The 72,089-nt window shown below is 43.6% G+C and overlaps 1 protein-coding gene across 2 annotated transcripts; it reads left to right on the top strand.

Moving 5' to 3' along the window:
* Positions 1 to 14,841: 14,841 nt before the first annotated feature.
* HKDC1 (hexokinase domain containing 1) lies at positions 14,842 to 65,994 on the top strand. Of its 2 annotated transcripts, none has more exons than XM_049855742.1 (18): positions 14,842 to 15,014; positions 20,163 to 20,325; positions 29,304 to 29,452; positions 29,555 to 29,674; positions 32,348 to 32,443; positions 33,473 to 33,572; positions 37,324 to 37,507; positions 39,831 to 39,986; positions 41,034 to 41,267; positions 42,656 to 42,960; positions 45,234 to 45,379; positions 45,469 to 45,588; positions 46,977 to 47,072; positions 47,425 to 47,524; positions 48,902 to 49,085; positions 52,312 to 52,467; positions 58,924 to 59,157; positions 64,085 to 65,994. In XM_049855742.1, the coding sequence occupies exons 1-18, from the start codon at positions 14,952 to 14,954 to the stop codon at positions 64,230 to 64,232; spliced, it is 2,754 nt and encodes a 917-aa protein (XP_049711699.1). In that variant the 5' UTR covers positions 14,842 to 14,951; the 3' UTR covers positions 64,233 to 65,994. The 2 variants fall into 2 exon arrangements, with proteins under 2 accessions (XP_049711699.1, XP_049711700.1); XM_049855743.1 differs by lacking the exon at positions 14,842 to 15,014 and adding an exon at positions 15,117 to 15,313.
* The last annotated feature ends 6,095 nt before the right edge of the window (positions 65,995 to 72,089 follow it).

The following is a 72,089-nucleotide window of genomic DNA, read 5'->3' as shown; positions in this document are numbered from 1 at the left end:
ATCATCGCACATCACCAAAGTCTCCAACAGCTCAGAAATATGAACCTGTAATTATGTGTGATGAAGTCACTCTATGTGCACGCAACTCAAAACAAACTTACTAGGACGTAATGAAAAGTTGTGGTTTGCTAAGAGACAAGTAAATGGATGAGTGAGTCAGGCTAAGATTTCCCTCCTCTATTTCAGAGCTTTAAAATAACCTGAAAGGAGATAGAGACGCTTACAAGCATGTTTCTGAGTTGTCACTATTATCTACAAGCCTGTCATTTATAATAGTGGGGCAGAGATGAAAAACAATAGTTGTCATTTTGCGCAAAAAATGCTAGAGGAGAAAAAAGCTTTTGAAATAGGATCAGGCTTTTAAGATTGGATTTAGGAAGCTACTTTTGGCACATTTGGGCAGAGGAGGTGATTTTGAGCCTGGCACTTCAAGGCTACACTAACAGAATCAACCCGAAGATTCAACATCCCTGTCCTCCTTATGTCTTTGAACAAACAGCTGCCACTTGCAGACTGGGGAAAAGCTTGTAACCCCAGCGACTCATCTGAGCCACCATTTGACACATCTGTAAAGTGAAATTGATAATCTCTTCCCAGAAACCCTTTTTTTACAAGTGCTTATAATCAGGACAGGATAATATTTTTTATTTTTAAAATCCCGTAAAGAATTTATAATCTTCACCAAATTCCTTGATTCTTTCAACGGCTACAGTTTCATTTTCTTAAAAATGATTATCACCCATTGTTACTTTTTATGGATGTAGATCACATTTATATTTTTAAAATTCTCTCCGTGTATAACTATTTAAAGAAACACAAATAATATGAATTCAAAACTAAGCTAACTTAGAAATAAGAACCCTCCCTTAGCCACACTTCTGCACATTAATTTATCTCTAACCTGTGTATTTTACGGACTAGGAAGAAAGGCCTTTTGATCTACTTCCAAAAATTAGTCAGTGAGAACTCGATGGATCCCAAAGGTCTGATCCACAACCAATCATGGGGATTGCTGAAGACCAAGCGCCATTTTGTTCTATTGTGCGTGGGGTTACCATGAGTCAGGGCTGACTTCACAGCAGCTAACAACAGCAATCTGTATATAAACCACATAAGTTTAAGCCATTTTTTAAATTAATTTTTGTCAGAGCAATATGTGCACAGTTTAAAAAAACCAGAGACAGGAAACAACCTAAATGCCCATCAACAGATGAATGGATAAACAAAATGTGGTGCATCCATACAATGGAATACTACTCAGCCAAGTAGGAGAATTGAAGTCTTGATACATGCCACAATCTGGATGGAGCTTGAGGACATTACGCTGAGTAAATTAAGTCAATCACAAAAGCACAAATATTGTATGACTTCACTTATATAAAAAGACAAGAAAAGGCAAATGTATGGATACCAAAGTTTATCAGCAAAAAATAAATAAATAAATAAAAATAAAATTTTTTTTTTACCAGGGGTAGAAGGGAGAGGGAAAAGCGGGGTTAATGGTGATGGAAAAATCAAATTGTTTCAGGGTAGGGTCGCACAGCTGATTATGGTAATTGCTATCAATAAGCTGTACACCTACAAAAAGTTGAACTGGCAAAAGTCATGTGAGATATATTTACAACAAAGACAAAAAAAAAAAAAAAAGTAGCTGCCAAGGGTGTTTATGGACAACCAAAAGCCTCATGGGATTTGGTTCCCTGGTTTGGAAGTTTAGGGTCATGGTTTCATAGGACAGCCAATAACGTGTTCAGTGTTTCTGTCTTATCTCCTATTTCATTGCATAGTGCCTGGGTCTTAAAAGCTTGCAAGTGGCCATCCAAGGCACAACAATTGGTCTCCATTCACCTGGAGCAACAGAGGAAGAAGGAGAGTCAGGAATAAGAGGAGGGTAGGGAATGTGTGGCTGATTGCCTCCATGAACAACTGCCTCCTTTGCCATGAAACCAGAAGTGCTGGATGATGCCCAGCTACCATTAAATATTCTTTAGAAGAATATTTCTTTAGAAGAATCCTGATCAAAAGGGAGGATATGTAGAACAAAATTTTAAAGTCTCAAGTACCCCAGACTTTCTGGAGCCAAGGGAGCTGGTTGAACCCCTGAAACTATTGCCCTGAAATAATCTTTAAAACTGAAACCAAAAATATCCCCTGAAGTCTTCCTAAAACCAAACAATAGCTCTCTTAACTAGTAAAAATGTCTGCCTTGAACATTATGCTCTTTTAAGAACTATCTATATGGGATCAAATTGGCAACAGCAACTAGAAAGATTAGATAGGAACCTTAGAGGGCAGCAACTTCATGTTAATAGTGGAGGAACAATTCAGAAAATGAGGATGAGAATGGTTAACAGTGATGGAAAAATTGTATTAAGGGCAGGGTTGCACAACTCCAAGAATGTAATTAATGTCATTGAATTGTACATGTAATAACAGTTGAATTGGTGTATGTTTTGCTGTGTATCTTTTCAACAATGACAAAATAATAGATTAAAAAAAGAGTTAAGCACTTTCAACTCTATTACCTATTTCTTCTAGTATTTACCTCAATGAGTGTCTTCGTTATCTAGTGCTGTTATAACAGAAATACCACAAGTGGATGGCTTTAACAAAGAGAAATTTATTCTCTCACAGTTTAGGAGGCTAGAAGTCTAAATTCAGGGTACCAGCTCCAGGGGAAGGCTTTCTCTCTGTCGGCTCTGGGGGAAGGCCCTTGTCATCAATCTTCCCCTGGTCTAGGAGGTTCTCAGTGCAAGGACCCTGGGTCCAAAGGACACATTCCACTCCTGGCTCTTCTTGCTTGGTGGTAATGAAATCCCTCTCCTCTCTGCTCAAGTCTGTCTTTTATATCTCAAAAGAGATTAACTCAAGATACAACCTAATCCTGTAGATTAAGTCCTGTCTCATTAATTTAACTGCCTCTAATCCTGTCTCATTAACATCATAGAAGTTAGAATTTACAACACATAGGAAAATTACATCAGGTCACTAAATGGAGGATAACCACACAATACTGGGAATCATGGCCTTGCCAAGAAGACACACATTTTTGGGGGACTCAATTCAATCCATAGCAGATGGTAAACTGGCTTTTTTAACGTATTCCCCAAACATCAGTATCTGTGGATTTTTTATTAATGATTTTTCTTAATTTTAAAATAGTTTTAAATTTACAGAAAGTTGCAAAGATAGTACAAAATGTTCCCATATACCCCTCACCCATTTCCTCCTATTGTTAACGTCTTACATTTGTATGGACACATAGTGCCCACCTACATTTTCTGCCTCTCGGGGTTATTGGGAAGCTTCTGTCCCACTGACAGTACATGCTGACAGCAGGTGGGGACCTGTTGTATAACTATATGAAATGGTAGAAATGGGCATGTGCTGCAAATTACTGTTTTTATGGGGTATTGTATGAGGTGTTGCATCCTGGAGGTGTGATTGTACAAAACTTTTGTCTCTTTTGGCTTTTGTACACCAAGATAAGCCTTGTAAGTATATTTCCAGGTTCCTGTGTGTTATTTTAGGAAACCCTGGTGGCATAGTGGTTAAGAGCTATGGCTACGAACCCAAATGTCAGCAGTTCGAATCCACCAGGTGCACCTTGGAAACCCTATGGGGCAGTTCTACTCTGTCCTATAGGGTCACTATGAGTCAGAATCAACTCGATGGCAATGGGTTTTTTTTTTTTTTTTGCTGTGTTATTTGGAGCCCTAGTAATGCAGTGGTAAACAGCTCAGCTGCTGACCAAAAGGTTGGCAGTTCAAATCCACCAGCTGTTCCTTGGAAACCCTATGGGGCAGTTCTACTCTTGCCTATAGGGTCACTATGAGTCATAATCGGCTCGACAGCAATGGGTTTGGTTTCTTGGGTTTTTCAGTGTGTTATTTGGAAGTTGCGCTTCTTACGTGATTCCGTGTTCACGTGAATACCTCATTTTCAGTTGCCATACCTGTCAAGGGATCTAGATGGCAATGCAGAGAATACAGTGCTAAGAAGAGGGAGACTCGAACCACAATTATGTGCGCCCATTGCAAGGTGCCCTTATGCGTTACCTCACGTTTTTAAAGGCTTCACTGGATAAAATAAAATTGCTAAGATAACATCATTTTTTTCCTCATCCCACCAATCCTATCCCCGAAGTCCAGAGGGACTTTTATGTCCCACATAATATGTCTCAAAATCCATATTACCTACCAAAAATCAGATACACTCAATGATTCAGCATGCATTCCATTAATGAAAAAACATATCAAAAAATTAAAAGCCAACCAGATAACTGGGAGCTCCTAAAAATCAAACACCTATGCTCATCTAAAGACTTCACCAAAAGAGAAAAAGACCACCTACAGACTGGGAAAGAATTTTCAGCTATGACATCTCCGACCAGCGCCTGATCTCTAAAATCTATATGATTCTGTCAAAACTCAACCACAAAAAGACAAACAACCCAATCAAGAAGTGGGCAAAGGATATGAACACACACTTCACTAAAGAAGATATTCAGGCAGCTAACAGATACATGAGAAAATGCTCTCGATCATTAGCCATAAGAGAAATGCAAATTAAAACCACGATGAGATTCCATCTCACTCCAACAAGGCTGGCATCAATCCAAAAAACACAAAATAATAAATGTTGGAGAGGTTGCGGAGAGATTGGAACTCTTATACACTGCTGGTGGGAATGTAAAATGGTACAGCCACTTTGGAAATCTATCTGGCGTTATCTTAAACAGTTAGAAATGGAACTACCATACAACCCAGAAATCCCACTTCTCGAAATATACCCTAGAGAAATAAGAGCCTTCACACAAACAGATATATGCACACCCATGTTTATTGCAGCTCTGTTTACCATAGCAAAAAGCTGGAAGCAACCAAGGTGTCCATCAACGGATGAATGGCTAAATAAATTGTGGTATATTCACACAAGGGAATACTATGCATCGATAAAGAATAGTGACGATTCTATGAAACATTTCATAACATGGAGGAACCTGGAAGGCATTATGCTGAGCGAAATTAGTCAGAGGCAAAAGGACAAATATTGTATAACACCACTATTATAAGATCTTGAGAAATAGTATAAACTAAGAAGAACACATACTTCTGTGGTTACGAGGGGGGGAGGGAGGGAGGGTGGGAGAGGGTTTTTTACTGATTAATTAGTAGATAAGAACTGCTTTAGGTGAAGGGAAGGACAATACTCAATACATGCAAGGTCAGCTCAACTGGACTGGACCAAAAGCAAAGAAGTTTCCGGGATAAAATGAATGCTTCAAAGGTCAGCAGAGCAAGGGTGGGAGTTTTGGGACTGTGGTTTAAGGGGACTTCTAAGTGAATTGGCAAAATAATTCTATTATGAAAACATTCTGCATCCCACTTTGAAATGTGGCATCTGGGGTCTTAAATGCTAACAAGCAGCCATCTAAGATGCATCAATTGGTCTCAACCCACCTGGAGCAAAGGAGCATGAAGAACTCCAAAGCCACATGACAACTAAGAGCCCAAGAGACAGGAAGGGCCACGTGAACCAGAGACCTACATCATCCTGAGACCAGAAGAACTAGTTGGTGCCCGGCCACAATCGATGACTGCCCTGACAGGGAGCACAACAGAGAACCCCTGAGGGAGCAGGAGATCAGTGGGATGCAGACTCCAAATTCGCATAAAAAGGCCATACTTAATGGTCTGACTGAGACTAGAGGAAGCCCGACGGTCATGGTCTCCAAACCTTCTGTTGGCACAGGACAGGAACCATCCCCGAAGACAACTCATCAGACATGAAAGGGACTGGACAGTGGGTAGGTGAGATATGCTAATGAAGAGTGAGCTAATTATATCAAGTGGTCTCTTGAGACTGTGTTGGCATCTCCTGTCTGGAGCGGGGATGGGAGGATAGAGAGAGTTGGAAGCTGGCAAAATTGTCACGAAAGGAGAGACTGGAAGGGCTGACTCATTAGGGGGAGAGCAAGTGGGAGTACGGAGTAAGGTGTATATAAACTTATATGTGACAGTCTGACTTGAATTGTAAACGTTCACTTGAAGCTCAATAAAAGTTAATTAAAAAAAAAAATTAAAAGCAAAAAATAATTCAGTCATGAAAGGGCTATTAACTAAAACCCATACTTTATTCAGATTTCCTTAGTTTTTACCCGATGTCATTTTTGCATTCCAGGAGTCCATCTAGGATACCCCATTATATTTAGTACCTATTTCTTTTTGAGTTCCTCTTGGCTGTGATAGTTTCTCAGATTTTCCTTATTTTTGAAAATCTTGACAGTTTTGAGGGGTCCTAGTCAGGTATTTTTAGAGTGTTCCTCTACTGGCGTTTTTCTGATGTTTTCTTATGATTAGACTGGGGTTATGGGTTTTTAAGAGAGCCCTCTAGTACAGTGGTTAAAGTGCTCGGCTGCTAACCAAGAGGTTAGCAGTTCAAACACACCAGCCGTTCTGGGGGAAAAAAATGTGGCAGCCTGCTCCTGTAAAGATTATATAGCCCTAGAAATCCTATGGGGCAGGTCTACTCTGTCCTATAGGGTCACTAGGAGTCAGAATCAACTTGATGGCTCGGGTTTTATGGCGTTTGGGGAGAAATATCGCAGGGGTGAAGTGCCATTTTATCACATATCAAAGGTACATACTATCAACGTGACTTACCACTGTTGATGTTAACCTTGATCACCTGGCTGAAGTTTGTCAGGTTTCTCCACTGTAAAGGTACTTTTCCTCCTCTCCTCTTCTATACGGTCTTCTTTGGGAGGAAGGCACTCAGTGCATCTAGAGGGTGGAGCATCTACATAAATTATTTGGAATTCTGCAGGGAAGATTTGTCTATTCTCCCCATTTATGTATTCAATTATTCATAGCAATATGGACTTGTGGGTACTTGTTTTAAACTTTGGGTAATAATTCAACACGACTTTATTTATTTTGTTGCTCCAGGTGTTCCAGCTTTGGTTACTGGAACCTCTTTCATTTGGCTCCTGTGTTCCTTTGCATAGCCCCATCATACTTCCTTCCCTTCTGGAACTACAAGAGGCTCCTGGCTCATGTTGTATATACACAGCCAATCTCTTCTATTGGCCATGTCTCCAAGGAGCCCTGGTTCCTTTAATTGTAGAACATTGGAAATGAAGATCTGGGTACTAGGTATGCTTGTTGCTACTGGTGTTATTGTTTCTAAGGTCTCTTAGCTGACAGAGCTAAGACATAAATGTGCGTCTACCTACCTGTGTATGTACATATATCTATAAATATTTATATATACGTATGCATGTGTGTATATATTTGTATCTCTATTAAGTTAAACATGAAGGAGTTTATATGATGTCCCCAACTCTAATCCAGTACCACATGGATCATTCTAGCCTTCCCTTGTTTGCCTGTGACCTCCCACTCAACCATGAGAAACCTGCTCCCACCATCCACCATCCATTTACTTAATTGTTTAACTCCCACACATACGCAGGGGCAGATTACCCAATAAACAAGGTATAAACCCAGTATACACGGGCTTAATTTGTACTTACTTACTAATCTGTAGTACACAGTTTTGCCTGTTATTCATCAAGATGTGGTGAAACCCATGTGGAATTGTGCACTACAGATTAGTAAGAAAACAGTTAAGCCTGTGCTTACCTTGCTGACTGGTTAATCCACCCCTGTATACTTGTATAGTGGTTCAGAATTGTTAACCTAGACCCCCATGGGAAACAACTTTATCAACCAGAGTACAGTGATTATGTACAGTTCTTTTTGCCTTTTAGTCTTACAGTCTCCACTCATTTCCAAAGTTACCTTTTCTCCCGCTGCCTATAGGGAGGCTATTTCATACATTTGTAATACAGCTACATTTTGTGGCCAGAGTCTGCATATTCCATCCTAGGATCTCCCGACCTCCTAAACATTTCTTTTTCAATCTATATACATAAAGTTCACTCATTGCAGTGTAAAATTACATGGGTTATATGTATGGTAAAGTTATATGCACAATGTCATGTATTCATCATGGCAATACATGCAGAATAGTTTCACCATCCTAAAAAATCTCCCGTGTTTCACTTATTCAACCCTCCTCTTTCTCCAAACCCCTGACAACCACTAATCTGTTTACTGCCTCTAGAGTTTTGCCTTTTTGATATCTGTAGATTTTTTTTTCCCCTCAAGACCATTTAGTTTTTACGAGAGGAGGATCCCCCACAGGCCTTCCCTGTGAGGAAAGAAAGGAATGTATACAGATGAGTGTCTGCTGGTGGGACCAGACAAGGCAGTGGTCTGGGGTCTTGTTGTTGAGTCTGAGGGTTTTACTTGGTGGTTCTGTTTTCAGTCTTGTGTCTCACTCCCACTTTCCATGGTGCCAGATGGTCCTAAGTCCAAAGGCTGTTGGATTCCATTTCTCCAGAGAATAAACTCCCAATCTCATGCAGGGGTGGGGTTGGATAGTCACCCATTGTTCTAGGTGGAGGGGGCCTTTGGGGCACTAACTGCTTGAATATAGGCTTTTAGCCCGTCTCCTCTTTTCAGCTCCATGTCTTGCCCCCTGCTCTTCTGAGGTATCTGGGCCTCCAATTCCTGAGCATCCCCAGGGTTTTACAAATGCCTTCAGGTCACTTCTCAGCAGAGGCCCTGTAGGCACTTAGGCTTCAGAGTATCCTCTGCTAAGCTGTTAATTCTCTGTCAGCTTTCCATCTTTCAAAATTATGTTAACATTTCTTATCAATCACTATTTCCTTTTGTTTCTCTTTGTCCTTGTGGGCTTATACCATGTTTAACCAGAGGTTTCATTTGCTTTTAAAACTTTGCAGTATTGTGCAACTGAGATCGTAATTACTCTGAAAAATGTTAAAAACCCTAGAAAAACCAAACCCAGTGCCGTCGAGTCGATTCCTACTCACAGCGACCCCATAGGGTTTCCAGGGCTGTAAATCTTTACAAAAGCAGACTGCCACATCTTTCTCCCGCAGAGCCGCTGGTGGTTTCGAACTGCCGACCTTTCGGAAAGCAGTTGATCACTTCCTTGTATAGCTTATCTTTCCTTGAAATGTGTTTGGCAAATGTGGCTCTTAATGTACAGTTGTAATAAAAAAAAAAAAAAGACTCGTGTTCAACCGGTTTCTTCATGAGTTAGGGATAAACCCATAAAAACACGATCAGTAGCATTCTTTTGAGACTCACTGAGGTTAACATTTCTGCTTCATCTGTGGTTGCTCCCATGGAGACACCATAGTAACTGTAACTATCGGCAGGCTTTGCTAGTTTCTACATGACTTTTATGTAAGTTTGCTCTCTTACACACTCTCCTTCTTACTCTTTTGCAGCCAGTGGAATATCAGCAGTTCAGACTGATCTATGTTATGGGCAACTTAGCTTTGGACTTACCATTAGAAAGAATATGGGACCAAATTCGAGATCTATTTAGTAGAAGAAATAGAATTTTTACAGAATTTTTTTTACTGTTGCTATAATTCCAGTCAATGGAGCTGGTCCTTCTCGTGGTTTATGGTTATGTTGTTTTCACTGAATGTAGTCCTAAAAGGGGTGCACGCATTCTCGTCCTAAGGGACCAGATGGGATGAGACGAAATAGAAAGTGGTCCCTAGTCAGGCGCAGGCTTAGATTCAAGAGGTCTCATTTTTTTTCATAGGGTGTTCACTGTGGGCCGCATGCTTTCCCAAATGTGATCTCATTTACTCTGATTCTCCTAAGGACCACTGAGCTAGTTATGAAGTCTTCACAAAGAAGGACTTGGAGCCTTCGTCTCCAGCGAGGGCAGAGCCAAAGTGGGAAGCCGGGGCCTGTGCACTTTCCACTGTGCTGCCAAGGATTTAGGCCCATCTTCAGCAGTTCATTGTTGTTGTTGTTAGGGGCCATTGCGTTGGTTCTGACTCATAGCAACCCTGTGTGCCACAGAATGAAACACTGCCCGGTCCTGCGCCATGCTCACAATTGTTGTTATGCTTGAGCCCATTGTTGCAGCCACTGTGTCAATCCGTCACCTTGAGGGTCTTCCTCTTTTCTGCTGATCCTGTACTTTACCAAGCATGATGCCCTTCTGCAGGGACTGATCCCTCCTGACAACATGTCCAAAGTATGTAAGATGCAGTCTCGCCATCCTTGCTTCTAAGGAGCGTTCTGGTAGTACTTCTTCCAAAACAGATTTGTTTGTTCTTTTGCCAGTCCACGGTATATTCGATACTCTTTTACAACACCACAATTTGAAGGCATTAATTCTTCTTCTGTCTTCCTTATTCATTGTCCAGCTTTCTCATGCATATGATGTGATTGAAAATACCATGGCTTGGGTCAGCGCAGTTTAGTCTTCAAGGTGACATCTTTGCTTTTCAACACTTTAAAGAGGTCCTTTGCAGCAGATTTGCCCAATGCAATTTGTCTTTTGATTTCTTGACTGCTGCTTCCATGGGTGTTGACTGTGGATCCAAATAAAATGAAATCCTTGACAACTTCAATCTTTTCTCTGTTTATCATGATATGGCTTATTGGTCCAGTTGTGAGGACTTTTGTTTTCTTTATGTTGAGGTGTAATCCATGCTGAAGGCTGTGGTCTTTGATCTTCATCAGTAAGTGCTTCAAGTCCTCTTCACTTTCAGCAAGCAAAGTTGTGTCATCTACATAACGCAGGTTGTTAATGAGTCTTCCTCCAATTCTGATGCCCTGTTCTTCTTCATGTAGTCCAGCTTCTTGGATTATTTGCTCAGCATACAGATTGAATAGGTATGATGTCAGGATACAACCCTGACACATACCTTTCCTGACTTTAAACCAATCAGTATCCCCTTGTTCTGTCCAAACAACTGCCTCTTGATCTACGTACAGGTTCCTCATGAGCACAATTGAGTGTTCTAAAATTCCCATTCTTTGCAATATTATCCATAATTTGTTATGATCCACACAGTCGAATGCTTTTGCATAGTTAATAAAACACAGGTAAACCTCCTTCTGGTATTCTCTGCTTTCAGCCAGGATCCATCTGACATCGGCAATGATATCCCTGGTTCCACGTCCTCTTGTGAAATCCAGCCTGAATTTCTGGCAACTCCCTGCTGATATACGGCTGCAGCAGTTTTTGAATGATCTTCAGCAAAATTTTGCTTGCATGTGATATTGTTCGATAATTTCTGCATTCGATTAAATCACCTTTCTTGGGAATAGGCATAAATATGGATCTCTTCCCATCAGTTGGCCAGGTAGCTGTCTTCTAAATTTCTTGGCATAGATGAGTGAACACTTCCAGCGCTGCATCTGTTTGTTGAAACATCTCAATTCATATTCCATCAATTCCAGGAGCCTTGTTTTTCGCCAATGACTTCAGTGCAGCTTGGACTTCTTCCTTCAGTACCATTGGCTCTTGATCATATGCTACCTCTTGAAATGGTTGAACACTGACTAATTCTTTCAGCAGCTCAGGTGCTACATTTCCTCTGTGCCAGTGTGGCACAGCAGTTAAGCATGGTCTTTGGAACTAAATTCCAAAAAAACCTACGGCCTAGAGTCGATTTGACTCACAGTGACCCTATAGGACAGAGTAGAACTGCCCCATAGGGTTTCCAAGGCTGTAAATCTTCACTAAGCAGACTGCCACATCTTTCTCCCATGGAGTGGCTGATGGGTTCAAAAGGCCGCCCTTTCGATTAGCAGCTGAGCACTTTAACCACTGTGCCACCAGGGCTCCTTGGAGCTAAATTGCCTGGGTTGAAATCCCTATTCCACCATGTATGAGCTGGGCTCTATGTCTTAGTTTCTTCATGGGTAAAATGGGGAGAATGATGGTGTGAAAATTAAAATTGTAAAACACCTAGTAAACACTCTAAATGTGCCCAATAATAGGTAAGTCCTCCTACCATGCTGAATAGTTTAAAGGAAAACAGAGATGATCTGAAGGCCTTGCCAGGGATATTGTGTGCACTAATGTAGAGCTCTGTAGAAATAGATGAGAGTCTCCCTTCTTGTCTGGAAGAGTTTTGAGCTAATGGGTAATACACTTGAACTAAAATATCACTTGGCAGTGTCAGCCTCAAATGGGTGCTCTTAGGCAAAATCCAAGTGCCTACAAGACTGACACCCAGATAACCTTCAATAGCTACAAAGAGCTTTAATAAGGGTAAAAAATTCCAAGGATTGGGCAGGAATAATCAGATGAGGAACGATGATTAATATTGTAGAAATACCTAGTAAACACTTCCTAAATGTGCTAAATAAATAATATGCTTATTTTGTTTTGATTCTCTCAAGTGAGGGGGCTGACCTAGAAGACTCCAAAATGCACATGATCTTGATAATCATTAGACTTCTGGGTTTAGTCAGCTAACTCAGACCTGCAATGGAGTGAATGTAGGCTGTTGCTGTGCTTAGATTACAGATGGGGTGATCTAACAGGTGAAGCTCCTCTGGTGTCATAGGCCTGATTAAAATTCCAAAGGCCGCCTATCTGATTCACACAAGCAACTGTGAGATTGCAGAGACCTTCGGGTATAGTTTTGTGTCCTTTTGTCCACTGGCCATTGTAATCTCTCATCCCTATGTTGGAAACCCTGGTGGCGTAGTGGTTGAGAGCTACGGCTCCTAATCGAAAGATTGGTAGTTCGAATCCACCAGGCGCTCCTTGGAAACCCTATGGGGCAGTTCTACTCTGTCCTATAGGGTCGCTACGAGTTGGAATCGACGGCAACAGGTTTTTCACAGTTTATCCCTGTGTGGAATAAACCGGTGACAGTGGATGCTACACAGCATGCAGAGGGTACTTTTTAATGGGGAATTAAGACAAGTAACGTTTTTTTTTACCTGTGGAGCAAGTCACCTGCCCCACCATGTTATCCTTGGCCAGCACAGACTCCAGCATAAAACACCAGCTGCTGTTGAGTTGAATCTGTCTCATGACAACCCCATGTGTGTCAGAGTGGAACAGTGTGCCATAGGGTTTTTAATGGCTGATTTTGGGGCTGAAGATTGCCAGGCCTTTCTTTCGAGGTGCTTCGGAGTGGAGTTGAACCACCAACCTATTGGTTAGCAGCCAAGTGTGTTAACCATCTGCACCACCCAGGGACTCCAGACTCGAGAACAGCACACCAGTTTGGGAATACCAACAATTCCAAAGAGTTTGGGGCCTAAATTGTTTTGAGAACTGAAGGGTTTCCAGAGCTGAAGGTTGGTTTTTGTTTGCTTGTGTAATAAACAAAGTAAAGGAGCTAAAAAAGAGTCCAGATTTGGAGCAGTAAACAGGCTGAAAAGGATAGGGTTTCTCAATCTGGGAGACAGTTTTCTATCAATCTCAGAAAAGAATCTGGGGTAATTTTAATCAAGTACCCCCTGCATTGTGGGCCTAAGCTAGACTCCCAATATCAGACCACTCAGCCATGTGATGGATGGGTCAAGGGCACGGACTGGAGTATCAGTGGGTTCTGAAGAGGCAGCTGTTAAAGGTTCTCTCACCAGACAATCATTTGGTAATCAGTTCGATTAGTGAGACTGTGCAATAGAAAAGCAAACAGAGCTGAGGCAGATAAACTGACCAGGCAAGCAACCCCACCCCCTTATGTTGAAGAGCAGGTGCCCTGTAGGGACTGGAAACACTGGGATGCTCAGCAGACATTCATTAGCATCTGGTTGGTTACTAACTTTAGGAAGCATTTGATTAGTATTTGGGAGGTTATGATCAGGAATTTCTTAATTCGCTCCCCCAGCCCCTGTGAATACCCCCTTGAAATGAATAACTCTGTATTTAGTTTTCCAAATAGTTGAAATTCTTAACAATAACCCAACAGAATGCTGCTCTTATGAATGGTTATCAGCTGGATACCTATTGCATGGAGAAAGAAGAGTTTGAGAGGCAGTACTGTGTATTGGTTAAGATCTGGGTTCTGGAATCAGACTCCTGGGTTTGATTCCTCACTGTATCACTTATAAGCTTTTGAGTAAGTCAACGTTTCTAGGCCTCAGTTTTCTCATCTATAAAATGGGAATAATAAGTACTCATTTCATGTTAGCCGTTGTTGTGAACACTGTGGTGGTGGTTTTGATTTTGTGAGCCAACCAATGACTGTGGGAAGAGCCCAGGGTCTATCGAATCTGCACACTGGCCCCCTTTCTGGGTCCTTCTCTTCACCAAGTATGGGTGCGGTAAGTGAGCAAACCAAATATGTGAGTGGCCTGAGACATTTCTCATCTGTAACTTTAATTCTTCCCTCCTACAGCAACTTCGCAGTAAGCTCTGGGACTTCCTTTCATTCCTCCTCATGCATATTTTTTTCTGGGTCACTACGTGTGAAAGGCTTTGTGAATATTAAACCTTTATCGATTCTTTACCATCACCATAGGCTATTAGCTAAGAGATCCTATTGGTCACAAATGGAGGAATTTCCTCCAACACTGTAGAAATCTCCCTGACTGGGGCAATATTTAGTCTTAATTAAGACAGAGCTACACAGGCGCAGGGAGTCAGGTAGTTGTATCCCTGGGCTGAGGAGAAAAGAACTGAAGACAAAAGCCGAGGGACTGGAAATTTGCAGAGCAGCTCAGGCAGTTGAAAGTTGCCTTTGTTTAGCGCCCAAGTTCTCAGAGAGAAGATTTTCCTCGGCTGAGTGGGCTTGAGGGGGCACAGGCTTGAGAGTTGCTTAGCAATGAGAATTTGTGGCACCCGATTCTCAAAAGACAAGCAACTCATCAATTCCCCGCCTCCCCCTAGCTAACCCTCAGCTACCATCCAGAGCTTCCTATTAGACAATTAAGAGCATGCTGGAGGGAGGGACCAGGGAGAGGGGGCGAAGTTTAATCATTGAACTAAGCAAGCTGGAGGTATTTAGTCTGCAACACCTAGCTCCCCAGGAGGTCTCTCAGCCTGAACTGGACATGCCAGGCACGACTGAGACCTGGGGGTAAACACTGCACAGAAATATCTACTTATCTCCAGAGAAACCAAACATAGGAAAAATGTTCGCGGTACACTTGATGGCATTTTACTTCACCAAGCTGAAGGAGGACCAGATCAAGAAGGTAAGGACTCAGCAAAGCCGAGGGATGCCTGGTTCTTTCTTCACTGACAAATCTGACACCCTGCCTACGTCAAAAAGGATTTAAGAGAGCTTATTTTTTTTTTTATTATAAAAGATACAGGAAGCACGAGGCCAGTAAAAAATTCGTACAGGGGGAAGAGGAAGTAACTCTCCTGCACCGCTGGGCGTTGTGTTGCTGTCCTGAGCCTTGCGTTTCTCGCAGAACTTCCTTGCAGATACCAGATACCGAAGAGGCTGAGGAGAATGTCTTTAGGAAACGGGAAGAGTGTTTGATGTAATGTAAGGGATGTTTGCTACAAAGGACAGGAGAGTCATGTTTAAAGGAGTTTTAAGAAACGTTTGAAGCAGATCTGGTTCTTCATGCATTTGAGAGACTATAAATATGGGCACTAAGAGGGGTGTGAGTTTTAACGTACAATAATTGTAGTATTTATTATTGGCACATGCCATTTGCCTACAGTAAGGGTCCCTGGGAGGTACTCAGCTACTAACCTAAGGGCTCGAAGTTTGAACCTACCCAGTAGTACTGTGGAAGAAGGGCCTGGTGATCTACTTCCCTAAAGATTACAACTGAGAAATCCCTATGGAGCACAGTTCTGCTCTGAAGCATCGGGTTTGGTTTTTGCTTTTGGTATTTGCCAAGGGTATGCTATGAACGGTGTGCGTTGTTTCGTCACTGTGCCCAAGAAGCCTGTCTCCAAAATTCATTTCAAAGTGGGCTGATTAAAGGTTGCCAGGGCTACGCTGGGGGCATACCAGGATTCTCTCCTGCAGCCTTGAAGGTGCCAAGCCTGCCACCCTGGCCTCAGGGGCTGGCTGCCAGCATCAGGGCCCCGGGCATGTAGCGTCTCTCAATTTACAGATAACACAAGTCCTCCCGGAAGAGGACTTGGCCAGGGTCACCCAGGTATTGAAGGGAGAACGAGGATCAAACCACTTCCGGCTGACTCCTCCTCCACATTCTACTGTGCCCTGATGCCGCCTGCTTTTCAAACTGAGAGGAAGCGTGGCCCTTACCGCCCTCTTGAGTTTGGTGGGATAAAGTCCATGAAATTTCTGTTAGTAAGAGTTGGGTTAGAGGTTTCCGGAAATGTAAAAATATTACCAGTTGATCAGGTTTCCTGTGTTGATTAGATTCACGGAGCCCTCTACTGGCTATGGAGGGCGGGGGAAGCTCTATATAGCACCGCTTGAGAAGGAACTTGACTCACATAAGCCGCGCCTTTGGGAAAGCTGCAGTTTACACATTGTCTCTCCAGCCCCCAAGGAAGGGTCTGTAAAACCTTGGCACCTTTGGTTCTCCAAACCCATTTCCTTTCCTCGGGCCCCTTTGTGGTGGTTAATCTTTTGTCACGCCCTGGAATCAGGCCGGACGTGCTTGTCCACTAGCCGAGGTGCAGGCTCAGGAGGCCCCTTTGGAAATGCAGTCCCCTGATCTGTTCCGGGTCCTTTGTCCGTGCTTGAAGCTGACACTGCTCCTCCCCACACCCGCCCGCCCATGGGAGGCAAGAACGCTGGTGATGAGGAAACATCCTGTCACCACCTTAAGCAGGTGACCCAACAGAGCTTGGGGATAGTGTGGGAGGCTGGTTTATAGGCTGCTGAGATGACTCACAGGTTCTGAGAACACTACACTCGTTCACTCCTCCACTTGGTGAAAACACACCTGGTCAAAAGGCAGGTAGCCAGTTCCCTGCTTAGTTTATGTGCTTCCTGCTTCTATAGTTGTCAAGATCCTAGGCCATTCTTGCCTGTGAAGGTTACTACTCAGACCCTGGGTCAATCTGAGAAAGCAAACCACCATTAAAACAACAAAAAGAAAGAAGAAAGGACAGAAAGAAAGAAAAGAGAAGCCACTCAGACAGTTTCTTTTCTAATTCTGCATATTGACATTATTTGGCCTATTGACAGCCTTGGGCCAGGACAGGTCACTGACCTATGGATTGCTTGTTCTTAAGAGAAGGACTGGTTGGGTTTTTAAATGTGTATTTTTTTTACAGGTTAGTAAGTCAGCATTACGAAAAGTGGAAACATTCTCCATAAAGCTACCCCTCTCACAAACACAGTCACATTTGCTCTTGGAAGTTCTCATAGTCTTTTTTCACGGCATATGTTTTTACAGTGTACTTATAATATGCATACAGTTGTTATTGTGTTGTAACCACTTAATCTACATTTATTCATTATCTTTATGGTTATCATTTTAATGTCTTCCTAACCTCCAATCAAGTGAATATATCATAATTTATTTAACCCTTTTCCCTCTTGTTGGATGTTGTGGTTACTTCCAAAAACTTTTTTTTGCAATTAAAATATTGCTATGATAAAAAAAAATCATGTATACCTAATGTTCTCCATATTTAGGATTATTTCCTGAGATAGATTCCCGGAAGTAAAATTGCTGGGTCAAAGAGATGAACCTTTTTATGACTCTTGATTCATAATGTGAGACCTTGGGACTGAGTGATCTCTAAGGCACCTTCCCGCTCCCACCTTCTGTAATTCAACAGCTCTGAACTTCAACTTATTGAATTTGTGGTTCCTAAGTTAAATGTGCTGCACGCTGGCTCTCTTGTGTAGAAGATAATTCATGCTATGGTTTGTGAAAAAATTGTTAGGTTCACTCCAAAAGTGGCCTTGGCTTTCTGTAACACAGGCGTCTTCTCTTAGTGCCCAGGATGTATGTCCCTGCTTCCACGTGCCCCAAATCACCTGTTTGGATTTAAAATATAGCTTTTTTTTTTTTCTTTTTTTGCCCCAGCATATGATTCACTTTTCTATTCTAGATACTGTAGGAAGTGCTGTGGAAGAGACAGAATAAGCCAGGAACTGTTGCTAAATTGGCACTCTTCATGTCATAACTTTAACTTACAGAAACAGCAGCAGCAACTCAAGGTCCTGAGTGACTCTGTTAAACTGCAGCTCACGAGTAGCCCCCCAGGGCCACAACCATTACTTACATAGAAGCTCTTTCCACCTGGGACCTGAGCAAAACCCAAATGGTTCAGCAGCACTGTCCGAGGGGCTGAGGTGATGCAGGATCAAGCCTGTTCCCATGTAGGGCATCCTTCCCTTCCCAACCTCCAATTGCTTGTGCCGTTTTCTCCATTTGTGTGTGGCTGTGCCAACCAATTAGTCAGAATCAGACTCCGGATGATCAGGAGGCCTGTAATGAAGGCATGACCTGGTTACATCTTATTCTCTTCAATCTGCTCAAAGCCCAATTGTTAACGGCATCTTGTAATGGCTCTTTGATGGGTTTCCTCTGGCCTCAAAGTCCCTGAGACTTGTGCATTTCTCTGGCTTGGGTCTCTGTATTGGCCCCAGACTGACCTGGTTCTTCCTGATCTCTGAGGCCTGATTGGGCACCTGAATATGGTATGGGTGATGTGGAGGCTGCACTTTTGATACAATTTGTCTGTTGGACTTATGAATCCCACACAGAGCTGTGGACCGAACCAGGCAGTGAGGACAAGGAGTCTAGAGACTGTGTTATTGTCCCACTTCTGCCACTTAACAGCAGCTCTGCTTACTGATACTCAACGGCTCTGAGCCTCAGATCCCTCATCTTTAAGCAGCCAGTTGCCATCAAGTCGACTCCAATGCATGGCAGCCCTGGGTATGTCAGAGTAGAAACGTGCTCTGTATAGTTTTCAATGACTGATATTTTGGAAATAGATCACCATGTCTTTCTTCCAAGTCACCCCTGTGTGGACTTGAACCTCCAGCCTTTCGGTTAGCAGCCAAGCACATGGACCATCTGCACCACCCAGGGGCCCCCATCTCTAAATTAAGGACAATAGTATTGGCTTCACCCAGCTGTTTCAAAGGGATGTTGGAAGATTAGATGATTGACATACACTGACATACTCTCTGGAGCCTGCAGCCAGTGCTCTTAGCCTTGGATAAATGTGGGAGTGTACTTCCTACAGGAAAGTGTTTTGTGTCCAGCCTCCCTGTAACCTGGGTGGGTGGAGGCCGCTGTCAGCGAATATAAAGCAGGGACAGCAAGTACATGGCACACACCCCACTCTGCCTTCTCCTGCCCTACCCATCATCCATCACCGTGTCTTCCCAGTAAGCCTAGGCAGTCCAGGCTGCCACCACCCAGTAAGCCTAGGCAGTCCAGGCTGCCACCATCAACATTAGCATGGGGGTGGGAATTTTTCTGCCATTTTTGATGTGACATTACCTTCAAGTGGACTGAGCACACCCATAGTAATTGTTATAACTTCCCTCCACTGTGGCAGTGGTCCTTTGGCCTAGTTTCCTGGTTTACTTTTATGTATTTGGGGGGGAACCCTGGCGTTGCAGTGGTTAAGAGCTATGGCTGCTAACCAAAAGGTCGGCAGTTCAAATGTACCAGGCGTTTCTTGGAAACTCTATGAGGCAGTTCTACTCTGTCCTATAGGGTCACTATGAGTCGGAATTGACTCGACAGCAATGGGATTTTATGTATTTGAGTGACATTGCTTCATTCCCATTAGCAATTTAAGTTGGCCTTAGAAATTGAACTTCATCTAAATTCAAACATCAACAGGGTTGTTATGAGTCAGAATCAACTCGAGGGCAACAGGTTTGGCTTTGATTTAAGTTGAAACAACCTCAGTTAAAAACAGAATGAAAATTTAAAGGGCTAGATTTTAGAGATTGCAGTTGGAAAAGGAATTTAGCTTTGAGTTTCCTGGCAGCCATTGAACTAAGGAGAATGTGTTTGGGTGTATATATTCATCATCAGACAAAGGAAACCATCCAAGTGTAGGAGCCTAAGAGTCAAACTATAGCTAGTCTTTTCCAGCGGAGATGATGGTGGGGGCCTGTACCGAGAATTAGAAACCCTGAGTCCGTAGCATCTGCCTCTTCATTGCCCCACAGAAAAATGGAGAGGTCCTTTCTTCCTCCAAGCTTATACTCCAGAGAAGGTCATAAACCCCCACCTCAACAGCTGTTCATTCCATTCTGTTCTCCCAACTCCCCACCTTGTTCCCAGCTTGATGAGGGGTCAGGCAGGGAGCCTGTACCCTGATTCAGGAGTGCAGCTTCATGTTGGGTGTGGGAAGGGAGCTTATGGCTTTGACTGGAGGGCAAGTGCCCCACAGCCAGCCCTGGTTCCCGGCGTCTGTTCTAGGTGGACAGGTTCCTGTATCACATGAGGCTGTCTGATGAGACCCTTCTGGATATCATGGCACGGTTCCAGGCCGAGATGGAGAAGGGCTTGGGGAAGGACACCAACCCCACAGCCTCAGTGAAGATGCTGCCCACCTTCGTCAGGGCTATTCCAGATGGCTCCGGTGAGTGGGACTGGGGCTGCCAGGGACCCCGATCCCTGCAGTTTCCTCTTGGCTGGGGGGCACCTGAAGTTCGCTCCTGGACCCTGGCTTACCTCTCCAGGCTTCTCTCCACATTCTCCTCCCCACTCTCCCTGGCTCTCTATGCTTTAGCAGAATACCTCTGGGCTCCACAGACAAATGTATCTTGCTTTCTCTCTGCCCACCTTGGCCACACACACTCTGTTCCCTCTCCTTCTAGAGCATTCTTCCCCTGATGAACACCAGCTTAGCTTTTTTATCCAATGTAGAGATTACTGCCTCCATCTGGAAGCATTCCCACGCTGGGCTAGATGCTTGTCAGCACCATCACCCTAAGTTTGTGTGCGAGAGTCTCTCCACTGGGCCAGTAGCTTCGCGAGGGCAGGTCTGTGTCTTATTCTCCACAGTGTTCTGGGCACCTAGTATAATGTCTAATGCATACTAGGTCCTCAAATATTTGTTGAATGAATCATAAATGGCATTGCATCCCTAGGCCTGTAGGTTCTATGTTATGGATAGTAAATTGTGAAATGAAGCATGATATAGTAGAAAAGAACCTGAGTTCTAGTTTGCCTCAGTGACCTTAGGCAAGTGTTTATCCTCAGTTTCTTCATCTGTAAAATGGGTAGGTTGGCCTTTGTGTTTACTCCCTATTTCTGCTGTAACAAATTATCACAAATTTAGTGACTTAAAACAACACAAACTTATTGTCTTACAGTTCTGGAGGCCAGAAGTCCAAAATGTGTCTCAGTGGCCTAAATTGCCTCTGTTGGCAGGGGTGCGTTCATTTTAGAGGCTTTAGGGAAGAATCTGTTTCCTCACCTTGTCCAGTTTCTATAGGCTGCCTGCCTTCCTTAGCTCGTGGCCCCTTCCTCTATCTTCAAACCTAGCAGTATAGCATCTGCCAATCTCTCTCTGACTATTCCACCTTCCCTGATACCCACCCCCCAAAAAAACTAAACCCAGTGCCGTCGAGTTGATTCCGACTCATAGTGACCCTATAGGACAGAGTAGAACTGCCCCATAGAGTTTCCAAGGAGCGCCTGGCAGATTCGAACTGCCGACCTTTTGGTTAGCAACAGTAGCATTTAACCACTACGCCACCAGGGTTCTCCCAATTTTAAATTCAGCTGATTAGCAGCCTTAATTCCATCTGCAACTTTGATTCCACTTTGTTGTGTAACCTGACATACTCACAGGATCCAGGGATTAAGACATGGACATTTTGCTGGGCCATTATTTTGCCTACCACAGTCTAGAACCTTCTAGAGGGGATCTATGAAGTCCCAGCCAATTGTTCCATTCTTAGCCTCTAGGCAAAGCCATCAGAGGGAACGGAACTAATATTTACTGAACACCTACTGTAGCTATTGCTTGCCAGGGACTCATTGTCATACAAAACCCCCAAAAGAATCCTGTGGTGTAGCTGTTACCCCAGGTCAGAAGAAAGCACTGTAGACCCAGGAGCTTCCCCAACATCAGGGTCCCAGCACCCAAATCAAGCTGTACAAGGCTTGGGACTCTTGAAGGAGCAGGGACTAAAGTTTGGGGAGCTTTTAGGGGACCTCAATTGGATTAGACACTTTCTGGGTTCCTCTGGGGCAATGTGTGAGTCAAAAGTTGCTTGGTTCTGCTGGTTGTGAGGTCCCTGGGAAAATGTGATGGGAAAGCTTTGTTTCCTCCCTGGTGAGTGAGTGTATGGGGTGGGCAGTGAGCTACTGTGGAGGAACATAACTTTGGGGAAAGATGGTTCTGCTTTGAAATCTTGCCTTGATCCCTGACTCTGCTTGCTGACATTTGTGTTCAGGGCACTGTTGTCCTTGATGGGGTCATCCAGGGCCATTCCGAGGAAGTAGTTGAGTCAACATCTGTTCCCTGACTCATGGGGTGTGTGTGTGGTGGTGGGGGGGTGGCACCAGGGCTAAGTCCTCCTGGCTTCCTGTGCTGTGGCTCCTTCTCCAGATAGGGAGAAGGCAGGTCCTCAGAAGCTAGCGTAAGTGACCTTTGATAGTCTGGAGCCTGCAGGGGCAGGACGTGCCTTCCTTACCCTGGCTGCTTCAGGACGGTTTGGAAGTCAAACTGACAACATTTTTGAAACTAGCTCCTCCTCAGGCCGGGAGACACCAGTGCCTTTCTTTGCTGTCGCCTCAGACCCTCTCATTGTGCATGAGGTCTCTCAGTTATCTAGTGCTGTTATAACAGAAATACCACAAGTAGATGGCTTCAACAAACAGAAATTTGGTTTCTCATAGTCTAGTGAAATAGAAGTCCAAATTCAGGGTGTTAGCTCCAGGGGAAGGCTTTCTCTGTCTGTTGGCTCTGGAGGAAGGTCCTTATCATCAATCTTCCCCTGATTTAGGAGCGTTCTCAGTGCAGAGACCCAAGGTCCAAAGGACATGCTATTCTCCTGGCTCTTGTTCCTTGGTGGTATGACGTCCCCATGTCTCTGCTTGCTTCTGTGTTTTATATCTCAAAAGAGATTAACTTAAAACACAACATATCTTGTAGATTGAGTCCTACCTAATTAATATAACTTCTGCTGCTCCCACCTCATTAACATCACAGAGGTAAGATTTATAACACATAGGAAAATCACATCAGATGGCAAAATGGTGGACAATCACACAATACTGGGAATCATGAACCAGCCAAGTTGACACACATTTTTTGGGAGGACAAAATTCAATCTATAACAAGCTCCCTGGGCCCAGAGGCCTAACTAGCCAGGTGTCCTTAGCAACTTCTAGGAGCACTGGGGCTCCTGTCCTCATCAGCAAAGAGGCTGTGGTCAGTTTGTCCCGCCAACCTGCAGGGTTGTTAGGATCAGATGAAGTCACGTGGATGGAGTGCTTTGAAATCTCTAAAATGTTGCCCCAAGTCCTTCAGAGCTCTTGTGGGCCGGTGTTGTAATTTCATGTTTACTAACAAAAAAACTCTGCTAATTCCTTGAGAATGGGTTCTGCTAAAGCAATGGTTACGTGCTCGGCTGCTAACTGAAAGGTTCAGCCCACGCTGCAGCTCTGCAGGAGAAAGACGTGCTGATTTACTCCTTGAAGATCACAGCCTAGAAAACCCTATGGGGAAGTTCTATTTTGTCACATTGGGTTGCTTTGAATTGAAATCAACGCTAGGACACCTAACAGAAACAATTCCTTGAGGCTGCAATTTCAGAAACGTATACACAGTCTTCAGAGAAATCCTCTGAATTCACCTCCTGCTTTTATTTGAATTTACCTGACAGTGAGTAGCCAGCTTGAGCCTTAGTTACTCCCAGTCTTTTAGTACAGGAGCTGTGATTGACTGTTTTCAGCTAGGGTCGTTGTCATTGTTAGTTGCCTTCAAGTAGCCTCCAGACTCATGACAACCCCATGCATGACAGAACTAAATGCTGCCTGGTCCTACACCAAACCAAACCAAAACCCAAACCCATACCCATTGCTGTTGAGTCGATTTCAACTCATCCCAATGATTAGTTGCAGATGGGACCGTTGTGATCCACAGGGTTTTCATTGGCTGATTTTCAGAATTAGATCACCAGGCCTTTCTTCCTCGTCCATCTCAGTCTGGAAGCCCCACTGAAACCTGTTGAGCATTATAGCAACATGACACTGACAGATGGGTAGTGACTGCGTGTGAGGTGCATCAGCCAGAAATTGAACCCTGGCCTCCCACATGGAAGGGAAGAATTCTACCACTGAACCACCGCTACCCCATCTAATTAGGGTCAAGTGCTTTAAAAGAATTGGGTCATAATTTGTGCCTTCTCCTTTACTAGTCAGGGAGGGAAGGTGAACAGGAACACTCATCACGTGATTGTGATTTCACAGGCCTCCCAAAAGAAAGCCAGCCGGCTCTCTTCTTGACCTTTCTCTCTAGGCAGGGTCCCTTAAGTGTGAGCCTGGGGACCCCCAGGTAGTCATCCCAGGGCCATCTGATGGCCCAGTGGTCTACACTAAGACTCACCCTCTTGGGAAGTCGTTTTTCTAACAATTGCTTTAAAGACCCTGAGGGCCCTCCTGCGACTGTGGCCCTCCTTCTCTCTGGGAAGCCCTTTCCCAGGGTCCAATGAGTCCCTTCTCTGGGGTCAGAGCCACTGAAGGGGTCACACGATGTGGTGTCCATGAAATAGCATTTGAGTCTCCCTGGGGGAGTGAGGAGTTTGTTCAGTGATAATGGTGCTGGCAGCCAGAGGAAGGAACGTTTTCATGCCTGGCCACAGTGGGTCACCTCCAGTCTGGATTGCAGTAACCTTCCATTCCATCCCTGGTTGGTGCCAGCGGCACTTTGCCAAAATCTCAATCAGATCTTGGCACTCCCTTGCTGAGACTCTCTCTGTGGCTTCCCCCCACCTGGATAAAGCTCAAGCTCCTTGGAGGCGGGTGGTGGATGCCTTTTCTAGATTCTTCCAAATTTAAATGGAGACTACTTTCTAGCCCAATTCCTGTCACAGCCTGCCTCCTGTCTCAAAGTACGAACATCCATCCTCTCTCTTGCCTCCCCGCCCCACCCCCCGTCCCATTGCTTTGCTCGTGTACTCCTCTCCCTGCGACATGGCTCTCTCCTGTCTGGCTAACTTCCTCTCATCCTTCAACACTCAGCTCTGTATCACCTCCTCTGGGGATCTGCCTTTGACTCTGATTTCGAGGCCCTTCCCTGTACTTCTTTACTTACCTTTAACCTTGAAATAGGGTCACTATGAGTTGGAATTGACTCAGTGGCAATGGGGTTATCCCTGATAGACTCCTCAAGGAGCCCGCGGTCTTCTATCTTTGCACCCCTGGGTACCTGGCACACTACTTGGCACATAGTAAGAGCTCAGTAAATGAACATGAATCGTGTGAGCTACCCGACTTCCTATGCAATGAGATAATATGTACGAAAGCATCTCCTGCTTGGTACATAACAAGCGCTTCATAAAAATTGCATAGGATTAAAACTTGTTGCCATCAAGTTGATTCCGACTCATAGTGACCCTATAGGACAGAGTAGAACTGCCCCGTAGGGTTTCCAAGGAGTGGCTGGTGGATCTGAACTGCTGACCTTTTGGTTAGCAGCTGTCATGGATTGAACTGTGTCCTCCAAAAATGTCTGCCAACTTGTCTAGCCATGATTCCCAGTATTGTATGATTGTCCTCCATTTTGTCATCTGATGTGATTTTCCTGTGTTGTAAATTCTGTCTCTATGATGTTCATGAAATGGGATTAGCAACAGTTAAGTTAATGAGGCAGCACTCAATCTGTAAGATTAGATTGTGTCTTCAGCCAATCTCTTTTGAGATATAAAAGAGAAATGTAAGCAGAGAGACAGGGGAAACTCATACCACCAAGAAAGTAGTGCCAGGAGAAGAGAGCATCCTTTGGACCCAGGGTCCCTGCTCTTAGAAGCTCCTAGTCCAAGGGAAGATTGATGTTAAGGACCTTCCTCCAGAGCTGACAGAGACAGAAAGCCTTCCCCTGGAGCTGACACCCTGAATTTGGACTTCTAGCCTATTAGACCGTGAGAGAATAAACTTCTGTTTGTTGAAGCCACCCATTTGCGGTATTTCTGTTATAGCAGCACTACGTAACTAAGATAGCAGGCAAGCCAAGCTCTTAACCACTGTACCACCAGGGCTCCTGCATAGGATTAGGTCCCTGGTTTCTCTCACCAAACAAAAACAGCTCCATCAGGCTCCTTTCAGGCTGATTTAGAAAGATAAGAATTTTTATTTCTAGATGTCTCCACAAAAACAGAAGAATACGCTGGCTGGATTTGTATATGAAGACTTGAAACCTTTGTTACTCCAACTGTGGTTCTCAAAGCAGCAGCAGCCCCTGGAGCTTGTGGGAAATGCAGAATCACAGGCCCCATCTCCACTGAATCACAATCTGCATTTTAGCAAGATCCTGGAGAGATTCTCATTGAAGTTTGGAGAACATGGTTCTGAGTGATCCGGAGGCCTTGCCTCTAGCTTTTTGGTTGCCTGGGAGAGAGACCCACTCAAGCCAGTTTAAGGAAAGGAGGTTTGTTGTGTGGGGACATATGGAGCAAAAAGGGAGACAGAGGGGACCTGAGGCCATGAGGGACTGGAACTCAGAGTTTCCTCCCCGTGGTGTCAGCCTGCTTGTGGCCACTGTAGCAGCCCAGCTGACCTCTGTTTTCTGGGACCTTTTTGTTCCAGTTTTTACTACCTTCTAGCAACTCCCCCCTGTTTTGCCTTTTTTTTTCACCTGTCACATGGAGTGAATCCTACTGGCCCCTTAGATCCAGGTAGCTGTGGCTGGGGTCACTTAGGCATCTGGGGTTATAGGCATGGAGTTTCCCTTACACATTGCTTTGGTTGGTATGAAGCAGGCCTGCTGTAGGAGGCCCCTTTTCAGGCACAGATGATTCTGTACAAAAGCTTCTTGTTTCAGGATTTGTACACCTGATTTCCCATCCCATCTCTGTGGCAGGAACCGAAGGTCCTGGCTGGGGTTCTGGGCAGGAATTCTCTCTGGGTTCAAGTAGAAGTTGAGAGGGTGGGCTGTCTCACCACAAAATGTGTCTCATTTCCCCTTTTTAAAAAAAAGTCATTTTTATTGTGCTTTAAGTGAAAGTTTACAAATCAAGTCAGTCTGTCACGTATATACACCTTACTCCATACTCCCACTTACTCTCCCCCTAATGCGTCAGCCCGCTCCCTCCTTCCAGTCTCTCCTTTCGTGACCGTTTTGCCAGTTTCTAACCCTCTCTACCCTCCCATCTTCCACTTTTTTTATTAATAGCATCTGTCAGGTCAGGCTCTGCCATTTCCATTTTCTCCTTTGGAGGTGGTTCTGGCCTAAAGTTACACAGCCTTGGCATCTTGTCGGTATTGTTGTTAGTTGCCACCGAGTCAGCTCTGACCCATGACAGCCCCATGTATAACAGAACAATGCGCTGCCTGGTCTTGTGCCATCTTTAGGATCGTTGGTTCGTTGGTATGTTTGAATCCATTGTTGTGCCTGTTGTGTCAATCCTTCTCATTGAGGGTTTCTTTCATTTTCACTGACCCTCTACCAAACATTATGTCCTTCGCTAGAAATTGATCTTTCCTGATGACATGTCCGGAGTAAGTAAGCCAAAGAGTCTCCATTCTCGCTTCTAAGGAACATTTTGATTGTATTTCTTCTAAGACTGATTTATTTGTTCTTCTGGCAGTCCACAGCATCTTCAATATTCCTTGCCAACACCTCAATTCAATTGCGTCAATTCTTCTTCTGTTTTCTTTCCTTGGTATTTTAAAAGCCATCATTTGGTTCCTGCCTCTCCAGAACTCTTTAATTATGCACATGAGGAACCTGTACTTAGACCAAGAGGCAGCCGTTTGAACAGAACAAGGGGATACTGCCTAATTTAAAGTCAGGAAAGGTGTGCATCAGGATTGCAGGCTTTCACCATGTTATTCAATCTGTATGCTGAGCAAATAATATGAGAAGCTGTACTATGTGAAGAAGAATGGGTCATCAGGACTAGAGGAAGACTCATTAACAACCTGGGGTTACCAGATGATACAACCTTGCTTGCTGAAAGTGAAGAGGACTTTAAACACTTACTGATGAAGATCATGTCCTCTAGGGTCGCTATGAGTCAGAATCAACTCGACGGCAGTGGTTTTAGTGGGATGAAGATCAAAGACCACAGCCTTCAGTATGGATTGCGCCTCAACATAAAGAAAACAAAAATCCTTGCAAGTGGACTGATAAGCAACATCATGATAAGTGGAGAAAAGATTGAAGTTGTCAAGGATTTCATTTTACTTGGATTCACAATCAACACTCATGGAAGTAGGCATCAAGAAATCAAATGACCCGTTGCATTGGGCAAATCGGCTGCAAAAGACCTCTTTAAAGTGTTAAAAAGCAAAGATGTCACTTTAAGGATTAAGGTGCTCCTGACCCAAGCCAAGGTATTTTCAGTCACCTCATATGCATGTGAAAGCTGGACAATGAATAAGAAAGACTGAAGAACTGATGCCTTTGAATTATGGTGTTGGCGAAGAATATTGAATGGTCTGCCAGAAGAACAAACAAATCTGTCTTAGAGGAAGTACACCCAGAATGCTCCATAGAAGGGAGGATGGTGAGACTTCATCTCACATGCTTTGGACATGTTATCAGGAGGGAACAGTCCCTGGAGAAGGACATCATGCTTGGTAGAGTAGAAGGTCAGCCAAAAAGAGGAAGACCCTCAACAAGATGAACTGATGCAGTGGCTGCAAGAATGGGCTTAGGCGTAACAGTGATTGTGAGGATGGCTCAGGACCAGGCAGTGGTTTGTGCTGTTGTGCATAGGGCTGCTATGAGTTGGAGCTGACCCCACAGCACCTAACAACAACAACTCCCCTGCCATCAGATTGAGCCCTTCTGCCTTCTATTCTGTGCCTTTACCCACATTTCCCCCATGCCAGAAGTTATCTCCCTCTCTTCCCTGTGACAGAATCTGCCCCACCCTCAAGGCCCATTTCTAATACCACTTGCAGGAAGTGGGTTCAAGTTTGTCTTCTCCAAGTGAACACACTTGTTCCCTATAGCCTGGCCTATTGAGAAGGACTCAGGCTGTGAGGTCAGACAGATTTGGCTTCACATCCCAGCTCCGTCCTTTATTGCATGGACTTGGATAAATTATTGTGCTTCTTTGAGCCTAAAAGCAAGTGGGGAATGATACCAAGCACATGGTGTGGTTTTGAGGTTTAATAACATTTATTGTATGTCCAGCAGTTAAATCACTCAGTTGCTAACTGAAAGGTTGGAGGTTTGAATTCACCCAGAGGTAACTTGAAAGAAAGGCTTGGTGACCTACTTCCCCAAAACTGAAAACCCTGTGGAGCCCACTTCTACTTTGACACATACAAGTTGAAATCAACTTGATGGGAACTGATTATTATATGTGCAACTTCTAATGCAGAGCTTGTCATATAGCAGACCTTCAATTAATGATTTTTTTTTTTTTTTAATAGAAAAGGGAGAGTTTCTTTCCCTGGATCTTGGAGGATCCAAGTTTCGAGTATTGAAGGTGCAAGTCTCTGAAGAGGGGAAGCGAAATGTCCAGATGGAGAGTCAGTTCTACCCAACGCCCAATGAAATTATCCGAGGGAACGGCTCTGAGGTACCCGGGCAGGCAGCTCCCGTGAAGGTGGAGATGGCCTTGGCATCACATTGATGAACACCCATGCCTCATCCCAGTGCCTTTTCTTTCTCTTCTCTGCAGCTATTTGAATACGTAGTTGATTGTCTGGCCGATTTCATGAAGACTAAAGATTTGAAGCATAAGAAATTTCCCCTTGGCCTAACGTTTTCGTTCCCCTGCAGGCAGACTAAATTGGAAGAGGTAGGCTGGTGTAGGGCTGGGGTAGGGTGAGGAGGCCAAGCAGGATTATGAGGTCTGGGGTTGGAGGTTGTGGGCTTGTGTGGGGGGGGGAAGATTAGGAACAGGAGGGCCCAGGGTACCTGATAGGAATTTTTTTTTTTTTTTTAAATGACGAGATACAAATGTGAGGTAGAGACCTTGTTAACCCAGGTGCCTTGATTTTTATACTTAACATGGGAACAGGTCAAGAAGGTGAATAGCTCAGTGGTTCTCAAACCTTAGTATGCACGGGAATTCCCTTGGGGACTGGTTAAAACAGTGCTGGGCCCCACCTCAGAGTTTGTTAATCAGTGGGCCTGGCATGGGGCCCTAATTTTGCATTTTGAACAAGTTTCAGGTCTGGGGACCACACTTTGAACCACTAACATAGCTGACTAGAATAAAGCTGAGACATCTTATCTCTCCAGCGAACCCTTATGAGAAGGATTGAGGTGGGGTCATTGGAGCGAAAACGTTATTGATCAGTCAGGGTGCCGGAAACGTACACAGTCTCAGCTGTGCCATTGTCAGGTATAAGCCTCAGGTAATTCATCTCTCTGCGCCTCAGCTCTTCAGTTTGTAAACAGGGTGAAGGTAAACTTGATCTTATGTAAATCTGTGGAAGTACGCAAGGGACCATGGAAAAGGACAATAAGCTTTCTGGAACCAGGGGGTTATGGTCTAGTCAAGTCTCTCAGAACACTCCTGTCTGGGGTGGTGACTACTGATCTCCGACTGCATATACTGTTATGTCAGCCAGGTGATGGTTATGTCATGACCTTCAGACCACCCCCAGAGGTCCCACTTTGTCCCTAACACCCTTTCTTGTTAGAGGGTCAGGGAGGCCAGCCTACAGATCTTACTTCCCTACCAGGTGAAGCTATGAAGGCAGAAGTTAGAGAAAGCTGCCATAGGATAACGCTGTGGTAAAGTTAAAAAAAAAATAACCTGGTTGATGGTGGGAATCAGAGACCCATGTCTTAGTTAAATTCTATACTTCACTCACAGGAGACCTAGAGTAGTCAGTCGCCTTCCTCTCTGAATCTCGTTTTCCTTATCCATAAACTGATGAGATTATTGGAGGAAGTGTGGTAGGGGAGTTTTCGAGCTTGAGTTCAGCCACTCTTGAATGTGTAGCCTTGGGCAAGTCTCTTAACGTCCAAGTTCCTCTCACCTGAAAAATTCTATGATTATTTGTTATTTCCCACATGAAACTCTTGGGAAACACCATTTGTAGGCAAATGATTGATAATGCAAATTGAGAATGATGTTTCTAAGTTGAAGTGTCCAAGGGATTCCTAGAAGGTAATACCATGTAATCTTGTTTTATGGGCCTGGCAAACCATTCAGTCTGCACACATAATATATATCTACTATATACTAGGTGGAGCCCTGGCGGCATAGTGGTTAAGAGCTCGGCTACTAACCAAAAAGTCGGCAGTTCAAATCCACCAGCCACTCCTTGGAAACCCTATGGGGCAGTTCTACTCTCTCTTACAGGGTCACTATGAGTCGGAACCAACTGAAAGACACCTGACAATATATACATCAGGTGTTTTCAGTCCTGTGAGAGGAGCAGGGAAGTGATATATCCATTTTACAGGTGAATAAACTGATACTCAGATTAAATGACTTGCCCAACGCTTCATGAACCCAAGTGTCCTAACTCTTCAGCAATTACTCCTTTAACCATCAGGTATACTTTTTCTAACTACTCAGATTAGAGTAATAAATATGTTTAAATTACTAGAAAAGGCCTCTGAAGAAATGTTAAAATAATTGGGGTGATTCACTTAGAGAAGGCCAAGGGAGATGCGCTTAAAGCATGAAATTTCTGCAGCTAATATTCATGTGGGACAGTGCTGGTTCAGTGGCAGAATTCTCACCCTCCGTGTGGAAGACCTGGTATCTTAGTTATCTAGTGCTGCTATAACAGAAATACCGCAAGTGGATGGCTTTAACAAACAAATTTACTTTCTCACAGTTTAGGAGGCTAGAAGTCCGAATTCAGGGTACTGGTTCTAGGGGAAGGCTTTCTCTCTCTGTTGGCTCTGGAGGAAGGTCCTTGTCTCTTCGAGCTTCTGCTCCTGGGCAGTCTTCATGTGGCTTGGGACCTCTCTTCCCCCATCTGTAGTTCTTTCTCTTGCTTGTTTAATCTCCTTTATATCTCAAAAGAAATTAACTCAAGATACATCTTACACTAATCCTGCCTCATTAACATAAAAAAGACAACCCATTCTCAAACAGGATCATAACAGGCATAGAGGTTAGGGTTTACAACACATATTTTGGGGGGTAGAATTCAATCCATAACACCTGGATTTGATTTCTGGCCAGTGTACCTCATGTGCAGCCGCCACCCGTCTGTCACTGATGCTACACAGGTTTCAGCAAAGCTTCCAAACTAAGACAGACTAGAAAGAAAGTCCTGATGATCTACTTCCAAATAACAGCCAGTGAAAACCCTATGGATCACAACAGTTCGATCCTCAACTGATCATAGGATGGTCAAGCCCATAGGGATGGCACAGGCATTTTGTTCCATTGTGTATGGGATTGCCATGAGTCAGGGGCCAATATGACAGCAGCTAACAACATCAATATTCACATCTGAGAACCTCCTTTATTTTCTCTTGACCTGACATCTTTCCACAGGGAGTCCTGCTTTCCTGGACCAAGAAGTTTAAGGCACGAGGAGTTCAGGACACAGACGTAGTGAGTCATCTGACCAAAGCCATGAGAAAACACCCGGTGAGGATTGACCTTGGCCTCGGGAGCTCCCCCAGTCCTACCCCTTTCCACTTGGTGGGATTTTATACTGTACCTGCCCTGGAAGGTCAATGGCCAAAGGACTCAGTCTTAGGGAAGGCCTTACTACAGTGGAGACAAGGCCAGTTTGGATAAAGACTTGGTATGTGGGGCTTGTTCGGATCACTGATGGTCTTTAAAAAGTGGCCCTGAACTTCCCAGGCCTCCCCACCAGCCTCAGTTCCCTCTCTCCCCGGCCTTTCCTCTCAGAGCTTTAAAAGACCGTGCACTTTCCAGTCTCACTCCTACTTTCTCTTCATTGAATGTATTTCAAAATAATCTAAAGAATTGCAAAGGCAAGACATACTACTTGCAGAGCTGAAAATTACACTAAGAAACCCAGATTGCCTGTTACCCTGACAGGAGAAGGAGTGTTTTGGTGGGTAACCTTTGAGTCTTTTTACTTTTTAAAACTGGAATTGTATTCATTTGTAGCCTGATTTTCTCTCTTCCTCTTTTCATCTTACTTTAAACTGCTCTCCCGAACCCTAACCTTGGTGCAGTAACTCAAGTTGCCTCAGAAGAAGGAAACCCAGGTGGGAATCCCTTGGTGCTGCCTCCAGGAGAATTTGGCTGGGGCTGTGCTTGCTATTTAAGATGCCTCTGTGGACAAGGACTTTGGTGCTTTCTCCTGGAAGTGCCATTGCTCCCAGATTTAATGTGCTTCCATGGTATCTTCCCAGGGTTCCCCAAACAAGGGACTGGGGTCCTGGCAGTATGCCCCTCATGTTTCCATTGTACAGAGGCATAAAAAGCAGGTGCATGGATTCCCTCTTCAGCTCCCAACCTGCTCTTCTCTCTCCCAAACCCTGCCATGGTCATGAAGGGCACCGCACCTTGATAAAGGCCTTGTTTCCCCCAGGAAGGCCTGGCAGGCAGCATGCAATTACTGTCTTAATCAGTCACTGTCAGTATTTTTGATTCCTCTGCGGTCTCACCCACTGATGCCTCCTGGAACTTGTGTTCTGGCAGGACATGGATGTGGACATCCTGGCCTTGGTCAATGACACGGTGGGGACCATGATGACTTGTGCCTATGATGATCCCTACTGTGAAGTCGGCGTCATCATTGGTAACTCAATTTGACTTGTTTTGGGGGAGTGGGAAGAATAGGACTGGTTTGGGGCTTGGTTTCAGCAAACTCTGAGTAGATTGGTGAGGGGGGTTGGCACTTTACTCGGAAGCAGCTATATAGGGTTTTATATAGGGAGGATGGAAAATTAATACAAGTGTTCGTTGAGTGCCTGCTGTACTCCAGGTCCTGTACTCCGTGCTGGGGCACAATGGTGAGTTAATAGAAGTCTCTGTGCTCATGGAGCATTATTGGGGAGGGGGATGAAAGGCCCAAACCACCTAAACAAACAAGATCATGTCAGCTGGTATTGAGTGTGACAAAGAATGTAAAGCAGGATGACATGACTGAGAGTGAGTGGGGCAAGGTGGCCAGAGAAGGCCTCTCCAAGGGGGTGACATTTGAGCAGGAACCTCGGTGACAAGGAGGGAGCCATGTGGAGATGGAGGGAAATAGAGTCCCTGGCAAAGGAAATAGGAAACCTATGGCTTCTGAGATGGAAATACACTTGGGGTGCTTGAGGGGTCCTAAAAGGCTGAATCACAGTGAGCGAATGTCAGAGAGAGTGGGAAGGACTGGACAGATTGCATAGGACATGGGACAGAAGTCACTGTAAGATCATTGGCTTTTACTCTGAGGGAGTCAGGAAGCTACTGGAGGACTTTGGGCAGGGATAAATACGATGTGCTTTTTTTTTTATTGTGGCAAAATATATATAGCATAAAATTTGCCATTTTAATCATCTACAGTGGCTACGTCATTTTACATTCCGACCAGCAATGGATGAGAGTTTCAATTTCTTGCCAACACTTGTTATTTTCATTTTTTATAATAGCCATCTTAGTGGGGGTGAAGTATTATCTTATGTGGCTTTGATTTGCATTTCTCAGATGACTAATGATGTTCAACGTAGGATGTGCGTTTTAAAAAGCTTATTTTAACTGCTGTGTGGAGAATTGATTACCATTGCACTGTCTAGGAGAGATGTGATGTGGGCCTGGACCAAGGAGGTAGCGGTGGAGCATAAATGCCAGTGGGTGGTCTCAACACCTGAACCAAGAGGGGCTCTGCTGGAGAGGGAGGGAGGTCCATAAGAAATGTTTGGGGTACAAAAAAGCCGCATTTATCCGATTTATAGTGTCCTAGAGTAAAACTCTCATATTCTGTTAAAATGAAACAAAGATTTATTGAAAGCATAAGAAACATTCCAATGGGAGGAATTAGCTCACACAGAGTGAAGACCAACGAATTGAAGGGGTGGCTGTTTCATGAGGATATATATAGACCAGACTCAGGAACTAAGAGTAAAAATATTCTCATTGGTTAGCTAATGTAAGGTCTTCTGATTAGCTGCTGTTGTTGTTAGGTGCCTTGGAGCCAGTTCTGATTCAAAGTGACCCCAGGTACAACAGAAGGAAACACTGCCCAGTCCTATGACATCCTTACAATCATTGTTATGCTTGAGCCCATTGTTGCAGCCACTGTGTCAATCTATCTCCTTGAGAGTTTTCCTCTTTTTTTTTGCTGATCCTCTCCTCTAGGAAACATGATGTCCTTCTCCAGGGACTGATCCTCTTGATAGCATGTCCAAAGTATGGGAGATGTAGTCTCACCGTCCTTGTTTCTAAGGAACATTCTGGCTGTACTTCTTCCAAGACAGATTTGTTCGTTCTTTTGGCAGTCCATAGTATATTCAATATTCTTCACCAACACCACAATTCAAAGGTGTCAGTTCTTCTTTGGTCTTCCTTATTCATGGTATAGCTTTCGAATGCATATGAGGAGATTGAAAACAGTTGGGTCAGGCACAGCTTAGTCTTCAAGGTGACATCTTTGCTTTTCAACACTTTAAAGAGGTCTTTTGCAGCAGATTGAGCCCTGGTGGCATGGTGGTTAAGAGTTACGATGAGCTACCACTGCTAACCAAAATGTTGGCAGTTGGAATCTACTAGTCACTTCTTGCAAAATGTATGGGGCAGTTCCACTCTGTCCTATAGGGTCATTATAAGTCAGAATCAACTCCCTGGCAATAAGTTTGAATTTGATTGGCTATTTTGAATAAATCATTAAGGACATATCTGGGCAAGTTCTTTGTATAAGAAAGACACTTGCAGGCAAGTTCTCTGTGTAAGCACCTTTCCGCATACTAGTTAATCTACTTTCAACCCCATTCTTCCTGAGGGAAAGCTGCCCCTCCCTTGTTTACCCACCAACAGTCATGGGTTACCTACTAAGAAACAGAAGCAGAGCCTGGGACAAAATGAAGTCTGCCTCTCACTTTAAACCAACTCCCTGGCCAAACACCTTGATTTTAGGTTTCTAACTCCTCCTAGTAAACTTCCTCCTGGGTAACTTATTCTCCCTATAATCATATTCCTGACTCCCACCCTTATGTGCTAAAAGTGGCTTTGGGGCAAAGGTCAGGCTGGTTAAACAATGTAATTGTTAGGGGGCCAGGGTCTATATGCATGTTAATGGAAAGAAGTCAAGGTTACCTTCTCAGAAATGCAGAGGCAAGATCTTGCAGCAAAATGGAATTGGGCCTTCTCCTAGGCCAGCCACTCTAAATATGCCAGGTACCTCTGTTCTGAAGCTCTTACTCAATAGATTATCCTTGAATACCCCCCTCCCCCCTTTTCAGTCCTTTACCACTATTGTGAGAGGTTTTCTGAATTGCTTTTTCTTAAGTTCCAACAGCACCCTCCTCAGCCTGACTTTGCCAAGGGCAGGATCTTTAAACCTGATGGGCCCCATCTGCTTTCCTGCACCCAGGAGCCACACATTCCAGAATAGGGCTGCCAGCCGCAGTATCCAGTTACTGCCGACCTGTCTGTACTTGTGACTCTGTCTGGTGACCCGCAGATGGGGTGCCATGCCTAACAGTGCTACCCTTTTCCAAGAAAAGTTTTTGCCATTTAGCATATTAAATTTTGCTTTTCTACCTTTCTTAGTTCTCATACTGGCCTTTTAAGTCCTCAGACTAGGGTACCAGGCAGGGGAAAATATCTAAATGTTTTTTTTAAAACAGCTCTAGTGAGGCATAAAAATTATCTCATTTTAAGTGTATTATTCAGTGATTTTTTGTAAATTTACAGAGTTTTGTAATCATCACCACAATCCAATGTCAGAATGTCTCTGTCATCCCAAGAAGATTCCTTGTGCCCAATTGCAGTCACTCCCCAGTACTCAAGTCTCTGAGGCATTTCCTCGGAGCAGCTGTGTATTAGAATAACAGAACGTTGCTTTCTGCTGTGATAACCAATCCCTGTCAAAGATAAGGATTTAGCTGTACACTAGGAACAGCTTTTGGCAAGCCATGAGTAAAGAATATTTTTAGTATTAAATAGAGAGGAAGCTAAGTATTTTAGGGAAAGGATTAAAACAATTACTGTGGGCTGGTAAAAAGGTTTTATGACTTAAAAAAGGTTTTGTAACTTAGGTTAACTTATCTTCGTCTTCGAAAATGTGCTTTGTCAGCTTTCATGCATATTCATAAGAGACTTCTTCACAATTGGCTCCATTCATAACAGCAAAGCATTAGCACCCCGAGAAGTATAGATCTGACAACCAGCTTTATTCTGTCACAAACTCTAGGCTTGCCAAAGCTGCTTCCCTCAGCAAGAACGAGCCCTCTGGAGTGGATCAAAAGCACTTTGTTGTACTTTCAGGGGTACTCAAGGCAGTTGAGTTCTGTCTTTACCTAGCCAGGAGCCCTTCCCTCTTTGCATGTTCTTTCTGATCTCTTGTCCAGGAACTGGCACCAACGCCTGCTACATGGAGGACATGAGCAACATTGACCTGGTGGAAGGTGACGAGGGAAGGATGTGCATCAACACGGAGTGGGGGGCCTTTGGGGACGATGGGGCTTTAGAAGACATCCGCACGGATTTTGACAGGGAGCTGGACCTTGGCTCTCTCAACCCAGGGAAGCAACTGTAAGTACTGTAAGTACGGGCAGGTTATAATCTGGGCCTTGTCACCAGGAGATACCCAGCATTCAGGTGCATCACCACCTCACCTGGGGCTTTTTGATTGTGACTAGTTATCCATCACAATGAGTTTCTAAGGCAAGGTTTGTATTTTAGTTTCATTTGACAGATAAAGAAACTGAATGATTTCACCTAGGTCATAACCCTAATTTGAATTCCATCAATATTTATGGAGCAATGGAGATAAGGCCGTGATTAAGATATTCTGGTCCCTGTCTCCTTAGAGCATTCAGATAGGGGTCTCAGATCTGACCCGTAGGGGGCTGAGGAAGCTGACTGCCTCATGCTTTGGGTTTCCATTACTCCCTACCATCTGCTTTCTCAGAGGCTGAATCACAAGATACCTGGGGGCCTGGAAGGGCCTTCCTTCCCTGCTTGTTGGCTTGGTCCTTACCAACTTCAGGGTTCAGGGAGCCTTCTTGGAACCTGTCTCAGCTCTTTTTCTACACTCTGAGCTCCCTGAGGGCAGCCTATGCATTTAATTTTTCTTTCCTTCCTATACAGTATCTTACACATTGTAATAGCTCATTAACTGTTGAATAAAAGAATTTTTTAAATTTTGAAATAACTTCAGATGTAACAGAAAAGTTGCAAAAATACTAGAAGATTTCCCATACACCCCTTCCCCAGGATTGCTGAAATACCAACACTTCCTCCTCTCTCTGTCTCTCTCTCTCGGCGTAGATATGTCCGTATGTGTTGTTGGCGGTGGTGGCTGCCTTTGAGTTGATTCCCACTCATGGCGGCCCCATGTGTGCAGAGTAGAACTGCTTCACGGGGTCTTCGAGGCTGTGATCTTTCAGAAACAGACTGTCAGGTCTGTCTTCCAAGGTACCTATGGATGAGTTCAAACCATCATCCTTTTGGCAAGTAGTCGTGCGCTTAACCGTTTGCGCCACTCAGGAACTCACGCACATGGATACACATATGTATGTATGAAACTATTTTTCCTGAACCATTTGAGACTACATTGCAGACATAATACTCCTTTACCCCTAAGAACTTCAATGTGTATTTCCTAAAAACAAGTATATTCTCTTACATAACAATAGCACAATTATCAAAATGACAAAATTAACACTTAATCAGTTCTAATATCTAATGTGCAGAGTTTATTCAAAATTCACCAGTTGCCCCCTCTAATATCCTTTATAAAAAAAGAAAAACAATTTCCTGATCCAGGCTCCAATCTAGGATTACACGTTGCATTTTGTTGCCATGTCTCTTCAGCCTGCTTGAACCTAGAACGGTTCCTTAGTTTTTTATGACCTTGAAGAATACAGACCATTTATATTATACAATTGCCTGTCCATTTGGATTTGTCTCGTGTTTTATCTTGATGAGATTCAGATTATGCATTTGGGGCAGGATATACTATAGAAGTGAGGCTGTATCCTTTTTAGTGCATTATATCAGGAAGCACATGTTGTTGTTGTTGTTAGGTACCCTCGAGTTGGTTCTGAGTCGTAGTGACTCTGTGTACAACAGGATGAAACACTGCCCAGTCCTGCACCATCCTCACAATTGTTGTTATGTTGGAGCCCATTGTTGCAGCCACAATCCATCTTGTTGAAGGTCTTTCTGTTTTTCGCTGATGCTCTACTTGACCAAGCATGATGTCCTTCTCCAGGCACATAATATCTGTTTATTCTTTTATTGGTGACGTTAACTGGAATTACTTTGTTAGGGGATATTCAGCAGGTTTTATCATCATAAAGTTATTATTATTCCCTTTGTAATTAACAAGTATGTGTTGAGATACTTTGAGACCATGTAGATACCCTGTTCCTCATCAGACTTTCACTTACTAGTTTTAGCATCTATTAATGAATTCCTAAATCCATCATTCCTTCTGTATTTGTGAGTTGTTATTCTGTAAGGAAGAGCTTTCTCACCTCCTACATTTGTTTATACTAGTATGGACTCATGGATTCTTCTATTTAATTAGTTATAATCAACTCAACAGCAACTGGTACTTCTAACATGAGAATGGTACCCTCACAGCCAGAGGTGATCTGACAGGAAGATTCTTGGAATGAAGCATATCCTGAGCAGGAAAGAATCTAGGATCTCCTATAGCTTAGCGCTTTCCTTTTGTAGATGAGGAGAGTGAAGACCAGAGAGGATAAGTGGCTTCCCTATGCCACACCATCGAGCAGCCCTTCCACTCCACATGCTCCTGATTGTGGGCCATGGCTCATGGCCTTTGGGAAAAGGATGATGTAGAACCCAAGGTGTTGCTTCCACTGATCTCTTCACCAAATTGCAGGTTTGAGAAGATGATCAGTGGCCTGTACCTGGGGGAACTCGTCAGGCTCATCTTGCTGAAGATGGCCAGGGATGGCCTCCTGTTTGGTGGCAAGAAATCTTCAGCTCTCCTTACTAAGGGCAAGATTGAGACACGACACGTGGCTGCCATGGAGAAGTAAGCTTCTGGTTAGACCCCGTCTGTCTTAATTCTGCAGAGGGCTAGGGCAGGCGGCCAAAGTGTGATCCACTCAGTGGTCATGGGACAGTACTAGGGACCAGATCTTTCTTCTTTACCAGGAGGATTTCAGACCTGGGGATGGCTTCAGATGGATTAGCACTTTCTGCCACGACTCAGGTGTGGCATTCTTGTTGGTTTCACCAGCCAGGTATTCTGCTGTTGGACGTCCACCCCCTCCCCATGTTTTGTTGCCTTCCTCTTCCCTAAAGTGGTGACTTCTAACTTTTGGGGGTCAGAGACCCCTTTGAGAATCTGATTTGAGTTCTGGATGCTTTACCTCCCAAAAATGCATGTTCATGCCTGATTTTGCTTACAATATTAGGACCCCTTAAAGTCCATGTGTCAAGTCCAAGTTAAGAACTCTTGCTATAGCAAGAACTTCTGTCACCTGGTCCCTTTAGGTGCTGGCTTTAACTTTAGTGATTTGAGTCCTTTCAGATAGCTCTCTGGAATGGGAGGTGGTTGATAAAAGTGGCTGACCCTAGTCAATTCAGCGTTCTGCCCCCTCAGTCTTAGAAACTCTGGTATTGCCCTGAGCGTGGAATCAATTTAGATTCTGAGCTTAGCAGAGTGGCACTTGACCCCCAGAGTCTGTTCTGTGCAGTGCTTGGTGGAGATGGAGTTCCTGCGAAAGGCAGTATAGTTCAGGGTGGTTAAAAGCATGGGCTCTGTATCTGGCTGCCTGAGTTCAAATCCTGTCCCTAGCACTTGCTAGCACTGTGGCCACGGACAAGTTACTTAACCTCTTTGTACCTCAGCTCTCTCACCTGTATAGTAATGATGGATGGCTGTGGGGATTAAATGAGTTAATGTGTGTGAAGTCCTTAGACAAGTGAGTGCTCAATAAATGTTGGCTGCGATTATCACTGTTGACATTGACATTATATTCCAGGGTACCAGCCTGTTTACTTTCACAATCTTGAGAGATGGGAAAGTGGCCTTTCAGGAGATAAGTGTGACCTTCTCATTCCTGTCCTTGGCCAGGTATAAAGAAGGCCTTGCCAACACCAGAGAGATCCTGACAGACCTGGGCCTGGAGCCGTCAGAGGCTGACTGCATTGCGGCCCAGCACGTGTGCACCATTGTCTCCTTCCGCTCAGCCAATCTCTGTGCAGCGGCCCTGGCAGCCATCCTGACACGCCTCCGGGAGAACAAGAAGCTGGTGCGGCTGCGGACCACGGTGGGCATGGACGGTACCCTCTACAAGATACACCCCCAGTAAGTGCTGTCTGGCAACCCACCCTCCACAATGAGCCTCCCCTGGAATGGAGCCCCAGCTGTTCTGTTTGGGCTATGCTCTCACTTGGGCTGCTGGAACCAGCCACCCCTACCGGTCCTGAGATTACAAAAGAAAGGGCAAGTCCAGAGACTAGAGTCCTCTAGCTGGCTGGGCTGCATTTGGGGATCTTTCTTAGAGAAATACTGTGCTAGAGCCAGCTGCCTAACTAGCAAGGCCATCCGTCCATGTGTCTGTCCATTCATCTGTCCATCTGTCTTAGTTATCTACTACCACTATAACAGAAATACCACAAGTGGATGGTTTTAACAAAGAGAAATTTATTGTCTCATAGTCTAGTAGGTTAGAAATCAAAATTCAGGGCGTCAGCTCCAGGGAAAGGCTTTTTCTCTCTGTTGGCTCTGGAGGAAGGTCCTTCTCATCAATCTTTCCCTGGACTAGGAGCTTCTCTGCACAAGGATCCTGGGTCCAAAGGACTCACTCTGTTCCCGGTACTGCTTTCTTGTTGGTATGAGGTCCCCACTCTCTGCTTGCTTCCCTTGCCTTTTATCTCTTGTAAGATAAAAGATGATGCAGGCTACAATCCAGGAAAACTCCCTTTACGTTGGATCAGGGATGTGACCTTAGTAAGAGTGTTACAATTCCACCCTAATCCTTTTTAACATAAAATTACAATCACAAAATGGAGGACAACCACATAATACTGCGAATCATGGCCTAACCAAATTGACACATAATTTGGGGGGACACAATTCAATCCATGACACCATCTATCTATCCATTTATCCACCTACCTGCCCATTGTTTATTGAATACCTATTATGTATTTTTTTTTTTATTATTATGTAGTAGGACTGGAAAATAAGGCATACCCAATTATAGATGGGGGAGAATAAGGATGACAAAGGTTGCCAAGTTTACATGAAGGATTTTGGTAGGAAAATACAGAAAAAATGAGGATTTCACAGAAGGAAGGACAGCAAAAGCCTCCTTGGCTAACCGAGGTGGTATTGGAAGTCAGCGGGGACACCCTGGAAGGAGCCGGGGAAAGAAAATCCCTCCCCTTTGCACAGAAATGATGTTCGGCCAACAGTTTTGCACTGACATACATGCCCCATTGGCTGAAATATTAATTGATGAAATAGCCACTCCCCTGAGCCTCCCAAGTGCCCCTTTCACTGCCCCAGCTGTAGCCCCTCTCCTTAATCCCTCCCCATCTGCCCTCCCTACCATCCAGCAACGGAAGTGGCGAGCCTGGCCCAGCAGGGCTCTCCCGGGCCCCGTTCACGGCTACTCCTGTCTCTGTTCCAATTGGCCAGACCGGGCCTTTCTGATCGGTAAATATTTTGGCCATTACCCCTTTCTTCAGGTACCCGAAACGCCTGCACAAGGTGGTGAGGAAACTGGTGCCAAACTGTGACGTCCGCTTCCTCCTGTCAGAGAGCGGCAGCACCAAGGGGGCCGCCATGGTGACGGCCGTGGCCTCCCGCGTTCAGGCCCAGCGGAAGCAGATCGACAAGGTGCTGGCTTTGTTCCAGCTGACGCGCGAGCACCTGGTGAGCGTGCAGAACAAGATGAGGACTGAGCTCGAGTATGGGCTGAAGAAGAAGACGCACCCACTGGCCACGGTCAAGATGCTGCCCACCTATGTCTGCGGGATGCCGGATGGCACAGGTGGGCGGGGCCAGCCCCTTCTCTTCAGTGTGCCCCAGAGCTGCCCTTAAAGCTCCTTACAGCTAGTTAGGGTTTTTGTTTTTAAAGCCTTGGATTCATGTTTGTAAAAGGGTGGAGGGAGTGCCCCAGTACTCCTTCTGAACCTGTTTGCCTTGGTTAAACCAAGGTATTTGCAGTGAAAAAAAATCTAAGTTAGATTTCAAGTGTGTGTGTGTGAGTATGTATATTATGTATGTATATGAATGTATGCATGTATATGTATGTGTGTATGTGTGTATATTTTGTATGTATGTGAATGTATGCATGTATATATGTATGCATGTATGTTTGTGGGTGTATGCATGTATATGTGTGTATGTGTGTGTGTGGTATCTCTGTGTGTGTGTGTCTATGTAGTTGAGAACATGGAGTGGACCCGATGCTGTTAGCACATAGAAGACCCACATCCTGACCCTTGGGAGCTTCCATCTAGACACCTGGAGTTGCCTAGGCTTCCCGCCTAACTTCTCTGACTCAGCACTTTTCTGGGAGTTGGCTCTCCCTCTCCCCTCTCATCACTTTCTGCCCTTCATTTTTCCAACCCTTGATCCTTCTGGTTCTCCATGCTCAGCGGAGAGAAGCCGTTAACGAATGGAATCAGTTCTTTGAACAAGTTATTTCCCCGCTTTGACCCTTACTAGCCTTGTCTGAAAATAATGACCTTTGTGAAATCCTTTACGTTTTAAAATTTGCTTTTGAGCCTTAAATCTTATTTGGTCCTCACAACCACTTTGCATATTAGGTAAGGAGAGAATGATTCCCATTTTATGGAGGCCCAAACTGAGACTCTGTGAGGTCAGATGACCTACTCATGGCCACACAGCTATATTTTGGATCTCTGAACAGCAAAGCCCTCCAGGATCTTCTCCAGAGCCAATGTTCCCTGTGTCTACATGGGAAAAAGGCTGAGAACAGTAAAAGATACTGTTTAATTATTCATACTTTCATCCCTTGACTCCTCTGTCTTTCAGTTCTCACAGTTTCATTAAGCACCTACTGTGTGTCAGGCCTGTTCCAGGCACTGGTGATACAGCAGTGAAGAAAACACAGTCCCTGCCCTGGTGGAGCTCATGGTCTGCTGGGCTGGCCAACAATAAATAAATGTCATAGGATGTCAGCTAGTGACAGGTGCTATCAAGGCAGATAGAGCAGGATAAGAGTTAGATATATGGAGTGATGTCTTTGGCAAATTCAAGGAACAGCAAAAAAAGACCAGTGTGGCTAGAACAGAGTGAGTGAGAAAGTTCTGTAGAGCAGATGATGGTGCTGTGAGAAGTGAGAGGCCCCTGTGCTTGGGTGGCCCTGCATAGTACTGTCGAGGAGGTAGGACTTCATAGCATTCCTCATTAGATAGGCCAGGGTGTGTGGATCTGGGGAAGGGGAGAATGGGGACAGGAAGAATCATTTTATGCTTGTGGTGAACAATTCATCTTGGCTGGGCAGATAAGATGGAAAGTCCTTCCGGAGTTCAGCTGCAGTCAGGGTAGCCTGGCCTGCATTTAGCCCTAGAGGCTCTTTGGACACAAGTGTCATGTGTGTCCTTTACCAGATACTCTATGCCCAGAACATAGTTCTGTACCCTACACCCAGATCATGGTTACTTGGGGCTGCCTAGGGGATGTCAATGAGTAGGTTTTAGAGCTGGAGAGCCTTCAGAGGTTCAACTTCCCATACTTTAAAAAAAAAAAAAAAAGTTGCCCATAGAGTTGATTCCGACTCATGGAAGCTCCCGGAAGACTAGAACTGTCCTCCACAGGGTTTTCAGTGGCTCATTTTTGGCAAGTAGATTTCCAGGCCTTTCTTCTGAGATGCCTCTGTGTGAACTCGAACCTCTTTGTTTCAGTGAACAGCCAAGTGCATTAACGGTTGGCACCACCCAGGAACTCCTGCCTTACTTCACAGATGTGGAAAACGGGACCTGGACTTGCTTGCTCAAGATAAAAAGCTCATTTCTCAGAACCCCCAAACCTCCTGGTTCCAGTCCAGGGCTCTTTCACTGCACATCACTGGGGTAGATCAGGTGGTGCCTAGGCCTTTGCTGAGGACAAGAGGAGAAAGAAACACAGTCTGGCCTTAAACAGGCTCAGGTGCCTGCCCAGCACCTTGCTGTGCACGGTGACCGTCATAGCCCTCTGGTCCTTAAGTCACAGGAGGCCAGGCTCTGGTCAGCTCCTTTTCAGCATTCTTCTTCTTCTTAATGCCTCCACACAAGCTCCTGACTTTCTCCACCACAGAGAAAGGGAAATTTCTGGCCCTGGATCTGGGTGGAACCAACTTCCGTGTTCTCCTGGTGAAGATCAGAAGCGGGCGAAGGTCGGTGCGGATGTACAACAAGATCTTCGCCATCCCCCTGGAGATCATGCAGGGCACAGGCGAGGAGGTAACTGCCATGGGTGGGGGTGGGCTTTCTGTGCTTTGTGGGTGCCAGCCTGCCACCAGGTACGAATACCCCTTGCTCTTTCCCTGCAGCTGTTTGACCACATTGTACAGTGCATCGCTGACTTCCTGGACTACATGGGCCTGAAGGGAGCCCAGCTTCCTTTGGGCTTCACCTTCTCCTTTCCCTGCAGACAGACAAGCATTGACAAGGTAAGCTAGTTCAGCCAGGCTCACAGCCAGCCCGATACGTGTCTTCCCTCCACCAGGGGATCTCAAGGTCCCTCTGAGTTTCTGTTCATTTTATCTAGGTGTCTTAGTTAGGTTCAGGGAAGCTGGGGAAACATGAAAAGAACTGGAATCACTTGCCTTTTAAAAATATTTATTGTGTTCCATTTTTCATTATTATTTTTTGGATTGAAACTCCCAGAAGACTTTAGAGTTGTAGACAATAGACACATGCAACCTGCAAAAGGCTGGTCAAGCGTGTTATGGAGAGATAAGAGGAATGATCCAGAAGTTGACCAGTTAAGACCAGTTATAATGTTGGACACTAATATTATCTGTGCATTCCTAGGCAGCCAACGTAAATGGGGTTGTAAGCTTTTTATTGTCTGATGAAAGCAGGTTTACCAGTTCATCACAGGAACTACATTTCTCTCCTGATAGTAGAGTCTCAGGAGAAATTTATCACATAATACTTATTTAGTTGACGTTGAAGAACATCATGGATAATAACTTCAATAGATCATTTATGATAATTTAAAAACATTTGTCACAAGGTTTTTCTTCGTATTTGTGGATAAAAGCATCCCCTTTCACCCAGGGATTAATTTTATGTTTAAGGAGTGAATTTGTTTTATTGGGAAGCTAGGACTCAGGTAGACCAGCTACATAGCTTCTTTTTTTGTAAACTAGCTTTACCTAGGTGCAGAGCTTATAAAGTGGGGAACAAACACTAAGCTGTTCTCTTAGACTCCCACAGATTTCCACTGTCTCCTGGGACCCGCTGCCTGGAGCTGAGGGTGGGTGAGTTTGGGTGGGGACACGGCACAGCTATCTGTGCTTCAGCTTGAGGGAAACAGGGTGCAATCTTTGTGAAAATGTACAGTGAACGTCTTTCTATAAAATCCAATATTCTCTTCCAGCGTGATTTTTTATGGTGGCATAACATTTCCTATGTGGATGTGCAAGATGATAGATCCATATATTGGAATTATAGGATGCAGCTGGTTTTTCATTGGGGAACAGTGCTTTGATGAGTATTTTGTAGCTTTATCTTTACTCACATCTTAATTCTGTCCTAGGCTAAATTAGAAGTGGGATCATTACGATCCCAGGCCTATGTTCCGTGGAGTCATGGCCAAGGAACATGATTTGACCTCTGATGAATATGAATTGCTGTCATTATTCCACTCAGCAGTGGACATTGTCTGAGCATCGTGCTGTGTGAAGCCTCCACGCTCAGCGTTGGGGCTGTAGAGATGGAATCACAGTCAGAAGCACATGAAACTATAGTGCCTTGTATCTCTTACATGTTGAGGTTGTGCAGTGGTCCCAGGAAACTATTCCTCAAATGAATTTCCCCTCCCTTCTTTCAGGGAACACTCATAGAGTGGACCAAAGGCTTCAAGGCCACCGACTGTGAAGGGGAAGATGTGGTGGACATGCTCAGGGAAGCCATCAAGAGGAGAAATGTATGATACGGGAACTTAGCTCTGAATCCCCAGTTGGGACAACTGAGTATCATGTCTCTTTTCAAGGGACGAGTTCCTTCTGACTTAATTTTGTGCCTATATCAACTGGGGTCACACTTTTGGACTGAGAATTTGGTAACCTCTGTTCTTCTAGGGGTTGGGGGGCCACCTGTGAGGGGTAGGAGTGCTGATTCTCAAACATGATATCAAGTCTCATCAGTGGAGCTCTCTGCTCTGTCATCCTGTGCCAAGTCCCTGGGACTCTGGCCTCTGTCCCCCTTGGGTTGATATGTTCCCCCTGAGTTTGCTTGGCTTGTGCATTCTACCTACATTAGAGCTGCTTCCTTTGCAGGAATTTGACCTGGACATAGTTGCAGTGGTGAATGACACGGTGGGGACCATGATGACCTGTGGCCATGAAGACCCCAATTGTGAGATTGGCCTAATTGCAGGTAAGTGGTCAGGCATGTCCCATCCACCCGATCCTATATGATCCTTTGGATGTTTCCTTTTAACATAGTGAGGGGTAGGGGACCACTGTCCTGTTATATAGAGGCTTTGAAGTCAGCTTTGTCCAAGGCAGACAAGAAATTAGGATTGTGATTCCAGATCCCGAATTCCTAAGTCTTAATCCCTTTCTCCAGTGAGAGTCCTAAGCTGAGGTCATCCTTTCTGTTGAGGAAGAAAAATGACATAGAAGGAGATTTTCAAATTAGGGCCTTAGGGCAGATTGTCCTGGGAGGAAGGAGGCTATAGTTAAGATTTGACTAGAAGGCAGTGCTAGAACTTGGAGCTTGTTGGCCTGGGGCTGATTGATTTTCATTTTGGCCCCGATGTGTACCTGTTCTGTTCCTCTGAACTCCTCTGACTGTGAGGGCTCAAAGAAGGGGAAGAGCTTGAATGAAACTCAGGAGAGGGGAAGAGGATAGCCTGAAGTAATACAAAGGTATTAAGGGTCTTTGGGAGAAGTCTGGCAGTGATTAAGGCCAAGGCTGGATTCTAGGTGACTGACTCTTTCTAAGAGGTGGGGCAGGCATGGGATTTGAACATGTAGAGATGAAGACGAAGTGTATTCCAGGTGACAGGCAGATGTTAAGTCATGACAAGCTACAAAAGTTGTTCCATTGGTTGTCTGGGTTTTCTGGAGATGAGTAGTAGGTGGAACAAGGTGATGGGATTTATTGAGATGTCTTCTATATCATCTCACTCTGTTATCCACTGTGTGACCTGGGCAGATTACTTACTCTGTCTGGACTTGAGTTTCATCATCTGTGGGAGAGGCTGGACTAAGATCTAGGAGGTTAAAGAGCTGATACCTGTTTGAATGTAGCAGTTGCTTGGACTGCTGTATTGAGAATGGTTCTGAGGCCAGGTCACCAGCAAGACAGAAGAGAGCGACCCACGCATGCCAAGCGTTAGGTTGATCATAGACTACATAATTCGTCATGGTTCCTTCTAGCTTTGATTGCTAACTCCATGATTACTTGGAAGCCCCCTTTGTGTGCCTATGGTATAACAACAGCAGTAATAATAGCAGTGGGTACTATTTATTGAATATTTGCCAGGTGGAGGAAATTTACAAATAGTACCTCATTTTTTCCTCATAACAAATCTATAAGTCAGATATTATCTCCATTTTACAGATGAAGAAACTGAGCCTCTGCAAGATGAGGTACTTGCCTACAATTACCCAGCTATGAGTGTAAAGCTGGAATTATACCCAGTTGTATCTGACTCCAAGGCTAAATTCTCATCCGCCGCATTCCATTGCCTCTCTAAGACCTGGTGGTGTCTTTCAAAGACTAAAGACCCTTCATGTTCCTTTCTAGGAACAGGCAGCAACATGTGCTACATGGAGGAGATGAGGAACATCGAACTGGTGGAAGAGAATGAAGGGAAGATGTGCATCAACACAGAGTGGGGGGGATTTGGAGATAATGGCTGCATAGATGATATCCGGACCCAATACGACAAGGAGGTGGATGAGGGGTCCTTGAATCCTGGAAAACAGAGGTAAAAAGAGGGGGAGAGGGCTGCATGCATGGATGCAGGCTGTGCAGGGCACAAGTTTACCAGGGCAAATGCATGCCATTTTCATGCCATAGACACCATAGACACCACTCTCCATCAAACAGAAACAATATATTAAGACAAATTTCCAACAGGTAGAAAGAGGAGCACCTTTTTCTAATCACAGCAAGTATCACCTGAGTATCATGTCTCTTTTCTAATGATAAGCTAATGAGGCAAAGGCTGCAGGAATGTCCACTTGTGTGGGCCGGGAGTCACAGAGCAGGGGCATGGTCTGACTTAGTGAGCCCTCTCGGAGTGGACTTTTAGTAGGTCCAGTTTAGAGGTCAACATCTTCAGCTTTTTAAGAGTTTGCTGCCAGGTTGGTGACCTCTGTTTTCTAGGGGTGGGAGGTGGCCACCTTTGATGGGTAGGAGTGCTGGTTTTATAACCGTGACGTCATGTCCCACCATTGGATCACAATTGCTTATGAGGTGTATTATAATTACTGACCAAATTTAGAATGCTGTAAATTATGAATGTTCTTTTAAAAAATTAGAATAGATTTATACTTGTATTCTGATATGCCTTCTTGAGTAAGAAAGAAAGGGGTAGATACTGTTAGAGCTAGAATGCTAGGACTCGATAATTAACCTGGGCCTATTCACTAGAATAGAGGTTGGCAAACTTCTTTTCTAAAGGATCAGAGAGTTAATATTTGGCAGGCCATATGGTCTTTGTCACAACTACTCAACTGTGCCCTTGTAGAGCAAAAGCAGCCATAGACAGTAAGTACATGAGTGAGCATGGCTGCATTCTACTAAAACTTTATTTACAAGCACAGGAGGTGAACTAGGCTTGGCCCACAGGCCATAGTTTCCCCGTCCCTGCACTAGAATATATTACCTAGGGATTATCCATATTAAATGTTTGGATAACAGTTGGGAGCCTCTGGACTGAAGGGCACAGCTAGCCACCTCACGGATAGGAGACACGAACCAATGAAGAAGTCACGAGTGTAGGGTTGAGTGATTCTGGCACCATCTTTGAAAAAAGTACCGCAGAGTTTCAGCTACCATCGACTTGCTTCTTAATAAACATTAAATTATCTCTTAAGTTCAGTGTCTTTATATACATATATATATCCCAAAAAACCCAGTAAACTGGACCAAAAGCAAAGAAGTTTCCAGGATAACATGAATGCTTCAAAGGTCAGCGGAGCAAGGGCGGGGGTTTGGGGACCATGGTTTAAGGGGACTTCTAAGTCAATTGGCAAAATAATTCTATTATGAAAACATTCTGCATCCCACTTTGAAATGTGGCATCTGGGGTCTTAAATGCTAACAAGCAGCCGTCTAAGATGCATCAATTGGTCTCAACCCACCTGGATCAAAGGAAAATGAAGAACACCAAGGTCACACGATAACTATGAGCCCAAGAGACAGAAAGGGCCACATGAACCAGAGACCTACATCATCCTGAGACCAGAAGAACTAGTTGGTGCCCGGCCACAACCGATGACTGCCCTGACAGGGAGCACAACAGAGAACCCCTGAGGGAGCAGGAGATCAGTGGGATGCAGACCCCAAATTCTCATAAAAAGACCAGACTTAATGGTCTGACTGAGACTAGAAGAATCCCGGCGGTCATGGTCCCCAAACCTTCTGTTGGCCCAGGACAGGAACCATTCCCGAAGACGATTCATCAGACATGGAAGGGCCTGGACAGTGGGTAGGAGAGAGATGCTGAGGAAGAGTGAGCTATTTGTATCAGGTGAACACTTGAGACTGTGTTGGCATCTCCTGTCTGGAGGGGGGATGGGAGGATAGAGAGAGTTGGAAGCTGGCAAAATTGTCACGAAAGGAGAGACTGGAAGGGCTGACTTATTAGGGGGAGAGCAAATGGGAGTACGGAGTAAGGTGTATATAAACTTATATGTGACAGTTTGTCTTGATTTGTAAACGTTCACTTGAAGCTCAATAAAAGTTAATAATAATAAAAAAAAAAAAACCCAGTAAAAGGTAAATGTATTGTGAGATTGTGAGAGGTGGTATCTAAGTTGAGAAGTTGAGCAGATAGGAAATGTAACAGGTTGTCTGGGCTGTGGACACCAGTTCAAATGTAACTGTTGAACGAGAACGTTGTCTAGAAAAAGACTTGGGCAAGGCCACAGTCAGCCCTGGTGGCTCTGTGCCTTCCTTTGGCACTGGTCTTTGTAGCTGGAAGGCAGGTGAGTTGCGGTAACCCCAGCTGAACCAAGGGCTATTCCAAGAAGAAAGGACCTCAGCTCTGCATCCCAAGTTGGGTCAACTGAGTATCATGTCTCTTTTCAAGGGACAAGTTCCTTCTAACTTAATTTTGTGCCTGTATCCACTGGGGGACTCACATTTTTGGACTAAGAATTTAAGGGAGCTGCACATTTGGTTTGCCTCACAGTCACCATTGTTTGTCTGTTTCAGTATTGGTTCCTTAGACTGACGAGGTTCTGAGCATTTAAGAGTCCAGTGCATACATCTTAGACACATTTAGAATTCATTTGACTCTGAAGACAGCTCACCCTAACTCTGCACACTTGTGATCATTGTTATTACTAACGATGGCAGCATTGTCACATCTGCCTGTGCAAAGTGCTGTCAGTTACAAAGACCACTTCGCCCCTTGCCCCTTGTCCTCATGGGTCTCATAGCCTAGTAGAAAGGAGGAAGGGACTAACTTTTTTTTTTTAGCACCCCTGGTGAACGCAGAGAGTTTACAAGTATTATTTCATGGCGAGCAATCTCCAAGAGAACATTTCTCCAAATGCAAAGCCAAGGAGGCTCTCTAGTAGGACAAATTTGTAAGACAAAGCCAAGGAGAATTGGGGCTGGCGCCAGGAGAGGAACTGTCTTTTGCTGAGTGTCTACTTGTGCTGGATGCTTTCCTCTTAACAGTCTTGTGGGGTCGGTTTCTTGTTCCGTATTTTATAGATGATAGTTTACAGCTCAAGCTCCAAGTCATGCAGCTAGCCTGTGGCAGAGCTGGGACCTGGTCAGCGTGGCTCCAGAGCCTGGATTTCCCCACCAAGTCATGCTGTCTTCTGCGTTGCATTTCTCCAGGTTTGCTGCTTGAGGGAGCCTTGTGAGGCCCACCTAACCAGGCAGCTGCCTTCTGCACTCTGCGGTCCTTTCTGCAACTGTTTACCAGCTCTGATTTTCCTGCCCTCCTCAACCTTATTCCTCCCCCCAAATAGGTATGAGAAAATGACAAGTGGGATGTACCTGGGTGAGATAGTGCGGCAGATCCTGATCGACCTGACCAAGCAGGGTCTTCTCTTCCGCGGGCAGATTTCAGAGCGTCTCCGGACTAGGGGCATCTTTGAAACCAAGTTCCTGTCCCAGATCGAAAGGTGACGTTTGATCAAGTTCATTTGCTTCGCGAGAGAGGCACTGGTTGGGGTGGGCTGCCCTCATGTCGGGGTTGGGCAGATTTGAGATTTAGAAATAAAAACAGAAAGGCCCTGGCCGGGCAGAGGGCTGCTTTCTGAGATGTTTCCTTTCTCCAGAGGGCCACGCACAGCTGAGGTGCTTCATCCTGCCTGGGCCCTCAGGAGTGACTAAGGCCTCACAGAGTGCCTAAACTGTGACACAGGAGTTAGCTGAAGGCTGTCCATCCTCTTTTGTTCCTGAAAAGATGATGCGTCTGCATTATGAAAGAAAAATTTGGAAAAAAAAGTCACCCATATGCCCACCACCAAATACAACTATTTTAATTTTTTGCATATTATATTCCCTTTCAGTCCATGAATGCATACAAACATTTTTTTCCTAGTTGCAGTCATATTGCATATATCATTATACACTTTGGTTTACTGTATTTGTTCATGGAAACATTCATTTCTAATTCTGATTTTTATTATTAAAAAATTTCAAGCATAGGAAAAATAGTCAAATGAACCTAGTAAACCCCCCATGTAGCCACCATCGGCTTCAACAGTTGTCAACTCCTGGCCAAACTTGGTTCATCTATTGTAACTCCCGCTTTCCTGGCCCCCAGGCTGGATTAATTTGAAACAGATCCCATATTTCCTATCAGTTTATCTATAAATATTTCAAAATCATTTCTGAAATATAAGGATTCTTTAAAAAACATAACCACAGTACCATGATTATACCTAGAATAGTTAATGGTAAACCTTAACCTCATCAAATAACCTGACAGTGATTCTATTTCCCTACCTGCCTAAAAACAATTTTTTTTTTTACAATTTCTTTGCTTGTATCGGTATCTAAATAAGGTCCATATGTTGCATTTGGTTGATATGTTTTGTTTTTTTTTTAATTGTTGTGCTTTAGATGAAGTTTTATAGAACAAACTAGTTTCTCATTAAACAGTTAGATGGCCACTCACAAGCTTTTAAGACCCCAGACACTACTCACCAAAGTAGAATGTAGAATATTTTCTTTATAAACTATGTTATGCCAGTTGAGTTAGATGTTCCCCAAGACTGTGGTCCTCACGGCTCTCAGCCCAGTAATTCAGTCCCTCAGGGAGTTTGGATGTGTCTGTGGAGTTTCCATGACCTTGCCTTGGACAAGCCGTGTTGGCTTCCCCAGTATTGTATACTGTCTTATCCTTCACCAAAGTTACCACTTATCTATTGTCTATTTAGTGTTTTTTTTCTCCCTCTTCACCCCTCCCCTTCCTCATAACCATCAAACCTTTTCATGAGTTTTTATAATAGTGGTCTTATACAATATTTGTCCTTTTGTGAATGACTTATTTCACTCAGCATAATGCCCTCTAAATTCTTCCGTGTTGTGAGATGCTTCACAGATTCATCATTGTTCTTTATCGCCGCGTAGTACTCCATCGTGTGTATGTACCGTAGTTTGTTTATCCATTCATCTTCTGATGGGCAGCTAGGTTGTTTCTACCTTTTTGCTATTGTGAACAATGCTGCAGTGAACATGGGTATGCATATGTCTATTCGTGTGATGGTTCTTATTTCTCTAGGATATATTCCTAGGAGTGGGATTGCTGGATCATATGGTATTTCTGTTTCTAGCTTTCTAAGGAAGTGCCATATTGTTTTCTAGAATGGTTATACCGTTTTGTGATATGCTTTTTTTAGATCTTTTTTAGTTGCTAGGTTCCCCTCCCTTCCTTGTTTTCCTTTGGATTTATTTGTTGAAAAAACTATTTTATATTCTATGAATTTTCTACATTCTGTATTTTACTGATTGGATTGTTTGACCTTTTCCTCTGTCCCTTGTGTTTTCTGCAAACTCATGTGAGATCCACATACTTGACTAGATTTCGGGGCAAGGATACTTTTTAGGTGACATTGAGTTGTGCCTCTTCCTCTCTCTTATGACATTAGCTGTCATTGTTTGCTCATTGCCCAGACCTATTATTTCACTAGGAATTGCAGATGGTGATAATCTAATTCTATCATTCCTTCTGCATTTATTAGCTAGAATACTTGTTGAAAGAGAAACTTCCCCCATATCAACTCTAATTATCATTTTAAATGGCTGAGTAATGTTATTATGTTGCTGTGCTATAATTTACTCCATTTTTCCTTTAGTGTAAGATGCTTAGCTTATAATTTATGGATTTCTGCTCTTCTGAGTAGCACTATAATTAATATTTTTGTAGACACAGTCATTTGCATCTTGTGAATTATTTCCTTAGGAGTAGAAGCATTTGGTTAAAAGGCATAGGCTCCCTTATGGACACACTAGTTTATAAAAAGGTAGCTCCAGTTGTCGCCCATCACCAGTTATGTACCAGTGTTCCCATCTCACCGCTCTTCCTACTGGCACTGGATATTATCAGAGGCTTTGTTTGCAATTTCTCTCAGTTTCCATTCATTCATTTAATTCTCTGAGTCTTTATGGCCAGATGCCAGCAGGCTGAAAATCACTTTGCAGAAGGAAAAACAAAATCACCTGAAAGCTAAAGCAGTGTGCTTAGTGAAGAGACTCTGATGGGCTGTCTCAGTGTCTGAGGAAATGGTGGCAGAATCAATAACAGCAGCGGTGACTTGGTGTTTTTGAAGTATTGATTAGCAGGTGGTCAGCATCCTTTTTCCGTCTGTCCTTCAACCCATCAGATCCCAAAGAACAAGTTAAAAGTCATCACTTTGTGGATCCTCTTTTGCTTGGGAAGCAGTTTCTCCCTGATTTGCTACAGAGAAGCAAATTGGCTTGTCTTCGCCTGGTTTTTTCTTTTGGCCTGAATACAAAGAAAGTTGTTCTGGGACTTGTGTAAGGAGGCAGCACCCATCTGCCTCCAGAAATACTTGCTCCCAGTGCACAAGAAGTGTCCATTTGTGATGCTTTGATTTTTACGGTTAAAAAAAAAAAAAAAATCCTATAGAATGAAAAGAAAATCACATCCATCTAGTGCCAGTTGGAAGCTGGTAGGTCTACAGTGACCTTGGTCCATCTCAGAGCATGTCATCAAATGGGTAGGGCTGTGATTCCGAGAAGTGCCCTAAGCTTGAGATTCATCTCTATCGTGACCTGTTTGTGCTGTGTGACCTGAGGAGTTCTCTTCACCAATCTGGACCCCACTGTCATCCTCTATAAGATAAATAATTGCTCAGCTGCTTAACCTCCAGGATTGCTCAGAGAATTAAGTAAGGGAGTATACGAGAAAGAACTTAGTAAACTGTGACGGGCCTGATCCTGGTAGGAATTGCAGGTTTTCTTTTTATATACCAAACCCATTGCCACTGAGTCAATTCCGACTCATAGTGACCCTATAGGACAGAGTAGAACTGCCCCATAGAGTTTCCAAGGAGTACCTGGTGGCTTCGAACTGCTGACATTTTGGTTAGCAGCAGTAGCACTTAACCACATGCCACCAGGGTTTCCTCTTTTTATATACACTCAAAAGAAAAAAATACATTTTATTTTTTAGAGTAGTTTAAGTTTAGAGAAAAATTGCACAGAAAGTACAGAGAGTTCCCGTATGCTCTTTCCTTCCCCTGCACACAGGTCCTTCTGTCATTAACATCTTGTATTAGTGTGGTACATTTGGTACAGTTGATGAACAATGATTGGTACATTATTGTTTTTTTATTGTACTTTAGATGAAGGTTTACAGAACAAACTAGCTTCTCGTTAAACAGTTAGTACACATATTGTTTTGTGACATTGGTTAACAACCCCATGACAGGTCAACACTCCCTTCTTGAACTTTGGTTCCCCATTACCAACTTTCCTTTCCCTTCCTGCCTTCTAGTCCCTGCCCCTGGGCTGGTGTGCCCTTTTAGTCTTGTTTTGTTTTATGGGCATGTTTAATCTTTTGGCTGAAGGGGGAACCTTGGCAGTGACTTCATTACTCAGCTGAAAGGGTGTCCGGGAGCCATACTCTCGGGGTTTCTCCAGTCTCTGTCAGGCCAGTAAGTCTGGTCTTTTTTTGTGAGTTAGAATTTTGTTCTACGTTTTTCTCCAGCTCTGCCTGGGACCCTCTATTTTTATCCCTGTCAGAGCCGTCACTGATGGTAGCTGGGCACTGTCTAGTTGTGCTACACTCAGTCTGGTAGAGGCCATGGTAGTTGTGGTCCATTAGTCCTTTGGAGTAATCTTTCCCTTGTGTCTTTGGTTTTCTTCATTCTCCCTTGCTACTGGTATATTAACTAAAGTCTGTAGTTAACTATAGGATTCATTCTTTGTGTTGTACTGTCCTATGGGTTTTGTGTACCATACATAATGTATATCTACCATTGTTGTGTCATACAGAATACTTTCACTGCCCCCAAAATGCCTTGTGCCCCGCCTATTCATGCCTCCTTCCCTTCCCTACATCCCTGGTAACCACTGATATTTTCACTGTCTGTGTAGTTTTTCCTTTTCCAGAATGTCCTATAGTTGGAATTGTGCAGTATGTAGCTTTTTCAGACTGGCTTTTTTCACTTAGGATTATGCATTTGAAGTTCCTAGCTGGATAGCTCATTTCTTTATATTACTGAATATTACTCCATCGTATGGATGTACCACAGTTTATCAACTAACCTGTGGAAGGACTTTTTATACACAGAACATAGTTTCTTTTTCTAGAAGTTTTCTAGCTAATAAATGCAGAAGGAATGATAGAATTAGATTATCACCGTTTTGCAATCTGTGGTGAAATAGTAGATCTGGGCAATGAGCAAACAATGACAGCTAACTCATGAGACAGAGAGAGAGACAGACAGACAGACAAAGAATATTACTCATTGCTTTTAGAAAGTCTAAAACATATAGGTGAGCAAAAGAAAGAAAATGAAAATCACCTGTAATCTCACCAACATCTCAATAGATTTCTTTCTGTTTTTTTTTCTGTGCAAGGACAAACATTTTAAGAAAACAAGATCAGATAGCTCATAACATTTTATAATCTGTTTTTACTTAATGTGTCGTGAACTCTTCTGTGGCATTAAATAGTCTTCTGCAAGGTCATCTATTGTCTGGCTATGTTACCATTTGCCTGCTTTATCCCCCATATGGCCATATAGGCTGTTTCTCAGCTGCTCTCTCTTGGTAATACTCTTCTAAATATTGCCAGAGACCATCGAGGATATAACTTCACATTGTTTAGCTCGGGAGTCAGAATTCTTATTAAGTAACATTCACTCACTTTGAGATTATCAGGGTCTAGTCTAGACTCGGAAGCCCTGGTAGCGCAGTTATAAGTGTTTGGCTGCTAACCGAAAGGTCAGTGGTTCATACCCACCAGTCACTCCTGGGGAGAAAGATGTGGCAGCCTGCTTCTGTAAAGATTTACAGATTTGAAAACCTTACAGAGGCAGTTCTACTCTGTCCTATAGGGTTGCTATGAGTCAGAATTTGACTCAATGGCAGTGGGTTTTGTTTCATTGTAGTCTAGACTCTAGGCCAGGGGACAGTGGTGGTTCAGTGGTTGAATTCTCGCCTTCCACGTGGGAGACCCAAGTTCAGTTCCTGGCCAATGCACCTCAAGTGTAGCCACCACCCATCTGTCAGTGGAGGCTTGCATGTTATGATACTGAACAGATATCGGTGGAGCTTCTAGACTAAGATGGACTAGGAAGAAAGGCCTGACGATCCACTTCTAAAGATCAGCCAGTGAAAATCCTATGCATCACAACAGTCTGATATACAACTGATCATAGAGATGGTGCTGCTGTTTCATTCTGTTGTGCATGGTGTCACCAACTCAACAGCAGTTTGCAACAACAGTAAACTTGAGGCCAGTCAGTCCCCATGATAGGTGATGGATACTTTTAATCAAAACAGGCTCCCATTCTCTAAGGTGGTAATTGCATATTATATATTTATATATCCACTTGCTCACTGAATGTGCCTAGCCCAGTGCTGGGTGCTACCAATAATTCCTTCTTACCCTCGAAGAGCATGTAGTCTGATTGGGAAGAGAAAGCAAAGAATCAGAAACCATTAAATAAAAGGAATGGGGTCAGAGTGCCAGGAACTTGGGCAGGAGAGGGCTAGATTTGGTGTGAGGTGGCTGTGTTTGAATCCCGCTCTGCTACTGTTTGAGGACAAGTCTCTAGCGCTCTGAACCTCAGGTTCTGCTTTAGAAGAATAGCTACCTGGTGTACTGTTTGCTGGATCTCGTAATAGCTCCTAGTGAGATGATAGATATAAACATGAGGTACTCACACTTTATTTTTTAAAGGTGTTGGGACTTACTGCGGGTGGTGGACCTCACTGAGCCCCAGCTTCTAAGTCATCTGTTCCACCTTAGCCATTGCACGGGTCATTTTCTCTTCCATTCTGCTAGAGCATCTAGGGATGGGAAGGCCAGGCATCATGCTGAGCAGGCTCCAGGGGCCTGGGAAACAGGTCTTGACATTGTGTTCTGCCCCATGCAGTGACCGGCTGGCCCTCCTCCAGGTCAGGGGGATCCTGCAGCAGCTCGGCCTGGACAGCACATGCGAGGACAGCATTGTGGTGAAGGAGGTGTGTGGAGCCGTGTCCCGGCGAGCAGCCCAGCTCTGTGGTGCTGGCCTGGCTGCCATCGTGGAGAAAAGGAGGGAAAACCAGGGGCTTGAGCACCTGAGGATCACTGTGGGCGTGGATGGCACCCTGTACAAGCTGCACCCTCAGTGAGTGCCCAGGGAGAGGTATACGGGGAGCAGGGCGACTGTGAACTCAAAACAACCTCCTCAGCTGATAAATGAGATGATGCGTCCTCACTCTGCCTAGGGAGGAAGTGCCACATGGTGGTGAAGTCAGGCTGTTGAGGCTGACAGACAAGGTTCAAGTCTTGGCATCTCTACTTCCTAGTGGTATGATGTGGGAATATAGCCAGCCTCTCTGAACCTGGGGTTCACAGATGCCTACCTCACAGGGTTACATAAGGAGTAAATAAGTAACAGATGTAAAGTGCTTCACACAGTGCTCAATAAATGCAAGTTATTATTATTATCATTATGTCCACCTGACCTCACAGGGTTGTAGTGAGAACTGAATGTTTTGCATAGCACAGAGCATCTGCTAAATGTGGGCTGGTAATAATTTTCTTAGCTCAGATTTGGTGGACAGAAAGCCTAAGAGCCCTGTCAGGCAATGTGGGCTTGAATCCTGCCTCTACGACGTAGAAGCTGGGAGCCCTAGGGCCAGTTTCTCACCCTCTTTGAGCCTCAGTTCCTTATCTGTAAAATAAGAACCAAAATCGTATCTACCCCATAGATTGTTGTGAAGATCAAATAAAATCACATCTGCAAAGCATGTGGCACATCACAAAAGCGAAATAATGGGTGCTATCGTTTTTACTCAATGTTTTACATTCTGTTTTGGGAAAGATAGAAAGTCATATAAGCTTACAAAAATTTCAAATTGTACTAAAATGCATACATGAACATATTATTGTAATCCTTAGCTCTTTTTCTGAAGCTAACTATCTAAAGTAACTGACAGGTGTCTTCTCTTGGTTCTTCCTTTGAGGGTCACATATTTTTGGTTTGATCCTTTTTGAGGGGAAAAAAACCACATAGTCATCTCAATAGGTGCAAACAAGCAAACAAACAAAAAAAAGTTTGACAAAATCCAATATGCTTTCATAATAAAAACAATAACAACTAGGAATAGAAAAGAGCTTCCTCAGCCTAATAAAGGACCTCACAGCGATCATCATACTAAAATGGTGAAAGACTAAAGTCTTTCTCTTAAAAATCAAGAAAAAGACAAGGATGTTCACTTTTGCCACCTCTGTTCAACATTGTACTGCCTCCAGATAACCATGTGGTTTTGTTCCTCAGTCAAGTCATGACTCAAGGGAGAGGCTTGCAGGAACCAGACCAAAAATATGTGACCTCAAAGGGGAAATCTAGGCAGGTCAATTAGGCATGAAAAGAAAATAAAAGACATCCAGATTAGAAATATAATAATCTAACAGCAGTGGTATTTGGGTTTAGATTAGAAAGGCAAAAGTGAGACTGTCTCTATTTGCAGATGACATGATGTTGTATACAGAAAATCCTAAGGAGTACACAAACTATTAGAGCTAATAAACAAGCTCAGCAAAGTTGCATGATACAAAATAAGTATATAAAAATCAATTGTATTTCTATATATTAGTAACAAACAATTTGAAAATGAAATTAGGAAAATAATTCCATTTACAACAGCATCAAAAAGAATAAAATGTTTAGGAATAAATTTTACAAAAGAATTGTAAAACTTGTACAATGAAAACTACAAAACATTGCTGAAAGAAATTAAAGAAGACCTAAATAAATGGAAAAGCATCCCATGTTCATGGTTTGGAAGACTTAATATTGTTAAGATGTCAGTACTCTCCAAAGTGATCTACAGATTTAACAAAATCTTTATCAAAATCCCAGCTGGCTTCTTTGCAGAAATTAACAAGCTGATCCTAAAATTCATCTGGAAATGCAAAGGACCCAATCATGGTTTCATGTGACATTTCAGTTAATTGGCTTGGTAATGTTTAGTGCTTCTGTTCTACCTCCTGATTCATTGTGTAGTACCTGGGGTCTTAAACGCTTGCAAGTGGCCATCTAAGTCACAACAATTGGTCTCTTTTTTCCTGAAACAACACAAGAAGAAGGAGAGTCAGGAATAGGATGAGGATATGGAATGTGTGGCTAATTGCCTCCATAAACAACTGCCTCCTTTGACTAGAACTGGATGGTACCTGGCTACCATTAGTGAACATTTTGATCAAAGATTCTATAGAAGAATCATGATCAAAAGAGGGAAAGTGCAGAACAGAATTTCAAATTCTTACGGGCTCCAGACTTTCTGGAACGTGAAGGTTGGATTAACCCCAAAACTATTGCCCTGAGATAATCTTTAAAACCTTAAACAAAAAATATTCCCCGAAGTCTTCTTAAAACCAAGCAATAGTTTAGCTTCACTAGTAAAAAATGTCTGCCTTGAGCATTATGCTCGTTTAAGAACTGCCTATGAGATCAAATTGACTCAAAAGGTCTGATAGGAATCTTAGGTGTCAAGGAATTTATGTTAATGGATAGGAACAACTCAGAAAAAGAGGGTGAGAATGATTGTACAACTCAAAGAATGTAATCAGTGTCACTAAATGGCATGTATAGAAACCGTTGAATTGGTATATGTTATTCTCAACAATAACAAAATAAATTTAAAATAAATAAATAAAGGCAAGGGACCGAAAATAGCAAAAACAACCTTGAAAAAGAACAAAGTTGGAAGACTCACGCTTCCTGATTTCAAAGCTTACTATAAAGTTACAGCAATCAAGACAGTATGGTACTGGCATAAAGCTAAATGTATAGATCAATGGAATAAAATTAAGCATTCAGAAATAAATGCATATATTTACAGCCAATTGATTTTTGACAATGGTGCCAAGACCCCTCAATGGAGAACAAATAGGCTTTTCAAAAAATGGTGCAAAACAAGATAGCCACGTACAAAACAATAAAGTTGGACCCCTGCCTCACACTATATGCAACAGTTGATATGAATCAAAGACCTAAATATAAGAACTAAAACTAGAAAATTCTTAGAAGACATAGGGGTAAATCTTAGTGACTATGAATTTGGCAATAAAGTCTTAGATATGACACCGAAAGCACAAGCAACCACATTAAAAATAGATTATAGATAAATTGGACATCATCAAAATTAAAAATTTTTGTGCTTCAAAGGACACTATCAAGAAAGGGAAAAGACATCCCACAGAATGAGTGAAAATATTTTCAAATCCTTTATTTGATAAGGGATTTATATTCAGAATACGTAAAGAACTCTTACAACTCAACAATAAAACAGACAAGTGACCCAATTAAAAATGGACAAAGGATTTGAATAGACATTTCTCCAAAGAAGATATATAAATGGACAATAAGGACATGAGAAGAGCTCAGCATCATTACTCACGAGGGAAATGCAAATCAAAACCACAATGAGATACCACTTCACACCCACTAGGATGGCTATAATAAAGAAGACAGACAATAACAAGCATTAAGAATGTGAGAAATAGAAACCCTCATGAACTGCTGGTGGGAATGTTAAATGGTGCAATCACCATGGGAAACAGTTGGACAGCTCCTCAAAAGGATAAACATAGAGCAACCATATGACCTAGCGGTTCCATTCCTAGATATGCTCAAGAGAACTGAAAACACATGTTCATAGCAGCATTATTCACAATAGCCGAAAAGTGGAAACACCCTAAATACCCATCAACAGATGAATGGATAGACAAAATGTGATACATTCATACAATGGAATATTTTTCAGCCATAAAAAGGTATGAAGTACTGATACATGCTACAACATGTTTGAACCTTGAAAACATTATGCTGAGTGAAGGAAGCCAGTCACAAAAGGCCGCATGTTATGTGATTCCATTTATATGAAATGTCCACAATAGGAAAATTCATAGAGACAGAAAGTAAGATTAATGGTTGCCAGGGGCTGGGGGCTGAGGGGAATGAGGAATGAATGCTGAATACTAATGGATAAGGGGTTTCTTTCAGAGTGATGAAAATGTTCTGGGATGAGACAGTGGGTGGGTATGGTTGTACAATTTTATGAATATGCTAAAAACTACTAAATTGTTCATTTAAGAAGATAAACTTAAAAAAAAAAACAAAAGACTTGGCTGTATACCAAGCCATTTTCTGCTTTCTTGCAGGCACGTCAGGCTTAACCACTCACATGATGCCCCCATTAAGACCTCAAACCTTCTCACCTTCTCTCATTTAACTGGCAGAGCCCCAGAGAGCTGTAGTGGTTGGCCAGAGATCATCCACTGGTTGTGTGTTAGAGTCAGGTTCAAAACCTGTTCTGGCATGCTGGATCTCAGGGATGACCCCCGTCTGTACCATTCATGGTAACCCAGGATCCTGGGACCAGAGGCCTCCCAGCAACAGAGCCTAGATACCCAGGCCTCTGTGAACACTCTCTGGGCCCACAGGCTGATTTGGTAACTCTAACTCCCAAGATATCCGTTCAAGTGGATTTATATCTTAAAAGATAGCTGAGAGAGGCAGAGGATCATTGCGGTTAAGACTGTGCGCTTTTGGAGAAAATAAATGGAGTGGGGGATGGATGGATAAAGCAGTAGGACAATATTTTAACAGTTGCTGAGTCTAGGCAAAGGGTATAGGGATGTTCATTATACTACTCTGTAAATTTGAAGAATTTCAAAATAAGTTGGGAGAAATATGGAAAAAAAAAATGGGGGAAGGGCTTTGGAAAAAGACTGACCTGGTTCAAGTCCTAATTTACTGGTTGTGCAAACTTGGACAAGTTTCTTAACTTTTGAGCATCTGTTTCTTTATGTGATGGAAATCATAATACATTTCAAACTTCTTTGTTACACTTTGTTCTGCATGTAAAACACCTAGAACAGTCTCTGGCATTAGTAGGTCCCCAATAAAAGATAAAACAGTTGTTGAAGAAGCTGTTTTGAGCCCGAGGAGCAATCTCAAAGGGACAAACTAGATTGGAGTTATTTATAAATATTTGTAAATATGTAAGTGCTGATGTTGTTTCTCTTTATCTTTTTCTTCATAGCTTTTCTCGGATATTGCAGGAAACCATGAAAGAGCTTGCGCCTCGATGTGACGTGTCGTTCTTGTTGTCAGAAGATGGCAGTGGGAAGGGAGCAGCTCTCATTACTGCTGTGGCCAAGCGGTTACAGCAGCCACGGAAGGAGAACTAGGGACACTGCCCCGGCTTGGATGTGACGTGCCTTTGAACACTGACCAGCCTTCCTCTGGCAGATGAGTTGGTCAGGAACCAGTAGGAAACCCCCTGGCAGACTTCACCTTCTGGGTGGCTCAGGGAGACCCCAGGTTCTTGGGTACTCTTAGCATCCTGTTACTGGTTATACAGTGGTATTAAATGATGTCTTTATCTGGCATATTTAGGCCAAATATGGGTCAACTTATGAAATCAAAGGGCCTGGCCCAAGAGATCCCTTTTCAGCAGATTTTTCCCTTCAGGTTTGAGCTGTCAGTTCTCTGTGACTTTGATGGGCTTGGAAACATACCCAGAATTGGCCACGTGGCCTGGCTGGCTGATTCCCCGCTGAGATGCTCAAGCCATCAGTTGTAGTACGTTGGGCATAGAGCTTGTGGATGAGCAATTGAGAGTGAAAGGGACTTGTGTAATAAACTGCAGAACCTATCTAATTTGTCCTTGGCTTATCATGTTGACTTCAAACGCTAAGGGAGAACAATGACTTTGGAGTGCTCAGCCCTGGGATGTGGAAAGGCTGATTACTGGGGAGCCCTTGTGGGAACCTTCTTATGCTTAAGTGAGTTATGTCAACCTTTTAGGATTTCTTTCCTCAGTAAGCTTGTACAATAGATGGGGTGCCATTCAAGCATGTGTGTCTCATTTTGTATGTGGTTTGTGTTGTTGCTCTTGATAGTTGTCTAAAGGACTGCTAGGTATATGCAATCCAGTAAGTGAATAAAAAAAGATTTGATTTCCCAATGAACTTTATATGAGGTGTTGATATTTCATTTGAGAGGCTCACTTGATAATGCCACGCTCTGCTGATGGAATGAGGGACAGAGTCAGAGGAGCTGAGAGCATCTATCTAGTCCAGACTTCCCACCAACAGGGAGAAATAGAAGGGATTTCTTCTATAACATCTTTAACAGATTATCCTCTTTTTGCTTGAATGAATACTTTCAGTGACTGGGAGCTTACCACCTGGTCTTACAGCTCTTGCTTCTGATCCACTGGAGTTGGCAGGAAGTTCTTTTGATCTCCAAGCGGACCTCTACCTCCCAGGCACTCTGTCTTTCCCACACATCCCCTTGGTGTCCATTCTACCCTCTAGAACTATCTAGAACTGGCCTGTCCCTGACCATTTCTCCAGTGGAAGTCCTCTCTCTCTCTCTCCTGATTCCCCCAGTTCATTATCTGAACGTCCTGTGACTTCCTACCTTGTCATGCAATTATCTTTATCAGTTTCTTACCCGACCTAGTAGGTTGGAACCTTTCTGTCAGACACATCTTTGGATTCCCACAGAGAGTCCAGCACTGCACCTTTCTCATGAAATGCTTACTGGAGGCATGATTAAAAAAGAAAGCACTCCAAGAAATTTTCCTTGGAAGAAGTAGAGACTATCCTCTGGAGAAACAAACTGAAAACAATAACGTTGCAAGTCATTCTGGTTGATTTTCCTTTGAATTATGTACTTAATTGCATACTAAATATATACCACATCAACTCCAGAAAGGATTAGTTGCTTCTTTATTAGATTATGATTCCCAGTGATAACCATCACCCTTTGCTGAAGCAAGATGTTCAGACAGAATGGAGGTGGCTGAGAGAGAGGTCAGCCAAACCCAAGGACAGACAAGGGAGCTGATGGTTTCCTGAGAAATATCGTTTCATACATTCAATAAATAAATATAGCATCACTGCTGTGGGAAGGTCCTAGATTTCCTAAAATTAACTTTTTATATCTGGGGACATGTTGTATGGATTTATTTAAAATTATCTTTCTGTATTTTGAGGTTATACCCCTTTGGGGAAATGTTTCACCTTATCAGGTTTTTTTTTTAGTCAACCTCAAACTTTGTTGTCCCTGTTAAGTTACCTTTCCTCAGTTCCCCTAATCCTTAGTAAGATGCCCCCAGCCCCCAGCCCCTCTTTCCCTGATTCTGCAGGGGTCTTTCCCTTTGTTTTTTTTCCTGGACAGAGACAGTCTTGCCCAGATTCAGGTCCCTGTGCCACCAAGTGCTCCCATAACCTGGTCTCTCAGCATGCGTTTGACAATCTAGAGAATTTCACCTGGCCTACTTCCTTCCCAGCTCTGGTCTCTCACAAGAAAAAGGAGCCCAAGGTATCCAGGCAACTGATCTAGTCAGAATATTCTGACTAATTGATAGCATCATAGAACCCTTGTACCAGAGGGAATTCCAGAGAGGGCAGATGTCCATCTCCTTGTCTTTGGACACCAGCCCCTGAGACACCTGGGGCGATGGAGGGCTAACTTCTCCTCAAGGTTTACTAGGCAAGACCAACAACCACACAACAAGGTAAACTGCCCCCTCATGAGAGCCCTGGAGACTTTTCCTTCTAGAAGGAGCATCTTTATCTTTGTTTTCTAGCCCTCTGGCTACTTTCCCAATAGCCTTTTGGTCAGAAAGAGCTGATAAACACAGATTCGAGAACTAGTGAGGAAGGAAAAGTTATATGTGTGTATATATATATATAAAATAAAGATTATACACATATATGTAATACAATATGGTAATAGCAAGACACAATTTCTGACCATGTCCTACATCCTTTAGATCAGGAACTCTCAGGCATTTGTGTGTGTGCCATGTACCCCTTCCACAATCATGTGAAACCTACGGATCCTTTCTCAGAATAATGTTTTTAACTGCATTAGTCCTATAAAACACGTAGGACTACAAAGGAAACCAATGGTATGGAATTACAGTTGTTAAAATATTACAGCAGTGATATAGTAATATAAAGGAGTCCTGGTGGCACAATGTTTAAGTTCTCAGCTGCTAACAGAAATGTTGGCAGTTCAAACCCACCAGCCGCCCCGTGGGAGAAAAGACCTGGTGATCTGCTCCCATAAAGATTACAGCCTAAGAAACTCTATAGGGCAGTTCTACTCCATCACACAGGGTCGCTATGAGTCACAACTGACCTGACAGCATGCAACAACAACATAGTAATGTACGTGCTTATTTGTTAATGCTAACATATTTAGCAGGGACCCAATCACAATCAAAATTTTGATGAAGTTGAATATAATCAGCATTTTGAGACATCTCCAATATCTGAAAATATCTCTGATTTCTACCTGAGACAAAGTCACAGGTGCTGTTAACACTAATGTGGTTTGTTTCCCACATTCATAATGGAAGGAAATGCTAAATTGCAATTAGAAGTTATTCAAACTAAATTAATTTTTTCCCAAAGAAGTTTATGGGCCTCTCTTGGGGTTAAGGAGCCCTGGTGGCAAAGTGGTTAAGAGCTTGGCTGCTAATCAAAAGGTCAGAAGTTCAAATCCTCCAGCTGCTCCTTGGAAACCCTATGGGGTGGTTCTACTCTATCCCACAGGGTCTCTATGAGTTGGAATTGACTTGACGGCAATGGGTTTGGTTTGGGTTTTTTGGGGTTAATAATCCCTGTGAAATATCCTAATGGAAAGAGTGAAGAAAACCAAAGGCTCAAGGAAACAATTAGTCTAAAGGACTAATGGATCACATGAACCATGGCCTCTGCTAGCCTGAGACCAGAAGAACTAGATGGTGCCGGGCTACCACTACTGACCGGCTCTGGCCAGGACCACAATAGTAGGCTATAGACAGAGTGGGAGAGAAATGTAGAAAAAATTCAGACTTGTAAATAAGACCAGACTTACTGGTCTGATAGAGATGAATAGAACTCCTGAGACTACGGCCCTTAGATACAATTCAAACTTGGAATTGAAATCACTCCCAGAGATCACATTATAGCCGTACAATAAACAGGCCTGTAAAATGAACAATAACACCAGTGAGGAATGTACACCTCAGAACAATCAACTATATGAGACCTAAAGGACAGCATTTGCCCAAAAGCAAAGTTCGGAAGGATGGTAGGGGCAGGAAAGCTGTGCGAATGGATACAGGGAACCAAGGGAGGAAGAAGGGAGAGTGCTGACACATTCGGGTTTGCAACCAATGTCACAAAACATGAGCCCTCATGACACAGTGGTTAAGAGCTCAGGTGCTAACCAAAAGGTCAGCAGTTCAAATCCACCAGGTGCTCCTTGGAAACGCTATAGGGCAGTTCTACTCTGTCCTAAGGGGTCACTATGAGTTGAAATCGACTCAGTGGCAATGGGTTTTTGGTTTAGTCACAAAACAAGCTGTGCATAAATTGTGGAATGGGAAACTAATTTGTTCTGTAAATTTTCACCTAAACAACAATATAATTTTCAAAAATATGTGTATGTATGTAACAAAAAATCTGGGGGGGGGGGAGAAAATAATGATGAGTTTAAAAAGAAGTCAGAGAGCAACCATCTAAGATGCATCAGTTGATCCCAATCCACTCTGAGGAAAGAATGAAGAACACCAAAGACACAAGGAAAATATTAGCCCAAGAGACAAAAGAGCCACATAAACCAGAGACTCCATCAGCCTGAGACCAGAACTAGATGGTGCCTGACTACCATCAATGACTGCCCTGACAGGGAACACACGACACAGAGTTCCTGATGGAGTGGGAGAGAAGTGTGGAGCAGAGCTCAAATTCACGTAAAAAGACGAGACTTAATGGTCTGACAGAGATTGGAAAAACCCCCAAAGCCATGGCCCCCGGACGCTCTGTTAACCCAGAACTGAAACCATCCCTGAAGCCCATTCTTCCAAAAAAGATTAGACTGGATTATAAAACATAAAATAATACTCATGAAGAGTGTGCTTCTTAGTTCAATCAGGTACACGAGACCAAATGGGCAACTCCTGTCCAGAGGCAGGATGAGAAGGCAGGAAGGGACAGGAACTGGTTGAGTGGACACAAACTTGGGGTAGAAAGGAGAGTGTGCTGTCACGTTATAGGGATTGCAACTAGTGTCACATAATATGTGTATAAACTTTTGTATGAGAAATTTACTTTTTTAAGGAAAAAACAGAGCCAGAAATTAAAAAAGAAATAAGTGTCCTAGTGGAGCTGACACTTACTTAGGGGTAGTATCTCAGATAGCAGAGAAACAGTGTGCTTTAAACCAGGGCTTGTGCAGGTGAACCCCTGCTGAGAATTTGCATTTCCACCCAGATACACTGAATCACAGTCTATGTTTTAACAAGATCCCCAGGTGATTCTTACATATAAAAAATTTTGAGAACCACTGTTCTACTAATGGTTCTCAGAATTTGTACCTAACCAGTAGCATTAGCATTGCCTGGGAACTTGTTAGAAATGCACATTCTCAGCAGGGGCTCGAACCAGAACAAACTGGGTCGAACGAAGCCTGGGTTATAACTCAGAAGATGGGTTTGTTTTTTGTTTGTTTGATTATTATTATTTTTTTTTTTAATTAATTTTTATTAAGCTTCAAGTGAACATTTACCATTCCAATCAGTCTGTCACATGTAGGTTTACATACATCTTACTCCCTTCTCCCACTTGCTCTCCCCCTATTGAGTCAGCCCTTTCAGTCTCTCGTTTCGTGCCAATTTTGCCATCTTCCCTCTCTCTCTATCTTCCCATCCCCCCTCCAGTCAAGAGTTGTCAACACACTCTCCAGTGTCCACCTGATTTAATTAGCTCACTCTTCATCAGCATCTCTCTCCCCCCCACTGACCAGTCCTTTTCATGCCTGATGAGTTGTCTTCGGGGATGGTTCCTGTCCTGTGGCATCAGAAGTTCTGGGGAGCATTGTCTCTGGGATTCCTCTAGTCACAGTCATACCATTAGGTATGGTCTTTTTATGAGAATTTGGGGTCTGTATCCCATTGGTCTCCTGCTCCCTCAGGAGTTGTCTGTTGTGCTCCCTGACAGGGCAGACATCGATTGTGGCTGGGCACCAACTAGTTCTTCTGGTCTCAGGATAATGTAGGTCTCTGGATCATGTGGTCCTTTCTGTCTCTTGGGTTCTTAGTTGTCGTGTGACCTTGGTGTTCTTCCTTTGCCTTTGCTCCAGGTAGGTTGAGACCAATTGATGAATCTTAGATGGCCGCTTGTTGGCATTTAGGACCCCAGGTGCCACAATTCAAAGTGGGATGCAGAATGTTTTCATAATAGAATTATTTCGCCCATTGACTTAGAAGTCCCCTCAAACCAAGTTCCCCTGACCCCAGCCCCTGCTCCGCTGACCTTTGAAGCTTTCGTTTTATCCCGGAAACCTCTTTGCTTTTAGTCCAGTCCAATTAGGCTGACCTTCCTTGTATTGAGTGTTGTCTTTCCCTTCACCCAAAGCAGTTCTTATCTACTGATTGATCAATAAAAAGCCCTCTCCCTCCCTCCCTCCCTCCCTCCCCCCTTTGTAACCACAAAAGTATGTGTTCTTCTCCGTTTTTTCTATTTCTCAAGATCTTATAATAGTGGTCTTATACAATATTTGTCCTTTTGCCTCTGACTCATTTCGCTCAGCATAATGCCTTCCAGATTCCTCCATGTTATGAAATGTTTCAGAGATTCGTCACTGTTCTTTATCGATGCGTAGTATTCCATTGTGTGAATATACCACAATTTATTTACCCATTCATCCGTTGATGGACACCTTGGTTGCTTCCAACTTTTTGCTATTGTAAACAGAGCTGCAATAAACATGGGTGTGCATATATCTGTTTGTGTGAAGGCTCTTGTATCTCTAGGGTATATTCCGAGGAGTGTGATTTCTGGGTTGTATGGTAGTTCTATTTCTAACTGTTTAAGATAACGCCAGATGGATTTCCAAAGTGGTTGTACCATTTTACAATCCCACCAGCAGTGTATGAGAGTTCCAACCTCTCCGCAGCCTCTCCAACATTTATTATTTTGTGTTTTTTGGATTAATGCCAGTCTAGTTGGTGTGAGATGGAATCTCATCGTAGTTTTAATTTGCATTTCTCTAATGGCTAATGATCGGGAGCATTTTCTGATTATTTTTTATAATTTATTTTTGTTGTTATTGTTGAGAATATACACAGCAGAACACATACCAATTCAACAATTTCCACCTGGACAAACTCATCCTGCTTTTCCAAGTTGTTCCTCCCCCATTAACATAAACTCACTTCCCCTTAAATTGCCTATCTAATCTCTCAAGTTGATGTTGTCAATTTGATCCCATACAGATAGATCTTAAAAGGGCACAATACTCAAGACAGACATTCTTTACTAGTTAAGCTAAGCTATTGCTTGATTCTAATAAGAAGACTTCAGGAGATATTTTTTATTTAAGTTTTAAGGTCTAAAGATGATCTCAGAGCAATATTTTCAGGGGCTTATCCAGCCTCCATAGCTACAGGAAGTATGGATTTTGTGAGAATTTAAAATTCTGCTCTCCATTTTCCCCCTTTTGATCAGGATTCTTTTATAGGCTCTTCGATCAAAATGTTTGGTAATGGTAGCCAGGCACCATCCAGTTCCTCTGGTCTAGTGCAAAGGAGGCAGTTGTTCATGGAGGCAATTGGCCACACATTTCATTTCCTCCTGACTTTCCTTCTTCCTCTGTTGCTCTGGGTGAATAGAGATCAATTGCTATACCTTGAATGCCACTTGCAAGCTTTTAAGACCTCAGATACTACACAATGAATTTGAGGGTAGATTGGTTCATTTTGGAACCACCAAGTGACTTTAGGCATACTATTTAACCTTTCTGAGCTTCAATTTCCTCTTCTGAAAAAAAGGGAATAACAAGGTTATATGATAATTGTTGTTGTTAGTTGCCTTCAATTTGGCTCCAACTCAGGGTGACTGCATGTGTGACAAAATGAGACGTTGCCCAGTCCTATACCATCTTCACAATCAATGGTGTGCTCAAGTCCATTGTTGGCAGCCACTGTGTATTTTGAGTGCCTTCAAACCTAGGAGCACTATATTGGGCAATGTTCTGTTGTG

Source organism: Elephas maximus, chromosome 16 (assembly GCF_024166365.1).
Source record: "Elephas maximus indicus isolate mEleMax1 chromosome 16, mEleMax1 primary haplotype, whole genome shotgun sequence".
Taxonomy (NCBI): domain Eukaryota; kingdom Metazoa; phylum Chordata; class Mammalia; order Proboscidea; family Elephantidae; genus Elephas; species Elephas maximus.
The sequence above is the reverse complement of the archived record's forward strand: the minus strand, read 5'-3'. Positions and strand labels throughout refer to the sequence as shown.

Coding starts and splice junctions, on each gene's coding strand:
- HKDC1 (XM_049855742.1), top strand. CDS start 14,952: ATGTTCGCGGTACACTTGATGGCATTTTACTTCACCAAGCTGAAGGAG. Junction 33,573..37,323: donor TGAAGTCGGCGTCATCATTG/GTAACTCAATTT, acceptor TCTCTTGTCCAG/GAACTGGCACCAACGCCTGC. Junction 49,086..52,311: donor TTGAATCCTGGAAAACAGAG/GTAAAAAGAGGG, acceptor CCCCCCAAATAG/GTATGAGAAAATGACAAGTG.